At 42.6% G+C, this 72,089-nt stretch overlaps 1 protein-coding gene across 3 annotated transcripts; it reads right to left on the minus strand.

Annotated features, from left to right (window-relative positions):
* Positions 1 to 7,034: 7,034 nt before the first annotated feature.
* ZNF217 (zinc finger protein 217) lies at positions 7,035 to 34,430 on the minus strand. Of its 3 annotated transcripts, none has more exons than XM_074347462.1 (6): positions 34,286 to 34,430; positions 18,339 to 20,101; positions 14,930 to 15,046; positions 12,638 to 14,185; positions 11,022 to 11,154; positions 7,035 to 9,201 (listed from the first exon to the last, which is right to left on the minus strand). In XM_074347462.1, exons 2-5 carry the CDS (start codon positions 19,726 to 19,728, stop codon positions 11,045 to 11,047), a joined length of 3,165 nt encoding a protein of 1,054 aa, XP_074203563.1. In that variant the 5' UTR covers positions 19,729 to 20,101; positions 34,286 to 34,430; the 3' UTR covers positions 7,035 to 9,201; positions 11,022 to 11,044. The 3 variants fall into 3 exon arrangements, with proteins under 3 accessions (XP_074203563.1, XP_074203565.1, XP_074203564.1); XM_074347464.1 differs by lacking the exon at positions 34,286 to 34,430 and adding an exon at positions 30,762 to 31,547; XM_074347463.1 differs by lacking the exon at positions 34,286 to 34,430 and adding an exon at positions 30,414 to 30,731.
* Positions 34,431 to 72,089: the final 37,659 nt, after the last annotated feature.

Raw genomic sequence — 72,089 nt, forward strand, 5'->3', positions numbered from 1 at the left:
CCGCTTTCTCAGTCAAGTGGTAAGAATAAATCCACCACCTTAAGACAATGCATGTAAAGTACACCCCCCCCCCCCCCAGTGCCGTCTCTGACACAGAGTAAATGCTCAGGGCTCTTCTATTAAGCAGACGGGGAAAGAGAAATGTTCCAAAGGTTATCCCATCTCTGGCCCCAGTAATAAATAAACCGTAGCGTGGGCATAAGGAGGAATCAGCAGACATCGGGTCTGAACTATTGAAAGTGGTTGTCTTTACAGGAGGGACGTTTCACTTCCTACACTACAGATGTACGTGATGGTGCTGTTTTATAAAGACACGTCACGCTGGCGTAGTTTTCAGATTAGGAGATGCTGGTGTTGCAGCAAAAATATGCATAGCTCAAAACTGACCACTTTTAAGTGTACAGTTCAGTGGATTAGCACATGCACATTGCCATGCTTCTGTGACCGCCGTCTCCAGAACGTTTTCATCTTCCCAGACTGCAACTCTGTCCCCATTAAACTCTCCTCCTCCTCTGCCCCTCGTCCCTAGTGGCAACACCAGCCTACTTTCTGTCCCTATGGATTCAACTACTCCAAGTGGACTCATACAGTGTCTGGCCTTTTGTACAAAATTAGGTTTTTTAATGGAGCACTGAGGAGGTGCTTGAGCAACACCTCTGTCCCCTGTAAAGCCCTCAGTCACTGTGTTTGTTATTCCGGAAGTCCTAACAGTGTGGTCCAGGGACCTCAGAGGGTCCCCAAGACCCCTTGGGGGTCCACAGGGGTCAAAAGATCTAATACTAGGAAGTTATTCAATTTTCACAGTTTCTCATGAGTGGAGTTTTCCAGAGGCCACATGATGTGTGATGTCCCAAAAGACCGGATGCTGGGCAGTAAGATGCTAGTGAGTAACAAAATAAAAAAAGTGAAACAATGCCGCTTTTCTCATAAAATGCTTTAGCCTTGGAACTCTGCTATTTACCATGAAAAGATATGTTATTTATATTAACATGCAGTGGGTTTATTGTTTTTCCTCTTGAATTGAAGTTTTAATTCTGTTTTAAATTTGAATATGGTAAATATCAATACGCATAACCTGCAGAAACAAAATCTTGTGAGGCCCCTGAAGAAGTTTTAAGAGTCTAAAGCGATTCTGAAGACAAAAGTCTTAAGAATGACCATAGTCTGTCAACCTTTCCAACAACAAATGATGCTTGGGTTGGCACAGACCAAGGAAAGCTTTTTCTAGACACAGGGGACTTGTGAATGGCTAAACTTCTGAGATGGGAATAACCCCGTTTTCCAAGCACTATCCCTGATCTCCAGTCATCTGATCAAAGTCTCCCCCCCCCCGGCCACCCCCACCACTCTCACCCCCTCCCACACACACACCCGGTGAAAAGCCACCATTCTGGTACCCAGACCGACGCTCTCCCTGAGCCTGGCTACCTTTTATTCCCCTAAAATTCCTGTCCCACGAATGCTCCTCTCTGTAAAACTCCCCTCGCTTGGCAGGATGATCTCTAAGAAACAATAATAATAACTACATAACTAAGTAACAACTAACCAGTGGTGACAAACAGCAAGTTCATACTGTGTAGCACAGGGAACTGTATTCAAACCTTGTAGTAACTTCTGGTGAAAAAGAATATGAAAAAAAAATACATATGTTCATGTATGGCTGAAGCATTATGCTGTACAGCAGAAATTGACACAACATTGTAAACTCACTATACTTCAATATATATATAGATACACACACACATATATACATATAAAGTAAGAAAAAGTAACCAGTGGTGAGTGTGCTTTACATTTGTTACCATGGATAGATAGAAATGCTCATGTCACGTAACTCAGTAAATCATTTCAAAGGTATGAGGCTATTCTGAGATAATTCTAGACAACCCCTTCTCCATATTTAAAGAATTGGCGGGTTAGGATAAAGCACATATATTATCTATCCATCCATCCATCCATCCATCCATCCATCCAACCTACCGACAAATATTAAGAGTGCCAAGCTCTGCTTGGGCCCCGGGGACACACTGGTAACAAATTTCTGCCCTCGGGGCAGTCACCTTCCCCACTTCAAGGTGATGAAACAAGCACACATAAGACCACAGGTAGTGCCGAGTGCTGTGAAGAAAAATGTCCGAGCCAGAGGCTGGGGGGAGGGCTGGGACGGCTGGGGGCGCAGGTGACGTAGGAGTGCTTGAATGCGGATTATCCGAGGTCAACGTGGTGCCAGGTGTGAAACGGCAATGGCACCGCTGGTGAAAGGAAGGCTCCTGGAAGGTTCCAGCGGGAAAAGCGAGTCCTGGGGGGCTGCTGTCATCAGTGAGAAGGGGGACGGGGAACGATGGTCAGGCCCAGTGAGCAGAGCCGTGGCCGGCACCGGGTTTTAGTCTCTGAGTCATACAGGCCATTGGAGGGCTTGAGCGCGGACGGGGTAAAATCCTGTCTACTGTAAGAGGTAGTGCAGGCAGCCACATGGAGGTTAGATGGAAGAAAAAGAAGCCACAGAGGGAAGAGGGGAGACTGGGGAGGCGACGGCTGTCGTCCGGGTGAAGTTGCGTCTTGGTCTAGGGTGTTGTCGGCGGGGGTGATTGAAGACGGCCCTGCGTCTGCGGGTGTTTTGAAGGAACAGAGGGAACGGGTTTGCTCTTAGACTGGATGAGAAATGAGAAAGAGGAGTCCAGGGTGACCACAAGGATTTGGTCCACTCATCGGAGTGAGGAAGACGGGCCGTGACAGGAGGCCGTCCATTCGGGGCATGTTGAGCTCAGGTGCCAGGTGGGGACCCAGGTGCAGATGCGGAAGAGGCAGCTGTGAGCAACACGTCTGGGCTCAGGGGCGGGGACGGGGCTTGAGACAGTCCTGAGTTTGGATGAAGGTGGACAGAGCCCTGACCCCTGGGGTCCTGCCCTGTCAGAGAGCAGGGAAGGTAAAGACCCACTTGTTCCTAAAATCCCCGCGGGGGCCGATGGTGGCCAAGGTGAAAATCCCTGGGCCGCGGACGGCAGTAAGTGGTCCGCTGACCATGATCCCTGCGAGCCGTGAAGCTCAGGGCGTTTAAGTAATCATGATGGTGAGATTACAGCTGCCAGCGTGGAGCTATTTCAGGTCACTTAGAATTCCAAATAGAATGTCTAGGAAGCTTAGGTAATTTCCCGGCCATTGGAGTAAATAAGAAGCCCCCTGGCATGCTTTGTCGGCATTCAGATTTCTCAGCCCCACTCCAGACCCGGCAGCCAGAACCCGGGGGAGGTCAGGCTGGGAGATGTGCCCGGTGACCGGACGGCTACAGCCTGTAAGGGCCACAGACGTTCTAGAGTTGGATGTGTGTTTAAGGGCAGATAAGAAATGGGATTTTTGTTTTCTTCCTTTGTGCCTTGTCTTAAACTCACAGGTTGGAAATCTTTGTCACGTGAATATGTCCTGTTCGTACTAGAAGGTAGAATCTCACTGAAAGGACGTATAATTGGATTAACATCAGGTCCGCAAGTCCCGAGCACTGGCACAGAGATGTCACCCAGGTGCCATAAAACTGCCTAAGGGAAGGCAAGGCTTAGGTCTAACAAAGTCTGAAAATGAACCTGAGATTCTGCGTGTTCTCTCTGACCCTCGGAAAGAAAGCCAAGGGTTAACGGAAGATTCACCAAAAGATCCAAGCCCGTCCGTCACAGCGCCCCGCAATGTTGTCTGGCCTTGGAGACACATGTGGCCTTCTAGGAACCTCGGGCTCCTCATCCGTCCAACTATAGTTGAGTTCAGCCTCTGGAAGCTCAGCTCTCTCACCTTGACGATGCACCGCCACGAGGGCTCTTGCCTTATTTCTTTTTCAGCACTTGCCCAACTTGAGCTAAGATCCGGTCAGCCTATCCATGCAAAAATTTTGAACTTTAGCTATTTGGGAAATGGTGCAGAAAAAAAAGTCTTCACTGCATAGAAGTAATTAACAGTCACAATTTTTCTGGCTTCTTTTAATCACTTGAGTAACTAAGCACTAAGGAAAGAGGGCACCTAGTTTCACCCCTGCCCTTCTGGTCTGCTCTCCAGTTATCCTAAAACGTAACTCCGAACATTTACAAAACTCCCACTGTGCTTAGTTCAACCTTGAGTCGTTACCCACATTTAATGTGACTTCCTGACTTGCCCAAACTCGTCCTCAGCAGTGGTTCACCCCAGGGGATATTTGGATTGCCTGAGGCATTTTTGGTTGTCAGCATGGAGTGGGGGAGGAGGGGTACCACTGGGATCTGCTGGACCAGAGATGCTGCCACACGTCCTACAGCGCACAGGACAGCCCCACAACAGCAACCTGGTCCCGAAATACAGTACTGCCGAGGCCGAGCCCTGCAGTCTGCAGCCACGCTGGCCTCTGTTCAGATCTTCAAACACATAGAGGCTTCCCGCCCGCAGAGCCCTCCCTGCCTCTAGCCTTATTACAGGCCGCTGTATCAAAGGCTCACACCGCATGGCCAACAACTTTTATGTTTTGGGGTCTCAGCTTGGAACCTGGCCTCACCACCCGGCTCACCTCCATTCTCCAGGTGACTCTCTCCTGGGTTCCCCCACCACTGCAGCACGTCAGAAGTGGGCCTGCGCACCGGCTTCCAGTCCGTATGCAGCACTCCCGCGGAGAGGGTCAGCCCCGAGGGGAGACAACTCATGAGTTCAACTTGGATTCCTGGGTCACACATCCCTAGCACTAAGCACCTAGCACTAAGCACCGAGCTCTGAGCAAAAGGTTGGTCAAGATGTGCCGAGTAATTAAAAACAGGCAGAGGCCACCAACTTCCACCTCTCCAAATTAAGATTTTTTTCTTTGAGTCATTTGATTTTTAGGAGGAAAAGTGTACTCTTTCATTCTTAAGAAAACATTAATGAAACAGCCCTGAAATCAGCCTGTACTAATGTGCACTGTACGCTCCTTTTTGCAGAAGGAAATGTGAATACACTGCCTGGGTGCCTATCTTTTCAAAAAGAAACAATGGAAGGATAAATCAAAAACTAATTTTTAAATAGTGTCACTTTTGAGACAGGAGGGAACAGGGTGAATGGGATGAAAAGCTAGACTTCTCCGAACATACCTGGTTTTATAGCTTTGACTATGGAATTGCATGTTTTGCATAATAAAACAATTTAAAAGAAAAAAGCCAAAGCAGTGTCTAAAGACGGAAAACACTGACTCTAACAGCGGGGAGGTTGCGGCTGTGCCCACAGGTTAAGTAATTCCATTCCAGAGCACGTGGCACATCCCTTGAGTGGAAGTTACTCGGTAGAGACCCTGGAAGACTTGACGGCTGGCCCCACCCGCAAAGTTCCTGATTCAGCAGGTCTGGGGTGAATTTCTAATAATTTCTAACAATTCTAACAATTCCCCAGTGTGCTATAAGTAAAACTATTTTTTTTTTCTTAACTGAAAGCTTCACTTGGTAATCATGCTGTTAGTGACAATATTGGCATCATGATTTGTTAGTGGAATAAAGTAGGTAGGTCGTATCATCAGGGATCCAGGTGTTCAGAGAACTAAATATAAAGTAGTGAAAATGCTATCTTAAATTTGCATTAAAAGCAGCAGGACAGCTTGTTGATTTTTTCCCCCTTAAAAAAAAAGTGTGGGGACAGGGGGATAGCTCAGTGGTAGAGTGCCTGCCTAGCATGCACAAGGTCCTGGGTTCAATCCCCAGTACCTCCACTTAAAAAGTAAATAAACCTAATTACCTCTACCCCTAAAAAAAAAAAAAAGTATTTCCTTGTCCCCTACATCAAAGAGGCCCAGGAGCTGAAGCAACCCAGCTGTAATGAGTACCCCTTACCCCAAATCACCATCCCTAATTGCCACCTCCCATAAGAGGACCCCAGGGTCCTTGGGGAGACCACTGCCTCCAGGGCTGGGGCAGGTAATCTGCAAGATGAGCTCAGAACTCGTTGTCGTGGCAAAAAGCTAAGGGGCTGCTTCAGGCTGTGCCCAAAACATGCTGCGCCAACTTGAAGGAGACCCTGAGCATCAAAGCGACTCTGCAATTGCTTAAAATACGTCAAATGCACGATGACTTCATGACGTGACACTTTCGTGCTCACTCACCAGTCAGGCCTGGAAAACGCAGGGCACAGACTCCCTGTTCTCAAAGCTGGTTCATCAAAGGGGGAATCAAGCTTTATAAACTTTTTTATTCAAACTGTGTATCAGGGTAACCAACCCAGCACAAGGGCGACCTTCTTTACAGAATTCCAACTAGTAAGTGCAGAAGGAATGATAGAACCTCTTCAAAAATCACCTTTTGCAATATTCCTCATGTTCATCAATGATGCTAAAATCCAGACGAGAAAGGTTGGTGGGGAACTGGCTGTTTAGCCCGACATCTGAACCCACCGTCACTTCGGACTGGAAAACCAAACACTACACGTCCAGAGTGATACAAAAGTCCGATGGGAGGAAGAAGCATGCCCTCCCCCAAAACTGAGGCAAATCTGCTTTAAAGCTCTAGACTGGATTCACCCGTGGAGCCAGAGAAATGGTTAGGTGAAGCCACAAATACGCAGTCAATCCAGACAAGAAGGTGAGAGCTTCTGTGTGACAATGACTCTGTTTCTTCAATGAAATGCCACAAAGTGTGTGGGTGTGTGTGGGCGGGGATGGGGGTTAGATTAAAATAGGCTTAAGGAACCATCAGCTAACCCAAGAAAGTGGACCTTGTTTGGATCCTGACTGCAACTTACCAACGTCCCTGCGACTACCAGGAAGGGCAGGCACGGAGGCTGGTCATGCAAAGTCACTGTGCATCTAGTTAGATGTGATCAGGAAAAGCACTTACCCGTGAGACACACTGAAGTATTTTAGGGATGAAATTAAATCATCTTAAGATTTGCTTTAAAATACTCGGGAAAGGGCAGGGGTCACCAAAAAAAGTGACAGATGTTGCCAGCGAGCACATGGGGATTCATGATACTAATCTCTCTACTATTGTAGACGTTTAAAATTGTATTTATAAAAAATTAAAACAAAATTAGAAACCAGGGACACAATAACGACCAGAGCCCAAGACTGCAAAACACCAAATCTATATTTACATCCACATATAATAACATAACTTTAAGCTGAAATATATCATAAATAAAACAAGTAATGTCTACAGTTTGACAACTTAAGTATCAACAATTAAAATAAATCAAACTGGAATGAAATAAATACATAAACAAAAAATCCAAAGGATTGTACCTCTATTATATGTACTGTTGTCTCAAAGGAAAAAAAAAATACACAAAACCAGTAGTATCCCAATAGTTAATACTGATGGACCAAAAAACATATTTTGGAGTACAAGGGCTGTAGGGGAAAAAAAAAAACTGACATCTGTATGCATTCAGAAACGTAGTTAAAAAGGAGAAATTTAAAAGCCCCCAAATTTCAGCAAAACACAAATTGACTTGTTTTCAAATAGATTTGGTGATTTTTTTTTTTAAATACAGATTTAAATTTCAGCCCTCTATTATCATGTATCCACTTTTAGGATTTGTATTTATAGTCACAGCAAGCTGTCTGGAACACTCATTGCATTAGGTCAAGATCAGGTCAATTATCTTGTAAATGTGTTAATCTTCAAAAATAGGCTATAAAAGTGCAAAACTATGAAAACAAACATCTAGATTATGTACATATGGCTCAGCTTGTGGACAGGAAAAAAGTAAATAGTGTACACTTTCCTGATACAAAGCACTTCATCGCGATGCCAGAAGACTGTTCTCCAATTAGGCCTCCCTTTGCCCACGGGAGTTAAGACTTCTCTATCAAGTAGGCGTCATGTTGCATAATGAAAACAAACAAAAAAAATCAGGATTCTTTTAGGACATTACCCTTCCTCTGATGGAGAAGGGCCGGGCAAGACAAATTAACAGTGCAAATTTATTTTGATACAGTTTCTTCATAAAGTATATTTTGTGGTCGCTAAACCCAGGTACTGCTGAATACACTCAGCCGTGGACAGAGGATTAAAGGAACAAAAGTTTAAAACATTTAGTAAGCCAGCTGGTGGCTATCCTCTCTTTAAAAACCCAAATTGCTTGTACACTGAGAAAAACGCTGCTTCAAACCAGCCAACCCTGGGAAGACAACTGAGGTCTCAGAACAGAGTCCCTCTTCCCCGGGCACCACTCCTGGTGCAGAACTGACGTGCCCGTGATTTACTTGAGTGTGTCCACAGTTAACCCGAATGCCAGGTGCACCAAGCCCTCCAAATACAAACCTAAAATTCACCCTCGTTTCCTTTAAAATTGCTTCCAATGTATGTAATTCACCTGTATAGTTTAACGTTTATATTTTTTAATGTACTAATTTAGGCAAACGCCAAAAAAACCCCAAAAAAACCCACGAATTTTCCAACAGAAATGATTAATTTGATAGAAAACAAATTTAAGTAACTCTACACACAATGTGGTATGTTTACTGAACGTGCAGCTGGCCTACAGAGGGAATACTTCTCTGCAGATACACGCACTTAAAAGTCCCACAAACCACCCATTCACTCAGAAGAGGACGGTGGATCAAGGTCCTTCTCGGACGATGCCCTGAAATTTGCAGTGAAGGGCACCCAGTTCAGAACAGCTGACCTCGGTCACACAGCACGTATCATAGGTCGATGCTTCAGTTAACAATTTTGTCAAAGACAATAGACTGTGGAGGATTTAACATTATACAAATCATTGAATTTTTTTTTTTAGAAACATACATTTTAAATGAAGTAGGACAAACAGCAGAAACTTGCTCAAAGCGATGAGCCACACGCGCGAAAAAGAATACACACAGTATTTAAACAAGCAGGTCTACAACGTATATTTACAGATTTTTACCTGAGGTGCAAGCGTTATATACTTTCTCCCCATCCCACCCCCCCCAACCCAAATGATTTCTTTTCAGCAGCGCTCAAGTATGCAAAAAATTCCATTTCTTATTTGGTCAATTCTAAAAAAAAATATTATTTGGGGCAAAATAGAGATGTCTGGTCTCCATCTGTGTACAACCCAACTGTTTCAACTATAGTTTTTATTGCTATTTGGTACAAAAATTAACAGAACAACTTTACAAAACCGTAGTGTTCCTTATATGTTATATTTACAGTACAATCACAGCTTATTTCAGTAGCTTTCACCATTTGCTTTTTCAAAAGATGAACTAATTTAATTTCATGGAGAGTACACACTTACATCCATCAAGACCTACAGAGGAAAAAGGTATAAAAATGATTAGAATAAAACTGAATACAGTTCAGAAAAATCTTTTAACAAAAAGTATAACAAATAAATAGAACTATATAGAGACCCAGAAATGCAACAGATTCAATTTAAGCTTAAATTTTGCAAAGTCTCAGAAGACTAAAAAAATAGATCAGCTACATTATTTAGGAGATGCTAATATCTACGTAACTGTGATTTACTGAAGATGATTTAACCAAGAACCAGAATTACATCAGTTACAGTTGCCAAAGACAACTGCCACCTCTAAGAAACCCTACAAGTTTACACCTGATGAAAGGAAAACACATGACGTGGACTTAACACAACAAATGACTCAGAAGAGCCTCCTGCATGGGAAGGCTGGTGCATGAGACCCGTGTAACGCGTTCAGTCAGCATCTGTTCGGGAACAGGTACGAAGCACAGCGCAGAGGGAACACAAACAGGCAAGCGCCAGCCCCCAGCCAATATTCTGCAGAAATGATATGTGAGCTGTCCTGAAGCATCCAAATATAAGAAGGAGGTTGTTTGCCAAGAAGGTGCAGGAAGGATGTTTCCAGGTAGAGGGATACACAAGCAGAGAAGCCCAGAGGCTGCAGGAAGAGGCCTGAGCTGGACAAACAGGGCCATTCCCATTTGCCGTTATCGACTGGCTGGGACACAGCGCAAATGACCTGCTGCTTCTAACCCATAAGCTGTTTTCACGTTTCAAGGCAGAGTGGATTTAATCTCATCCCTGTGATGACACCACTCTTGTACTAATGATGTCATCAGAACTGCACCGGCTGACATGCCCCGTGAGCCTCGGGGAAAAATTCTACCCTGGACCTTGAGAGTGTCTCATCTCCATACCAAAAACCAGCAGGCCCTCAGTCAAGAGACTGCTCCATGAGGACGCTGTGGTGGTTTAACAGGACAAGAGTCATCTGAGAGGGAACTGAATCTGTCCAGGAGCCCCAATCTTTCCAACCAATTTAACTTTAAAAGCATCCCAGTGTTAACTCTCACACAGACACCATGCCCTCTTCCCAAACTTGGAATTAACTAAACTAACGTGTGTATGCCTCCCAGGACACTACTGAGACTATTAGGTATCTCTAGTTAGATACCTCTGCGATGTGAACCAAAAAGTCAAAATAAACCTACGTGCTCTGTCCCACTCCCCTCAGATAAGGTTTTATAAAGGCTTTGAACAAGCTCTTAAACTGGAGGGTTGGAGCACAGGCCTTGGACGGTGCAGACCTAGGATCAAAACTAGGCAGAATAAGGCCTTGGACAAGTTACATAATGCAAGGCTCAGTCTCCACATCTGTAAAGTGGGCCCAGAACCTCCTAATCCAGGGGTCAGCAAACTTTTTATGTAAAGGACCAGACAGTTAATATTCTCAGCTTTGCAGGCCATGAAATCCGTCAGAACCTGCTGTTGTGGCACAAAGCAACCACAGACAGACAGTATGTAAAGGAATGGCTGTGGTTGCGTGCCAATAAAACTTTATTGACAAAACGAGGTGGTGGGCAGTTGGCTAACCTCTGCCCTAGAGTCCCCTGCTATAAGAAGAGTAAATGAGTTCACAACGAGCAGTCACTTCATTCAATGCCCGGCACGAAATAAATGCTTAGTAAATTCCAATTGCTATTACTGTTTTGACCATTATCATCACCACTGAGATCCAGACACCCTAAGGACTCTTTTAAAACACCTCAACATTCACATTAAAAGCAATTTTACTTCAGATTATTATGTTGGATAAGCTAGATGGTTTGCTTTCAATTAAATAAAATCAGTATATTACATATGCTCACCTTTCATCCCCAAAATAGAAAAATCAAGTTTTTTTGTCATTTGGTCGATAATGTGCATTCCCAATAAAATTCTCATAGTTCCGCTTTTGTAGCATGCTGCTAGATAAGTGTTGATAAGACACTGGCCTTTTTCCTGATTGAAAAACAAAAAGTGTAAAAGGGCATTTAGAATTAAGTTCAACAATTAGGTGAGAGTGCATGGGTTGTCAGAAGTCAATTTGCAAAATTCCTAACTGATAAAATGATCAGAACACATAAGACAGATACATGTTGAAAAGTTACAGGTGACATATTTTTAAGTCCCATGAGGACATTTCTTAGCACAGCATTTTAAGTCACTAAAGCTAAAATTATCTAAGTTCTAGTCAGTCATTAGTAAGAATTAAAAAGCCAAAAGAAAACAGGAGCATAAAAATTTTAAACCTTCGTGCACCATGAACCAAAACTGGGTGGAAGAAGGAGGGAAAAGACCAATTTACTTGCAATATAAAGCTTTTTCTCCTCAAGCAGACAGTTATGACTCATGTCCATTTTAAGCATCAAGGGGGGAAAGAATGGACGCTTTTAATCAAAAGGCAGCAAAAATTAACTTTTCATCACAATTTTTATAAAAGTCACTGGAGTGTGTGAAAGCAATTGTTTTGTAATTTGCTATCCCTACCAGATCAACTGGTATCAAGCCATCCTTGATAAGACTATCACCACACAGAATCCTTAATTTGAAATTAATACAAACTGAGGAGTTTAAAGTGGATTTGTCCCTTTGGGGCAGACAAACCTGCAGAGCTTCTATCTGGCAAAGGCAGGCATGCTGGTTGAATCCAGTTTGCCAAGTAGGACAGGTGCCGAGGATACTCTGCTCTACCTTTTCACATGCACAGGTAACACCTCTACGAACCGCTGCCGTGAGGGAGCAGGGGTTTTAAGAACACCTCCACGAGGAGACAGAACAGTAACAATGGACAATTCTGAGAAAAACTTCCCTTATAAAATTCACTTACTATTTAACCAAGGCTAAATAAGGCAACATAATTCTGTAGGTCCTAACATCAAAGCTGTTCAAAAGATTGTTTAACCAGCAGTGCTTACACCTTCGGCTCTGGTAGATCAAGGGTCCTCATGGGTATTTACCGAGGACCCCTCGCACCCCCTTGTGTAGGGCACGTGACAGGGCTCCACATCAAATGTCCATAAAATGCGTTTTCTGCCCTGAATGAGTTCACAGTCCAGTCAGGGTGGAAAGGCATGGACGGAAGTGCCCCACACCTCCCACCTCCCTGGCTGGGCTGGGCTGGGGTGCTGGGCACTGTCTTAACGTGCAAAGGAGAAACGAGACTAGGATGAGGTGAGATGAGCAGGGTAGAAATGACACCTGAAATTTCAACAGCAAGGAAAGGATCAGGCACCTGGTCCCCAGCCACTCTCCATGACCCCCACCCACCAACCCAAGGAAGGGAGAAAATGAAATTAAAAGGGAGAAATGAAACACTGAGGAATAAGCTTTCTCCTGCGGGGCTGATTCTTGGCGTCCCAGACCACTGTCACATCTAAGAATGTCTGGCCCCTTCAGAAGTCCCCCACCGCACCCCCTCCCCCCGGACGCCCGCCGGGGGTACCTTCCAGCGCTGGGCCGGCCGCGGGGCCCGCGGGGCCGCAGGTGTACAGGGTTCCGGCCCCGCCGTAGGGCTTCTGCACGCTCAGCACGCCGGCCGCGTCGGCCTCCCCGGACCCCAGGAACCTGGGCTTGGGGGGCAGCACCGTGGGCGGAGGGCACACGCACTCCTGGGGCAGCAGCGACGTGATCCCGCGGACCACGTGGTACTTGGGGAGGTCGAAGCCCCTGCGGTAATTGGGGCCGGGCTGGTCCACGTCCAGGGCCGGCGCCCCCGACCTCAGCCTTTTGGGGTGCGGCTCCCCCAGCTCGGCGCCGCTGCTCCGGCCGCAGAAGTAGTCTCTGACCGGGGGCACCCAGGGGCCGTCGTTCTTGGGGGGGTGGTCGGCACAGCCGTTGACGGCGCTGCTGCCCGCGGAGGGCTGGGCCGGGGCCCCCACTGGAGGCTTGAGTTTGGGCTCGGGCCTCTTGGTTTTGTCCGGAGCCTGAGAAATGCTGGTTTTAACGAGTATCTCGGAAGACTGCTGCCTGGTGGCTGTGGCCCCCTGCCCCGTGACACCCTGCTGCGGCCGGTGGGACTTCAGGTTACTCGGGGCTAAAGTGCTGGCGTCGATCCCGGAAGTGAGGGGGGCCCTGCCGGGCCCGGCGGGGCGGGGCTTCGCCTTCTCGGACGGCAGGGCTTTGGGCTGCGCTGGGAGGGCGGGCTTGGGCTTGGGCTTGTAGGAGTCAGACAGCGGGGGCACGTCTTTTCCCAGTAAAGCTGGTGGGCATCCGGTCCGTCTACTTTGAAGTAAAGACTTGTTTCTATAGCTTTTCTGGATGTTGGGGTTGTATTTATGCACCAGTCTCTGGTGCATCGTTAAAACTTCTGGGTAACATGTCTTGAAGGTACAAAACGGGCAGGTGTTACTTGTGGTTGCACTTTTACCCAGAGGAACCGCCGGGCACCCGTGGAGAGCCCCGAGGGATAAGTTCAGCGGCTTTTCTTGACAGTCCACGCCTGGCCTGTACTTGCAGTCCGCGGCGGCCTCCGCTCGCTTCTCCTTGTGGCCGACTTCCACGCCGTGGGCCGCACTGCCATCTGGGTGCGGGGTGACGTCCACTTCTGTTCTACAGATGAGGTTGTTGGCCTGAGGTTCAGCTGCTGATCTCTTTTTTAGCATGTCCAAATAAGCAGGGGCAGGATTTTTGCTCATTTTATCAGCACTGTCATCAGCTGCATTTTTGCTGAAATCCTGAGTATCTCTGTGTACTGGTGAGAGGACAGCGCTGCCCAGAACGTTCTGAAAGGCAGAGGCCATCCCCTTCAGTTGCTTTGCAGGTGGGCTGCCTTTAACATCTTTGGCACCATCAAAACATCTTTTCAAATTTTTGGTTTGCGTACTGTCAGCGGTTAGAAGTGCATCTTCAGTCTCCTGGTTTTTCCCATCGTTCTTGACTTCGGCAGCAACATCGACCTGCTTGTCTTTGTGATGTCTCTCCAAGTGATACCGCAGAGAGGTCTTCTGGGCTGCAGCATAGTCACAAAATTCACATTTGTATGGTTTTTCACCTAAAACAAGAAATGTCACTCTATTATGGAAGTTTATGAAAAGCATCCAAACACAGACCTTTGAAACCAGAAGAATCTCAGACAGAAAGTGGAATTCTTTCCTCTTCCCTTCTTGCCTATTCACCTTCATATCCAGGATCAGTCATGAGTTGATTGTTTTATCACCCTTTCTACACCAAATATTTGAAAATGTGAACGCAGGTCTTTAATTTTAAAAAATTAAAAGCACACTTTAAACATCTCATTTAATCTTCATAACAGCCTTACAGAAGTGGGAATATTACTATCCCACTTTTACAACAAAGAAAACTGGAGCACAGAAAGGTTAAATAATTTGTCTAAAGTTGTACAGCCACTGAGTAAAAGATGCAAAAAATGTCCACACAGCCTGGTAAACACCACGCTGCAGCTGCTTCTGCGAGCTAAAGACTACTAAATACATTCATCCCATCCCAAATCATAAAAACTAATACCAAAAAGCTGTGGTATTAAAAAATATTACAGTGGTTTTAATAAGATGAGTTAGGATAAAGGAATCAGAAATTAAACCAAAAACTTACTTCAAAACAAATTTGTTACAGTGACACTAAAGGAAGCAAAATGACAGCTACAATCAACACACCACATTTATTCTTCAGCTGTTCCAAGGCACTAGCAGAATATCTCACAATAAGAACAAAATCAGACCCAGATCAGGACCCTTTGAAATAATACATGCTGTAAAAAATCTAAGAAGTTCCTTACCTGTATGCGTTCTGAGATGAATATTGAGGTAATAATTTGAACGGAAAAACTTTCCACAATAACTACATTCTCTTGAGGATGTAAGATGCTTTATTTTCCCTCCATCATCATTTTTATCTTAAAACAGAAACAAAAATATTCATGTAAGAAGACAGCTCAAGTATGTGAACAGGGTGAGCTGACAAATATTCTTGATAGGAACATTTTTGGAAAGTATAAAATAATTTTTATATGAGGTGTTGGGGTAACCCAAAAACACTAAGAACACACCAAATGTTGTTTTGAGGTTGTCTGCGGTAGGACAGCATGTGTGTGTGTCAGGTTTTTTTTGAGTGTAGCAGAGTTCACTGTTAGAGATTCAGTTCTTCATTTGCCTCTATCACAAGACTACATAACAGACTGAAATGCTTTCCCAGCAAGTCTGAAATGGGCAGGGTCTGACAAACTCAAGCAGGACCTGCATACAGGCTGGAATAACCAGCTTCATCAGAATAAGTCATTTAGAAAACTGAGCCAATACAAATCGCCAACTTTCCCAACCACCAGAGGAAAAAAAAAAGTTTTTTATTTTAAGATTAAGCAAGTTGCCACTAGAGGGTAGTAAGGACAACTTAATCTTTACATAAAATATAAAGTTTGGCCCTGGGCAAACACCTAGGAAAGTTTGTCAAAATTTAGTAACATTTTGGAAAGCAGATTATATTGTCCACCAGCACTCACACGGGCAAAATGTAGCTGATAAATCAAAATCTGTCCCCAAATGACAATGGTTAAACTTTAAATTTCACTCTCAGCAGGATGATCGGGACAGTGTATCTTGTGTGCAAGGGAGTAAATAAAAGGTCTCCTGGGGGCGCTAATGAATGACTGTACTTCCCACATCAGCCCCCCAAGATCGTCAGAGATGCTACAGTTAAAATACCCACTCCACCACACGAGAATGTTAAGTTCCAGATGAACCTCCACTGATCGCCGGTCACGTTACATACGTTACAACAGAAGTACAACAGAAGTCAGGTCCTCTCTTTAAATTTACCATAACTGGTCATTTTGCCTTGAAAAACTATAATTTCCAACTAAATGACCTCTTCCTGGCTCCTTCCACATTCTGCAGTCTGGATTTATAGATTTTACTGATTTTAAAAAGCCACTTACAAGCAAAACACGGTTAGCCTCCAGGTACAATAAAGACAGGACTGTATAAATCTCGGTCACCCCTAAACATCCCTGAGGACAGCGTATCCACCTCCAAACCTCTACACACACTCTAAAATAGCACAGAAAACCCTGGATCTAAAAAGGTGTCGTGAAGACTTTTAAAAAAACAATTTACAAGAACTATTACTAAACCTATTTATAAAAGTTAAAAAAAAATTATTTACTTTGCTTTTTGATCTTACAGGTAAATCTACAGAAAGCCAGGCTGATAATAAGTAACAGTAAAGGAAACCTAGACGAGGAACCACACCATAATGCGAGCTCAGGAAGACCCATTCCTTAACCTGGAAGGAACACCCAGCTCTCCTTCTTACAGTCACACCCAAAGCTGAGTCCGCAGCTGGGTTTGCACCTCACTGCAGTCTCCTACTTCCAACTCTGTGTCACGGTTTATGGGATGTTGCGTCACATCCACGAAGTTACGGAATGCCTTTATTCTAACACAAAGGACATGCAGTGTCCACTCTACCTGGTCCTGATCCTTTAGCATCAGCTTTGATTTTGTAGTGCTGCCCTTTAAAGGGGTTTTTATGAACAGACAAGTGAAATCATCCTTGGGAGGTGGAAGGCAAGGGTCGATGAACTGATTTTGCAAACAGGGAAATCAGGGCAAAGAAAGGTTAAGCAACACGGGATGGCTCACAGAACGACGCAGTGGTAGAACCAGACTCCTGCGAGTCCTGGCGCTCCCAGCTATTCTGGGCTCTTCTTCCCGCCTGCCAACTGAACCTGGGTTTTCCACCCAATTCTTCTGCTCACACCAACTACCCGCAGAATGCAACTGGCCAGCTCATTTCTTTCAGGGCTCTGGGGCATCTCACAGGCCTGACTACCTCCCCATTACTGCAGGTCCATGAACAGAACTGATGCTAAGAGGAATCACTTAGAAGACGAGACGCTGTGTTTAAAGCCATTTTTATGATGTCATTAAGACACTATAATGCGTTTTCTAGATTTCTAAAAACTGAAGATTGTCAGCATGCTAAGTGCTAGGTTTCCTGTGTTCCAGGAAACTCAAAACATCCTAAATATTTGATATGAAAACTACTGCTCTCACATCCATCACATGATCAGAAAGAGAACTGGGCACTGACTTAAGAGAAGATGGGTTATCTGGGCACATTCATCCTGGGTCTCATACACTGAGTTCTTAGAGAAAACAACACACAGTCAAGTTACAGTGAAAGACAGCATTTGTTTAAACCCAAGACCACTTCTGTAAACGATGATGTTTCTCCAAGACTAATTCATGTGCTCATCATTCACGTGCTGATTACACAGGGGTTTATGAACTCCTCCAGCAGCAGGGTCCTCTATTCAAACAAATTATTACATGGACATGAGAAGCTGCGGTTTAAGTGAAGATGAGCAAGACCTGAACCCCAGGTGGAATCCTCTGCCCGAGATAATGCCCACTGGGATGCAAGAAATACGGCAACAAGCCTTCAGTGAGGGCTTCCACTTCCTATAAATGCCTTTAGTACATTAAAAAATCTGACTGAGCAAATGAGACCTTCTTTCAAACATCTTTGGTATGTTCACATTCTCTTTACTTTACAAACTGTTTGTTACTGCACTGACTGTTGAATACCTGCCCGGGACAGAAAGGATGGGGTACCAGGCAGCACCGAATGGCTTCTCTAACAGTAATGTTCCTGCTCTGGCTGATAATCACTCCCAGGACCTGCTGTGCCCACGCATGTCCATCTGGAATAAACATATGAACGCTCTGGGCCCGATAGGAAGGGACATTTGGGGCCAGGTCACTCTGCCGTGGGGTCTGCCCGGTACACGGGAGGATGGCCAGCACATCCCTGGCCACGACTCACGGGGAGCCCGCACTCACCGACCCAGCCGCGAAAGCCAAAACTGTCTCCAGACAGTGCCCCTCGTCCACTCGGGGCTAAACCGCCCCAGCGAAGGGCACCGCTTTAGGCTGATGCCTGAGTTACAGTAATGAGTGACTTTTGTTAGCAACCCAAGAAATCACCTCATTTTTAGAATGGCCAGAAGCCTTTCAAACTCAACCCTATTGTTACAGAAATGAGAAAATTAAGGCCCTAAGAGGTTAAGTGACTTACAAGAGGGTGACACCAAAAAGAGCCAGTACTCCAACCCAGCTCTGTATCCCCCCCAAGCCTGCTAGTGTTCCCGGGGCGTGGCGGGGGGACACGCAAACAGAGCAGCTTACCCAGGGGGAGCCCTTCCGGAAGCCCGTCCTCGGACCCGTCTTCTGAGCCACCTTCCCGGTCGATGGCTCCATTCTCATCCAGGGTGGGCGGCAGGTCTGGAGAACATGTCCTCGGCTGCCTCCCGTCCACGGACATGGTCGGCGACTCGGCATCGGCCCGCCGGTCCTTCTTGTGCACCCGGGAGTGCAGGACCAGCTGGTGGTAGGTTCTGAAGGCTTTGCCACACTCGGAGCAATGTGTCGGCTTCTCTTTGTTACTGGGTAACTTGGGGTCCGCGTCCCCGGAAGGCACTTCGTTGGGGTGTCTAGGCTTCTCCTTGTCTTGTGAGAGGCCCGGACAACCGCTTTTACTTGTCTTGGACTTTCCAGAACCTTCAGGATGGCTTTTACTCGCGGTCCAAATTTCTCCCAGCTCTTCTTTGTCTGAACACGACTCATCATTGTCAGTGCTCCCTTCCTGGCCCGGCTGTTCCTTCACTTCCCGGCACACGGCGACCTTCCCTTTGGTGGCCAGCTGCCAGGCCTGGTAGGTGGTGAACGGGTCGAGCTGAGGTATCCATTTGGCCGGCTTCCTCGCGATCTCGGGGTGAGATTTTGGTCTTAAGTTTAAAAACTGCAGCAGCTCTTCCCCCGGAGAAGGCATTCCCTCCTGCTGAGAGTCTGTCTGTGGGTTGCTGGGACCGGAAGCAGTTTCTTTGGTGTGCATCTTCCTGTGATCAATTAGACTTTCTTTATTTGGAAACAGAAAGCCACAAACCATGCAGATCTTGTAAGGAGATGAGATGGTCCCGGCTGCGTGCTCCTGCACCACCTCGTTGATCGTCACCGGGCTCTCCAGGCCTGGCTGCAGTCTGCTCTTGGCCCCTGACTTGCCCGTGTGGGTTCGCATGTGATTCTTCAGAAACCAGGGCTCCTTGAACCTCCTCCCGCACACGTTACACCCGTACGTGAAAGAGTCCTTGTGCTTCTTCATGTGGATCTCGACGTCGAAAGCGACTCTGAACGTCTGCCCACACACTTCACAGCTAAGTTCTTCGTTTTCCTTGCAGTTCTTGTCCTTCAGAGGTTCTGTTCTCACTTGACCTTTATCAAGAGGACTAAGATACTCGGCTTCAACACGCAGAACAGCGGGCTCACAGAGGATCGGCCGATGCTGCAGCAAGACGTGTTTATTGAGGTCTTCTGAACGTGTGAAGGTCTGACTGCAAAACATGCAGTCCAGGGGCAGGTATCCTTCTATCTGGATGATGCTTTTCTCCTGCGTGGCTCTGAAAGGAACAGCGGTGGCCCCTTTTATTGTCATGGCTTCATCTATCTCCATCTGGGAGCCAAGAGAATTGCCGATAACTTCTGGTCCGTCCATGTACACCAGGAGGGATTGAGTGGGCATGTCTCCTGTCTCTTGAGGACTGTATATAAAATAAGGGTCTGGCTGAGGAATCTCTGCAGCTGGAATAAGGCCACTTGTAAAGACTTGTCACTCACACGCCCAGCAGCCCGAGGCTACAAAACTAGAGCAAATATTTGCTATAAAAATTCAAAAGTGTATATTCCTCTAACTTCTTATCTTCAGAAGTCTTAGGAAGCTCAGGGATAGATACTATCACTGGATCTCTCCAGAAACAAGGCAGACAGACTCCCCGGTGCTTTGATTCAAATATGAGTCAGCACAAAGCATTAGTTCTCTTTGTCTTCATCAAGTGAGTGATTCAGTTGAGCAAGAAGTCAATTCCAGCAACCTGGAGACAAGGGATTTCCAAAACCTAGAGAAAAAAAAAAAAATAGAAACGGTTAGCTCTGGTCAGAGAAAAGAGAAGGCTGGCCGGTGACTCACAGTGGTCTTGCCCACGTAGCAGAGAAGGGACCTACTGCAACTGCTTCACTTTTAACTAAGCGCATGCAGTTAAATATGCTAGTTAATTCAATCATCAGCATTTTATCCAATCAGCGCCCTTATCAAATGCTAAAGATTCACTCAGTTAAGAAATTTAAAACACGGTGCTTTTATGATTTAAATCTAAAATGTAAAGTTTCAAGAGAGAGACTGGTATATTCAGCTGAATAGGTTTTAATTGCCACTAAAATGCACATGAGTATCCTTACAAACAGCCTCTACAAGTCTGGAGACTGTAAGAATGGTGAAAAACAAGATGATAATGAAAGCACTTTAGGTCAAATGTTAAAAGCCAGAACTTCCAACTGTCTCATGTACAAACAAACAAACAAGAAATACAAATGCCTAAAAGCACACATTACGTAGGCCAACAACATAAGCACAAAGAAATGGGAACCTGTCCTAAAATCCCCATTCAAGAAATACACACCACCTCAGAATGGGTGTTCATCTTGGTCAAGGGGAATCCTGATATATTTTAGTTCATGGGATATTCTAAACCTCATTCCACTGCCCAAATCCCAGTTTGCTTTCAACAACTTTCTGCCTTCAACAGGCATCAGGGTAGGGCTTCCTTATCCAAACAACAAATAAGGAAATACATACACAAAGCTACAAATCCTCAACAGAGCTGGTTCAGTATGGCTTAGTCCTCAACCAGGAAAGGGATCCTCTCACTTTTGACCCACCTTCCACAGGATGCACTGGCCAGGTGAAAAATCTGACTTAGCTCTGCAGGCTGACTTAGCAGCTCATTTTCACTCCTGGAGAAGAACTAACCTCCAAAGCCAATACCCTCCATCTTTGCGGCTAGCACAGGGATTGTTCTAAAATTGTCCCAGCTACTGTAACTGAAGTCAGTTAATTCAACCCAAGAAAACAGTACGACATGCAAACTATTCCCACCACAGTCAACGTTAAACTAAAAAAAAACACAACTTTCCTTCCCTTCTCCCCACTTCCTCAAGAGCAAGGGCCAGCAGGCTCGGAACAGGAGGAAACACTTCTTCCCCTTCTTTACACTCATAAAAGAAAATTCTCATACTCCTTGTTATCTTTAGTTTTGAATAAACTAGATCTTTAAGCTTTTCTAAAGACTGCAAATCAAAGTTTAGGGTAAAGAAAGAATGGACTTAAAGAAAGAATGGACTAAAATGTTTTATCCTAATTTCTTCGTCTTCTGTTGCAATCCCAATGGGCGGACTACCAGCTCGCCTAGCAGAACACTCCAGCGTCCTGAGTTCTGGTCCTGGCTAAGTCACAACCTTAAAGCTGTCCCCCCCCCCCCCCACATACCTCATCCTTCTCCATCTACGTAAAGCAGAAGGTTAAATTATAGGACCCCTGCAGTGTTGTGAAACCCTGTGGTTCTAGGGTTAGATCTACATTTATGAACAGACATGCTCAAAAGAGTATTTAATGATTATGCTAATCAAGATGGGAAATGGTATTTGGGTATGTGATTGATAATTTAGGTTTCTGTGCAGTCATTCACTCATTCAACAAATATTTACTGAGTGCCCGTGTCCTGAGTAATATTTTAACTGAAGAAAGCAACAGGATATACTCTAGAAAAGTAGTTCTCAAACCCTGGCAACACTATTTTCGCTGGCCAACAGTTGAATGAGAAATAAAGAAATAATTCAATGAGCTCCACACAAATCTATATGAAATAATTTCAGTTTGAATAAAGATTGTCCTTTATTTGGGGTCCTTCCTATTTTTGAATACCAAAGTGCTCTTTTTATAAAATGAAAAAGTGGCAAAAGCAGAGTTTGGGTTTTGTTTTTTTTTTTTTATGTCCTAATTTGCAAAATCAAAGTCCCCCATGCCAGACCTCAATATTTACTTTTTTTTTTTTTAAAGACTAGTCTGTGACATTTTTCAGTTTGGGGGAACTCCACTTTTCTATAAATAATCTTCCCCCAAAAGACACCAACCCTAAACTCAGTCTCTGGATTGGAAACATCATGTGGTACATCCCTATTACTCTCCCCATGGACTAACGGCACATACTGGAAATTCCTGTCTTAGAAGAATGACTTAGTTTCAACTTTTATCTCTGAAATGTTCAAACATCTGGTTAAGTAAGTCACCATCAGCTTCCAACACAAGCCCTAAAGGACTGGTAAAGGAGGGCAGTGGGGAAATCTCAGGATAAAGAAGGGCTTCAGTTTTGCCAGAAAGGGTGAATAGGATGGTGACCTGAAGAGGAGAGGAAGGATGTCCTAGGCCGGGGGTGGGATCTTCTAGTTTTGTCACATGGGGCAGAAGGTCCTCCAGGCAAGACCAAAGGACTTCCTCCAGGAAAGTTGCTGGGATGGACTCTAATCATCACTAATAGTGCCCAACTGTCCCCAGCACTAGACTACCTTGGGTCACAGCAATCCCCACTATTCCCCCAAAAGATACTTTAAAGGGATGGCCCATGTCTTTTGTAAGATCCTGGGGGACAGAGACTGTCCACATGGTTCACTGCTGCCCCCCAGTGCCTAGAAGGGGTGCCTGGCACAGGGTTAGGCCCTCAAGACACATCCGGTGGATAAATGAACAGATACCATGTAACCAGTACAGGTGTAGAATGAGTATGTGCACCTCTGGCCGCAGTCACCAACCATAACTGACTAGATATTAAAATTAACTTGAATGTTCATCAAGATTTCTACATGGCTACCTGTGGCTGCCATCTAATTAGCATTTCCTGCAATGCTAAGAGTGTAATAAAAAAAAAATGAATCACATACAACCATACCATAAAGTTGACTAGCACAAGCAACACTACATCACTCGGGTATACAATCCCTCCCCTCACTGACCTACCAAAACAAAAACGCAGGGCAGGCTAGGGAAATCTCTCAGACCAAATGCCCTCAACTCTTGACTTAGAAACTCTGGGTAGACAAAACACTTCCTTAAACTACAAATCAGAAACTACATCACTTAAAACCAATCTGCTGAACAAAAATCAAAAATCTTCAGAGTGACTGTAATAATGAGAACTTCAATAATAACAGAACTTACGAAAACAGCCATTCTAGCCTAATTACTGTTAATAACAAATCATCATTCCAATCGAGGGAAGTGTACGAAGGCACACGGGCTTCCCAGAACCTTCGGCATCCTTCGTGTGAGCACACAGGCGCCAACAGTACACCAAGGGCACTGCTGATAAAGTAAATTGTCTGTCTTGACAAAGAACTGGGGGCGGGGGGGGGGGGGAGGGTGGGAACGACAGTGACGACGACCACGACGAGACACACACACGCACACAAACTAACACCTATAGTCTAAATGCTTTTTGTTTGCAGAAAAATGAGCATTCTGAACACACTAAGCTTATTGAAAGGCACTTAGCAAAAATTTTTTCAATGTCTTAAGAAAGATTTTTTAACCTTTATTCAGGTTAATGACAGCACTTAACCATCAGCCATAGACTCCTAAAGCACCTAAAGCAAGGGGTTATTCAGAATAACCTTATATTTTGAGAGAATATTAGGGTTTAATTTATATTGTGATCACTTAAGAAGATACTTTTTTTTTTAATTTACCACAACATACGCTTTGAAAAGAGTAGGAACCATACTGCTCTAACTGCCTGAAACAGAAGTCTGAGGTCCTTTGGGTCATTATTTCTCTTAAGCAGATATTCATTTGTGAGTAAAGTTACTATGAATTCTGCCAATACCTAGAGACCTTGAAATTGGCAAATATTACACATCAGACAAAGCTTAATGAAAAGCACAATTTGTGCTTAAGCACAACAAATGAGAGGTAAATGCCACCTCGCCAGAAACGGCTGTGGCTTGGAAATCCTGTGCTTTATGTACAGCTGTACCCAAACTGTCAGCTTTAGGGAGAGCACACTTCTACTGCAGTGGAACAGCTTATACTACACGTCTTGGTATGGGATATTTATTACTATAGTATGGAGCAATAATGTATCCAAAGTCCTCAAAACCTGTCAAAAACACATAAAAATTCTATTCACAGCCTAGTAGTTTCAATATTCCTGTAACTCTACTCCCCCCACCACCACCCAAGTTATAAGTGTCAAATGATCATTAAAACTTCAGTCTAAACCACTAGTCTCTGGCCAAATCATTTGTATCCTTTAAACTTCAAAATTATCTCCAAGATCTGATTAGGAAACTGATGGGTTTTTCTATAGGTTTCTTGTCTATATTTTACACATAACAATATTACATATCTGACAATGAGAGAACTAACTCTACAGTGGCAGTCAAAACCTGCAACTCTAAACCCTTCATCATTTATTTCAAGGAAATCACCAAGGTCACACCCATTGAGCTAAATGGTCAACCCAACTTTCCTAATATAGCTGTGGAAAGATGTTTAAAAGTTAAGTGAGAGAAAAAGAATAAAATATTCAAAGTTTATATTCAACATTTACAGCCTATTCAAAAGCAAATGATTGTTCAAAGGCAGAGCTTGGGAAGATCCTATAGGACAGAGTCTCATTTTCTTGAAACTGTATGTAGGTGCTCAGTTCTAAATGGGTACAATAAAAATATAATCATACTAGCACACTGGAGTGTCAGGATTAAGAACTCTGGCTGCTTCCTCTTAAATCAATTCAGTTAAAGGACCTAATATGAATTTAAAGCAACACATATCATTTTTAGTTTCAGTATTATCAATATTAACAGATACTGTGCTTTGTAAACTGGCTTTAAAAATTCCATCTTGACCTGAAAAACAGAATTATAAGGGAAATTAATTTTTAAAATTTTAATTAAGATTAAGCGCTCTTTATCAGTGAGTTTATATTATTACTACTTAACCGGCACTACTTTAAATATTTTGAAAAGATTTTGGACAGGACTAACTGCAGAGAGATTTGAATGAACTTAAAAAGGAAAAAAAAACTATTCTATCTTTACCTATATTCTGTAACTCTACAAAGAAAACACTGCACACACACACAAAAATAACTGTATACACACAGAGATACAAATCACTATAACCATTATGTCACTCATTACCCTACACACCTACACCTCTTTTTCCACAAGGCCAAATGGTGAGTGTTATTAATTATACCCAATTTAACCAACTACAGATTATATACAAACATGGGCACTGCCTTTTAAGTCATGAGCTCTTTCTTCAGCCACATTTAATACTCTTCTCCCTATCTCTGCTGAACAAATACTAACACTGTATGTCTGACTTTCAAATCACCTCTTTGCTTTCAAAATTAAGTGGGGAAAAAAGTCTCCTTTCAATTAATAAAATCACCGTTCAGTAGATTTATATACTGAACTGAAAAGCACTTATCCACTAATTTACAAAACACAAAAACACTTCTGGTATAACTGAACTGTTTTGAAGTTATCCTGATTTGTTACAGGTAGGAAATACAAAAACAAGTGTTTCTCCTAATGCTGATTCAAGAACACAAGAACAAAATCTATCTGGACTCTCAATGTCCAGTCCACAGAACTGTATTTTAAATTCAAAAGGTTTCCTGGCACACTAGAAACTAATGAACACCAATACACAAAACATTACATGAACCCACTAAAAAAACTAGCAGCTAACTCTAGGGTTGCTCTTCTGTATCAAGTGGAGGAAGGTGTTGGTGAAAAGCAACTTTGGTATAAAGGTTAAGGAATTTAAGCTAATTCTCTCATACGACTTACTCAGCTGTCTTTTCGGGTTTAGTAATTTTATTTCTCAACTTTATCATAAAATTACCAAACTGGCCCCAAATTTCCAGTAACTCACTTGTGTTGTTACCCTGGGCAGGAAGTTAATGGGGATGTTCAGAACAGTCTGTCAACAAATGCTCAAATACAAAGTTTTTTAATGAGTTATCCCAGAGTTAAACGTAAATGGGCAACTTGTGTTGGCACCTGGCTGACAGGCGCTGCCCCTCCATTTATTGGGGAAAACAGATTTATACAAGAATTGAGCTTGCTCGTCACGAGCTGCAGATTTTAGGAAAGGATGGTCCCTGTCCTGCCACTTCCTCAAAGTCTATCGGCCCTCATGGTCTCAATTGAAAACCCTCTGCCCTACATACCACTGCAAATTTGCCTAACTATAGTGTCAGCTGGAGAAAAATAATCGAGATCACCTCATTCCCAAAAGCCAACATTTCATCAACATCTCACCATTTCAAAAGCTTTTATATTGCCCCCAAAATGAGGCCAGTTGTAAGAATCACGCTTCCCTTACCCAAAATTTAAGAAATTTCCTGCTGTCTTTGTGTAATTCATTCTTTCTTCCACGTGCATTTAAACTAGTCAACACCCCTCCCCCAAAAATGTGGAGATGAGGTGCACAAATCAAGACTTCCACTGCCAGGACTTTACATGCTGTAACTAAACCCTTCCCTACTTAGAATATTTAATATGACTGGGATTCCTTTAATTCCACTTCAGGAGCTGTTCTGTAAATACCTTCCAGGTTTTTATTTTGTAACACACCTCAGTAATTTGAAAACTACTCTTTATGCTCCAAATGAAGTCATTACATTTAACTTAAAATCTCATTACATTTATTTTATTCTATTGGAATGAATACTCATCAGTTTCTCCAATTGTCTCATGTGTTTCACTCATACTGTATATAATTTTAAAGCTTGAAAATATATAGCCATAGTTCAGTTCTTTGACTTCACCTTTCCAATCCATTTATTACACATACTGCTACACAATTAAACTGAAATAGGAAATCAGAAATGAACCGTTTAAAACAAGTCACATCCAGCAACTTCAAAACCCTTACAGGCCATACTGGCATACATGAGCTAGAAGAATCTGAACTCAAAAAAAATTTTTTTGAGCAAACAGAAACAAAGCTTCATGTAAAACATAAAATCACTTACAGTCCTAAGAGAGATAAAAGTCTATCCTTTTTTTTTAAGTAGTAGATTGTGAGCAGTCAAGAGTCATTAAAACTACTCGAAAGTTCTTATCAACCAATATCATGTTCGTGACAACTGTGAGAAAAGAATGTAATTTTACAAAGTGGGAAAACAGCACATCTTTTGGGACCCCTGAGGCTCTAATCAAGCGTATCAGAATTAAGAGTGCTCCGGGTTGGGAAAGCAGCCCTGCTGTGGCAAAAACATGCCATTTCATCATAAATGTTGTTAAGAGAGAGAAAGGTGATTAGCATTTATCTGAAATGAGGAGACAGAGAGACTCTGTCCTTGCCAGGCCATTATAGTCCTTAATTATTTCATCAGTTTGTAAGTGACTTGATGATTAAGTCTTATTTTCAGATTTCCTCTTGAAAAGGACCACTGGAAGGGGCTTTTATTAAAACAGGGGCTGCTATTCCTCCCTGAAGTTCCACTGCCAAAAATGGAGGATTACTAAGAACGCAGAGCAGCCTGCACCTTAAACCTTTACTGGCAAAGTCAAAACCTTCACCCCTCCCTCTTCCTCTCCAACTTGGGGGGAAAAAAAAATCAAGCTGTTATCTAAATCAATTCTTCAGGGTGAAGAGGGGAAATATTTTCTACAAGCTGTATCTAAGTGTATATTAGTTCCTTTTTGGTGAGATTAAGAAGGGAAAAGGAATAACAGGAACCCAAGATACCTACTAAACTTCCATCTCATGTGTTATTAAAAAACAGCAAAGGTCAATGTTACTGAATGTCGTGAAGATAAAATGACTGAAAGAAGTTGGACACCAAAGAAAAAAGTATGTGTCCTTTACCTAGAAGTCATCATCTTTTCCCCCCCTTCCTCCCCCAGCATGCAAATCAATGTGCAATTCTAAAGGAGCAGCCTCCCTCTTCACACCAAATAATTAAAGTTCCAAACCATGAGATTATTAACCCTATTCTACCAAACAAGCCAAATAAATGATAAATTTGGCTTGCAGCTATTGACAACTGAATTTCTAAGTAAGTCCCTGTCTCTTGAATTCAAAACTTATATAACTGATTTAAAACGGCAGCAATTTGGGGTGGGGGTCGACTTCGACTGAAACACCAGGATTAAACACCCACACACAACTACAGTCTTTAGAATGCTGAACAAAACAGTATCTAAAATAAACAGGACTTCCCAGAAAAAGTCATCTACCATTAAGGACACACCTTAAAAGTTCTTAGCACACATTAACTAAGCAAGCACAAACTAGTGGTCTGAGTGTTATATTTTTCAGACAAAAAGCAATTAGGTTATTACTCTGCACTTGTCACTACAGACACTAAAGGCTATTTAGAAAATCTAGATCTATTACTCATTCTCAAAGTATTACAAAATTTAGTATTTTAAGTCTGATTTGATATCAATCAAGGCAGTCCATCCATTCCATGGGGGGGGGGTACAGTAAAGAACATTTTAAATGTACTTCTTGACACATACAAAAGAGAAGGTGAAAGGCCTCCTAAAGACCCCTACCTACTGGCCGGGCCTGGCGGGCAGCTGCTGTTACCCTGCCTTTTCTTTTGTTGAGCTTAATCTCATGTCAACTCATTCAACCAACTCAAAAGCGATGAAGACATAATTGAATCAACCTGAACTAAATCAGACCTAGGCTTCTTAAAACATACAGCTTAATGGTTCCAAACGATCTAGAAAACTAGGAAACCAGCCACTACACTCGGTGGTCAATAACAGAGGACCCCAGACCGGCCAAAGAACCACTGTACCCGCCATGTCTTTAATACACGTTAAGGAATGTTCAAGCTCCAAGCCCTATAGGCTGATCCTGAAAGATAAATTGAGGCTCAAGGAATTTCAAAGGGGAACAACACACCAAAGCCTTAAATTCTCAAGTGACCATTCTTTTCTTGAAATAAAAAAAGAGAGAAAGAAAGTTTATACTGCTCCAAGTGTGAACAGGCTACTTGGGGTCCCAGAAGTGGCCATTAGTGGCCCTTTCCTGCTCCCGTTACTAAGCCTTGCGGGAAACTCCCACCCACCCGCCCAAGAATGCGGCTTCCCGTCCTCGGTGGCCCTACCCAGAATCCTAAAATGTGGGTTCCAACCCGGGACCTGAAGGTCTGTTCCAATCCCCAGGGCGCAGGTACCGGCCTATGCACCCCGCAGGCCACGTCTGGCCTCTTGGAGCAGGACCCCCCGGACAGCCCCGAATCCAGCCTCTCGGGGGCCCCCAGCAGCGCACTCCCCTCCCCATCCCGTGCGGCTCGCATTTTGGGGCCAAATCAAGAGTGAAGAAGGTTCTACATCTGAAACTGAGCGGTTTCGCCACTCAGCGCCTCCTGGCAGAAACTTCCCTTTTTAAAAAAAGAAAGAAAGAAGCACTTTTAGGCTAACACTGCAATCCCTCCTGCCCTTTAGAGTTCCTAGTTCTGCTTCCAGCTGGCTTTGCGTCTCCCACTAGAATTGATAAGGACAGTCTTAAAGCGTTTGAGGATTTTTTTTAAGTTAAAAAAAATCTTTTAAAATTAAAGGGGTGAAATAAAACCTTATCACACACATCCAGGAAACGCTGCCCGCTGCACCGCCTGCCCAGGGATGGGCAGAGGACCTGGACTCCCAGGGACGGATTTGGGGGCGCCCGGGGGGCTGAAGGGGGTGCGCGTCCGGGTTCGCGGTGAGGCCCAGCCCCTCCCTCGGTCCCTGTAGACGCGCCCTCCGCCCGGCCCGTGCGGACGGTCCCGGCCATTGTTTGCGGGGGACGCCTGTTAGGACGCATTGTTTTGGCTGTTTCCAACTTGCCCTGGCCCCTCCCGGGCCATCGCAGGGGACCCCGCGCCGGCCCGCTCCCTTCCGCCCGCCCCCCACGGCCGAGTGGGCAAACGGGGAGACCTGCCCAGGGGAGCCACCCAACTTTTCAGGAACAGCCCCCCACTCACCCACCCACGCAGTCCCCGGGCTCCCTCCGGTGGGCCCCTCGCTCCCATCCCAGGGAAGGGGGCGCTCCCCTGCCCTCAAGCCATCTAGACTGTTTCCAAGAGTGAGTGTTATGGTCAAACACAGTCTGTACACACCGGGGGCTCGCCCGACACCTTCTCGCCGGTGGAATAGCTCAGAAGACGAGTGGGGAGGGGGCGCCCTAGAGGAGCGGAACAGAGAGTAGGGATGGGGGGGCGGGCGGGGCGGCAGGACCATCCGGGGAGTGGGGCGAGATAACGAGCTCCGGAGACTCGAGGGCGGGCTCGCGGGACGCCGGAGGGGCGAGGCGAGGCGCCCCTTGGGGCCCCGCGCGGGCGTGGGGCGCGCCCCCTTTACCTGCGGCTCCGGCTCCTCGGCCATTTCCTCGCTCGGCGGCGGCCGGGACTGAACTGACACCACACGAGCCAGCCGAGGTTTGAATGAGGAGGGAGCAGGCGAGAAGGGGAGGGGGCGGGGAAGGCAAGAGGGAGGGGAGGCGACGGGGAGTTTCTCTCGGCCTTTTGTGCGGACACCTCCCGGATTCCGCGCCCGCACCGGCTCCCCGAAAGAGACGCGGGGCCACTGAGTGAGGGACGAGGCCATCCCCCAGAGAGCCTCGGGGCCTCACGCCTTTAAGACCCCCCCAAAAGGAGCACCCCCACCCCCACCCCAAACCCGCTTGGAGGATTTGGGGGCCGGGCTCACCTCGGGCGCGGGGCTAAGGTGAGCGGGGCGGGGGTGCTCACGGGGGGCAAAGGCGCGGGCGCCCCCTACTCGTCCGCGTGAGGACAGTGCAGGCGCGGGGGGTCCCTAGAGCCGCCGGGGCCCGGCGCGTCCAGCGCAGGGGGACTGTTGGGTCAGAAAGTGCTCAGGGAGCAGCTGTTGCGCCCTCCCTCAGCCCCGCCGCTCGGAGACGCCCCGCCTCCTGCCTTCACCGGCCGCCTGGCCCCGCCCTCAGTCCCGCCCCCGCACCCACGTGATCTGCGCAGGCGCGCCCCGCCCCGCCCACCGCCTGGACTCCGCCTCCTAGCGGACGAGCGCGCGCACTCCCTGTTCTCGCTCTGCTACTCCCGCGCACGCGCGCGCCTTTCACCGCCCCCACACCCCCCGCCTCCCGCCATCCGGCTTAACGTGGCCCGCGCGCGCCCCGGCGGTTCCAGTGACAGGTACGCGGGGAGGGGGCCACGAGGGCAGCGCGCAGGCGCAGTTCCTGGCCTCAGCCTCGCCGCTTTCCCCTCCCTCGCAAGGTGTGCCCAGGCGAGGGGAGGGGCTGGTTGCCCCAACTCCTGGGTCATCCAACATTACTAACAAACAAAAAGCCTTTACACCCATCTGGGTAGGCTAGAAAGCAGCTGTGCACAAACAACATTTTTTTCAGTTTTAAGATCTTTTTCAGAGATAAGATGATTAAAATATTTTTAATTAGTGTCTTCATAAAGCTATCCTTTAATTGTTGCTGTTTTTCTGAAAGGGCTGGGCCTACGCCGCTATAATAACTTGAGATTTCTAAACTTGGCTTAGGTTCCAAGAATCCACTTGGCTTTGATAGAAATCCACATAGATGAAAACCAGGCTTAAAACTGGGGACAAAAAAAAAAAAAAAAAAAAACCAGCCCTCCCCCTGCCCCTCATGCCCAACTTATTTAAAGCGTTTTCCAATTATACTTTTTATTTGCTCACAAAAAAAGAAAAAAAGTTATGATTCTTAAGTGATATTCCCCCGTTTTAAGTAAGCCCCAAGGAAGAACCATAAAAGCCAACAATCACATCCACCAAGTTCTCTGCCCCACGATGCAAACGAATGCAAAAGTAAAGGGAGCTTTGCAAGTCACCACAAACAAAATAGCCGAGGTTTTTTTTTTTTTTTTTTTTTTGGTATTGGCCTTGGGTGTATCCAAAATGGAAAAACTTAAAACACATCATGAAAGGCACTTAAAGTATATTTAATAAATCAGAACCAAAAAAAATCCCTACAAAAATGCTCCACTGGTGAGCAGTGCAATCCTTAATAAATAGAAAATGGAATTTGAGAGAGAGTTTCTTAGCAAAGGGGAAGAATTTGCCAAGTGTGATGTTTTGCTGTCATTTTATATATAACTACTAACCCCAAATATGGTCTGGTTAGTCTTTTTTAAAAGGGAAGTGAACCAATTACTCACTCACACTTAATTAATTAGCAGTGCCAGAAGTAGATTCTTAGGCCAGAACTCTTTTTTCTTTTTTTTTTTTTTTTCACTCAAGTACACTGATACTGATCACTTCTAGTACTAGAGTTCCTTTTCTCAGGGAAGATGAATATCTTTTTAAAAATAATTTTTAGTCTTATAAATAGTCACATCCCAAAGCAGTCCAAAGGCATACTCTTCCTAAACAAGAAACTTCGTTTAACTTATCAAAACAAATGACTTAGGGCATTTCTACAAAACAAAGAAACTATGAACAAGTGAAACCAAATTGAGTCTCCACATAAGTGTAGCCTTACTCTACATGTTAATGGATAACCTTTGAACTCTGAAACCTTGAATGCTGTAAACACAATAGCACTGATAGTTAAAAATTCTAGTGTCAAAATTGAGCAAAAAGAAAAGTCCAAACTTTTCAGTAGGAATAGGGAAACAATCAAATGTTTTGACAAATAATCGTTTCACTAAGAACAATGAGACTCTTGGCTCTCAGAACTTGTTGCTACTGAATTATTTTCTGAGCAAAAAAAAAATGGTGCTTTTCCCCGTATGCCCTCACAGAGCTACCACTTTGTAAGCATAATAGTATCATATGGTTTGTTAGTTACAGTTTCTCCTCCCCCCACTCCGCAAAAAAAAAAAAAAAAAACAACAAAAAACAAAAACCACAACACCTTATTATGTTGTAGCTTTAAAACTGAAAGATAATTGTATTAACTAATCTATCTGCTAAGAGTTTTATACACGAGCCTTGTGTTTGAGCGAAGAATTACAAAGAACCTTATTCCTGGAGACGTGCCAACAAAACTGGGAAGTCGTTGCAAAATTCTGCCAGTGGCTGAGTGCTGGGTTGCAAACACATACTGTGTTTTTAAATGGACATAGAGTGATCTGAATGCGCCGTAAGACACATTCGCCCCTCAGAAGGCGGAGACTCACACTTAAGATTTATTTGGAAATCATGTATAGTTAAAACAATTAAGAATGGAAACTCCAAAAGCAACAGGAGGACACTGGGAACATTTGGTTTTGTAGTAAAACCTGAGAACTCATTATTATCGCATGAAAAGAAAATTGAAAGTCGAACGTTGGTCTCCATATACTTAGCTCCGCCCACCCGTAATCCTGTTTTGCCATCGCCCCCCACCCCACCCCACCCCACCCCCACCCCCGCCCCAGCGAGACTATCTCTAAAGGAGTCAGGTGCTGCAGAAACGCAGGCAATACAAACAATGGAAGCAGAAATGTCCCTTCAAATGTGAGCTAATGTTCTGCACATGTTATTCGGGGAGAGGGCACAAGACCCCACTTCACCTCTTTTTAACGCGGCAGACATCAGCTACACCTCATTTTTCACAATTATCAAAACAGGCCAGCCCTCCTTAAAATACATTTCCCAGTGTACGCTTATAAAATCGCACCATTATCTCTGATTTAATCCTACAGATAGGAGACCTCTGCCTTTAGCTAACTTCTGTTTCCCTCCAGCTCTTGACTGCCACCGCATTCTCGGATCTAATAACAAAACAAAACCAAAAAAAAAAAAACCCTTCTAACTTGCTATATTTAACCTTCATTGGAATCATCTTTTGGGGCTTAGACTTAATTAGAAGAAGAGAATGCCTGTATGATCTTATTTCGCAAGTATTTATTTTACTGTGGAACTATGATAGAGAAACGATTTGGAAACTGTATGTAAATCCCTGGAGCTGAAATGGAGCCAACAGAGACTTAAAAGAATTCAGTGTTCAGAGCAGGAAAACCTGAAAAACTGCAGTGAGGAGTTAGCAGGAAAAGAAAATGAAAAACTTAGGCAAACCTGCCAGCTTTGCAAACTACAAAGGACATTTGAGAAGGAAACCGGGGCAGCTCTTTGAACAGAACTGAATGCAGTAAGTGAAGTAGGGGATCACCAAGACTCCAGGGAACACTAGACTTCTCTCTTTTCTGTTAAGTGTCTTGATCCCACACAAGTCATCTCACAATTTTAAACGCCCTATAAAACATCATAATAATACATGATAAAAAAAAAATAGCAGAAATTACCTTTCAGAAGTGGAGGCAGGGTCTGGAACCTGGAGACTCTCTCCCTGAGTTGGACAGTCCACCTGACTCGGAACAAAACTGGAAGAGATGTGATTGCTGGTTTTTATAAGCAAACCAAAAAAGGGAGGGGCCAAGAATAAGGCTCAATATAAATAGAGGTTTAGTTGCAATCATGACGTGACTAACCAATCTTGACTGTATCTGTCCCATTGGCAAGTTGGGTGAGTACCCTCCCCTGCTTCACAAGCACAACTTATTTACATCTTCCTCCAATATCCTGGATGGTTTTCCAAGGTTGACCTCACTCAAAATGTAACTGTAAACTTTCTTTAAAAATTACATGGGTCACAAATAAAACAAACCAGTGACTATAACGAAAAAAACACAGATATAGAGAACAAGCTGTTGGTTACGTGGGGGGGAGGGGCACGATGGGGGAGGGGACTGAGGCACAAACCACTATATATAAAATAAATAAGCTACAAGGATATATTGTACAGCACACGGAATATAGCCAATACTTTATAATAACTATAAATAGACCTTTAAAAATTGTGAATTGCTATGTTGTACACCTGAAACTTATATAATATTGTGTATAAACTATATCTCAATAAAAAATGTTTATGGGGGAGGGGTATAGCTCAGTGGTAGAATGCATGACACCCATGCAGGAGGTCCTGAGTTCAATCCCCAGTACTTCCATTAAAAAATAAATTAAAAAACCTAATTACCTCCCCCCATACCAATAAATAAATAAATTATTGTTTATTTTTAAAAAGTGTATATATATATATATACATACATATATATATATATAAAGTACTAGGGGTGTAACATGCAACATGATTAATATAATTAACACTGCTGTTTGTTATATATGATAGCTGTTAATAGAATAAATCCTGAGTTCTCATCACAAGGGAAGAAAAAAAATTTTTTTTACTTTGTATCTATATCAGATGATTGGATGTTCACAAAACTTAAATGGTAATCATTTCATGATGTATAAATCAAATCATTACTTTGTCCACCTTATACAGTGCTGTGCTGATTACATCACAATAAAAGTAAAAGAAAAATAAAGTATGTGGGTCACGTAAACCTTGGAGCACCTCCAAATGGGGGGGGCTGTGGGATGAGGGGAGGCGGTGGAAGAGGAGAGTAACTGACATCTATTGAAATCTGTTTCTCATCGTCATTTCAATAAATGGAACCATCTTCTATCCACCCACTTAAGCCAAAACCTAGTAGTCAAACATACACACACATCTTTAATCCATCAGCGGGCCCTATAATTTCTATCTTGGTATATATCTCAAATATGTCTACTGACCTTAATCTCTTTTTTTTTTTTTTCAGGGGGGAGGTAATTACGTACCTTGTGCAGGCTAAGCATGCACTCCACCACTTGAGCTATACCCTCCCCCGCTACTCACCTTCATCTCTAACGCAAGGCTACTCCACTGCACCAAGACCTCTCACTCTCTCCCCCAGATACACTGAGTACACAAGGTGTCCCCAAGCTTATTCCTCTCTAGCTTTGCCTTAATGCATTCTCCACCCATAGCCCAAGAGATCTTTTACAGTGTAAATCAGATCATGTCACCGCCCTGCTAAATGGCTTCCTATGGCCTCAGGAAAAAAGAACAAACTCCAGAGCTTGCCTGCCAACCCTGTAGATCTGGCCTAACACTCCAGCCTCAAGTCTTGGCAAGCCCTTCACTTAGGGCTCTGAGCTTCAGCCATTAGGCCTTCTCTGTGACCCAGAGGCTCCAGCCCTGTGGTTCCCACCTCCCTCTCCCCATTATTTCAGGAAGTCAGCTTCTGCTCCTCCTGAGAGCCTTAAACTCCAGGCTCTCTGGTTGGTGCCCTCTGACCAGGTGCTGGAATGTCTTCTCTCCAATAATCCAATACTGGGCTCATATATTCCTGTTCCAACCTCTTGAGAACTGCATTAATCCCAGAGTACTATTTAATCTCTACGGGTTTCAAGTCCTGCTCCATTAAATGGTGTGAAAAAGGAGGAGGAGGGGAGGAAGTAAATCTTTTTAAAATTTTTTTTTCAGTTGAAGTATAGTTGATTTTATCATATTATATTAGTTTCAGGTATACAACATAGTGACTCAAAATTTTTATAGATTACACTCCATTTAAAGTTACTATAAAATGTTGGCTATATTCCCTGTGCTGTATAATATACCCTTGTAGAAGAAAGTAGATCTTGAAAGTTCTCATCACAAGGAAAAAAATATTTGTAACTCTGTGAAATGATGCAAGTCAACTAAACTTACTGTGGTCACCATTTCAAAATATGTGCACATATCAAATGTGCTACTCTGTGCACCTTAAACTTACACAATGCTACATGTTAATCATGTCTCAATAAAGCTGGAAGAAATATATACAATAATATAATTATATTATCTACATAAATAGTATTTCTATTTATGTAAGACTCTTTGAAGAATTGAGACACACTGTGTACAGCTTGTAAACCCAGAGTCTTGGGGGGGTTCTGGCACTGTTCTCGGCACGGTAAGCGACACAAATGAAGTTCTTTCCCCTTTGGAGCGTATCTTCTAGGGGCAGATGACATCAGGGTCACTGGAGATGGGAAGATGCCTGCTGTTTCTTTGGATTGGGGCTTCTTGAGGAGCAGAGACTGCCAGGAAGTCGGGTGACAAGGCATTCAAAGATGGGGAACAGAAGGTGAGAAGGTTCGGAGCAGAAAGCTTGGCTTGGGGAAGGCTCTGCAAGGCGACCAGTGCGTCGGGGCCCAGGGAGTGAGGACAAGGGAGCAAGGAAGTACGACAGGACCTCGTAGAGACAGGGGCAAGGGCTGGGTTTTGACTCCGGTAGCGAGCTACGGTAGGGTATCAAAGATGGTCAATTCTCTGTTCTCATTTTCTTGGCTACATCTGGAGCACCTGACAGAAGGAATCCTTCCTCTTCCTTGAAACACTTTCCCCTTTATTTGGGACACCACGTCCTCCCGATTTCCCCCAGTCCTCACTGGCCGCTCCTTCTCCATCCCATCTGCCGAGTCTTTTCCCCTGACCTCCAGACTCTGACGTGCGCCAGCGCCCAGTGCTGGAGCCTGGTCTTTTCCCAATTCATTCCCTAAGTATTTCATCGGGTCCGATGGCTCAAAATACCATCATCTATAAGGCTCCTAAATTGAAATATTTCCCACCCAGACCTCTCCCCTCAACTCCCAAAACATACTTGTAGCTGTCTACTCGAGCTCCCTTTCCAAGGCCAGAAATTATTTCTAGGTTTCAATCCCAGACCTTCTCCCACAACCTGCCACCACTAACGCATATTTAATATTGTGGAATTGTATGAGACTCTCCAGGAAGGGACTGGACATGGAGAAGTAGAGAGATGGGTCAGCAACTGACATTGGACCCTGAATCTCTGCCAGGTAACCCACCGAGCTCAAACCGATGCAGTTAACTCTCATCACACATCAATTATTCCTGCCTGGCCTCTTCCCACTAGAGTCTAAACTCCATAAAAATAGATGACACTGTGATTTATTCTCTGCTATAGCTCCAAGTCTTTGCATGACGTCTGTTTATAGCAGAGATCAATATATGTTTTCAAAACAAGTGAATATAAAAATAATATTAATGCATAGAACTCAGCTGTAGGAGATCCAGCCAGAAGGGAACTGAAGTTTGGGTGTTCAGGCCAGTCACTGGGGTCTTGGCTCAGTTTCCTCATCTGTAAAATGGGGTTTATAACCTCTACTTGGCCTGCCTCATTGGACAGTTGGGTTGTCCACGTCATAGCACGGGGAAGCTGCGTGTTATATAACAGGAAAGGGTTGTTTTTATAGTGACTCTTGTGTCTACGGAGTATTCACTCCACAGAGGACTCCACTTTTGTGTGGACTCATGCTTGAACACACCTGGAACTCCAGGCCCAGCCCCTGGTGACGTTTCCATCAGACCCAAAACCCAGAAGGTTCTGCAGTTTTTGCTATAGCATTCAGGGTCTTTGAATGCACTTTTCTCCTCTTCCTTGACTCTTCCTTTTGGATGAGATCATGGTGTAGTGAGTGGAATGTACAGTTGGTTGGTCGGGAATTTTACTTTTTTGGTCTGAATCAGACCGGTAACTCCATCAAGAGCAGGGACTTGTCCAAACTCACCCCCAGCGGTGCCTCCTGTGTTTCTCTGCCTGGGGTGGGCTGGGTGGACTCCAGCACTGATACTTCCAAAAAGTTCTGTACAGAAGCGGGGCCCGCATGCCGCAAGGCTCAGCTGAGAGCACTCAGGTCTACTGAGTCCACCCCAGGGTGCCTTTCACTTTGTGACTCGTTTAATCCAGGTGACGACCCTGTGAGGTAGGGTGCTTATGTTTCCATTTTTATAGGTGAAGAACCTGGGCACAAAAGGGATTCAGTAGCTTTCCCAAGGCCCGCCAGTAACCAGCAGCAGTGCTCGGAGTCTAAATCGAGCACCTGCCTCCAGGGCCTTGGTCTTTATCCACAGATATACGGCCTCCCTCAGCCCAGGGCCCTCTGCCTAGGTCCCCCCACCCCGTGCTATCTCCCCCTCTTCCCTCCCTCACTGCCCTCCTTTGCTGTACAGACACTGGCCAAGCCTCACCCCAACACCTCATGGTGTATCCCCAGGACCTTGAACCATGCCTGGCACAGTAGATGCTCATTAAACACTAGACACAAAATGAGGGCGCATACTGGGTGCCACACACTTGCTGTCTCTTATCCCATGACACGCTCCTAGCCACACAATGAAACGGCTTTCCCTGGTGTTGCTTGAAATGCAGATGTTAAACACGTGTTCAGCCAACAGAACGCACACCCACTAGGGGCCCGCGTTTCCCCCACGTGCCAGGGAGACGGGCTGTCCGGAAAGTGAGCTCCGTGTTTGCAGGGCTACCGTCCCAGCAGAGATGCAGTCACACCTCTGTCACAGTGATCTTTTCAAAATCTGCATTGATCTTTTCAAAAGGCAAAAATCTGATCACAGCAGGACCCTGCCCCAAACTCCCTCAGAATAAAAACAAAAGTTCTGGCAGGAGCCGGTGTGAAGACTTTGGGTTTTATTCCAAGAGCACTGGAATGCCACTGAGGGGAAAAAAAAAAAATAGAAGTAAAACTGAAAGAACTATTGAACATCAAGTAAGTGTTTCTTCCTCGAGAGAGATTATCTCTCAAAAGATCTCACCCTGGTTAAACAAAGGGGCCACAGCAAATGTGAACTCAGAGTCCTTGTACTTCAAGCTGAAGTTTTCCCCTCCTTATGCCCAGGGCGGGATCACAGAATCAAGGCAGTCTCTGATAACCACGCCTAGCACCCGACTAGCTGTAATCTGATCAATCTTCACCCCTTGAATCATTGCTGCCTTTCCTTTAAAAAGAGGAAACTGAGGCCCAGGATAGTTAAGTAGGCCGGTGGGGGTCACACAGCTAACAATTTGTTTGCTATCTTCCAGACTCAGGCCAATGGGCCAACTGAACCCAGTGTCAAAGCTCAGCCCTCACTTATGTCCTCACCTAAATGTCCTTACTTCTAAAACTCAACACTGATGCGCATTTCTCGACACCCGATTTCCTGAATGTTCAGCAGTCAGCCATGTATGGCTCTGGGGCAAGGTTGAAACATTCTCACCCAGTGTGCCTCCCCTCCCCCCATCCTGGAACAGACCTACTTCGCTTGGTCGCCCAGGGGCTAGTCCCCTCCCACCTCAGTCCCTCCCTTGCGTTCCTGGTGTACCTGTGTACCCTGCCTGTCTTCCCCAACAGATTGCAAATCTCCTTTGAAGGTAGGGAAGAAAGGTCATGCAAAGTATGTCCCAACAGCAGTTAGCAGAGTGCTTTTCGCACAGAGCTGGGAGGCAATGTATGTTTGTAAAATGAAAATCTCCTAGACCAGGTCTTTACCTTCCCTGCCTTCCTTCACATTGCCCCTCAGAGCTAATCGGTTAGTAAATCTTACACATCCTATCACCTGAAACCCTCTCAAATGCACCCTTTTCCCGTTTATTTCCACAGTCCCTGTTTCTTCTTTCATTCTGATCTGTGTCATAATCTCATAACCAGTCCTCCTGTCCTTGTCTTCTTCCTCACCCAGGGTACGTCTTCCTGAACTGCACAAATGACCATCCGGCTACTGCCCTGTGCAAAAATCTCCAATTTTCCCCAAATAAGTCATTGGTCCCTCTCTTAGGATGCAAAACTACACATGGGCCCAGCCAAGCTTTCAGCCAGATTCCTTCTATAAATTATTTGTTGGGACCCCTTTTTTTGTCCCAGGCACTTGGCTAGGTAGTAATTAAAGAGTGAAGTAAAAAACCAATTGGATTCCTGCCCTCATGAAGCTTACATTTTAATAGAAATAGACATTAAACAAATTAAGACATAAATAAATAGAAAAGCAAAAGAATTTACAGTCCCTACCCTAGAGAAATAATCACTCAGGAGCATCAAGAAGCTTACACAAGGATGTTCACTGCAGCATTGTTTATAGCAGTGAAACATTAGAAAAAACCTACATGTTTATCAAAAGGGAAATGGCCACATAAACTGTGGTATATCCAAATTTAAGCACTCAGGCAGCAGTTGGGAAGAATGAGGTAGGCTCCACGTACTCATGTGACTAGATGGCCAAGACAGGGTGGAGTGAAAAAAAAAAAATACAGCCACAAAAAGGTATGCCATTTTTGTTCAAAGACACACACAATAATATATTTTATAAGGAAATACATGTATATGCAGATAATACATGTATGTGTGTGTGTGTGTGTGTGTGTGTATATATATATATATATATATATATGTATATATATATATATAAAATATACATCCGTATGGGGGAGGGTATAGCTCAAGTGGTAGAGCGCATGCTTAGCATGCACAAGGTCCTAGATTCAATCCCCAGTTTCTTCTTGAAAAATAAATAAATAACCCTAATTACCTCTCCCACTAAAAAAATTTTTTTTTAATTTTTCCATATGAACATATATACACACGGAGATCATAAGACATATGTGTGCTGATCATATTGCAATACACCCAAATACTGAATCATTATGTTGTACACCCTGAAACTAATATAATGCTATATGTTAATTATATCTCAATAAATAAATTTATATATATATATATATATATACACACACATATGCAAGTACAAAAATAAAAGCTGGTTAATTCTCAAGCGTGGGCAAGGACCCAGGACAGTTTGGTGGTAGCTGAGCATTTTAATCCCTTTACATGTAAAGCATACTCATACGCCTACTCGTAAGAAATGCCGAACTGGGGTACATACCCTTGGAAATAAAAAATAGAGAATAAAATATGTATTATCTCCATCTATGGCTTTTTGATAAACATGCGATAAACCGTTCTCCGCTTACCCACCTCCTTACTCTACACCAGTCCCGCTCTCACTAGGAATCTCTCCAAAGCCACGTGCCCCCTATGTGCAAAAATCAGTCTGGAGCCATCCTCCCCAAGGCCCCCTCCAAATGCCACCACCCTCTCTTTGTTCAGTCACTCTCTGTTTGTTCAACACCTCCTTTGTGACACTTGCAGGACTCTGCCCACCCTGCCTGAATGGGCCACAGGCCCCTTGAAGGGAAGACCAGCTCCCCCCCCCCCCCCCCCGTCATGTCAGCTGCCGGCACAAAGGAAGTGTCCCATATTTAGCCATTCTACTCAGTCAGGTAACTGTGCCCTCTGGATTCTTTCATTCACTCATTTACTCTCTTACTCAACAGGTATTTATTAAGCACCGACTGTGTACCAGGTCCTGGTCTAGGTGCTGGGGCCACAGCAGGAGAGCAAACCAATCAAAATGACTGTGGAGTTAACATCCAGTATTAGTGCATGAAATCAGTGTTATGGAGAGAAATAAGTGGGGCACAGGAAACAGAGGGGGCGGGTGGGGGCGATTTAAAGAGGCTCGTCGAGGAAGACTTCAGAGGTGGAGGCATCTGAGTACAGCTCTGAATAGGGAGACAGTGGGAGCCGTGCAGAGTTCTGGGGAAGGAGCATTCCAGGCTAAAAGATGGCCTGCAAAGACCTTAAGACGCTGTGCCCAGTGATTCAAGGAACAGTAAGGAAGCCAGCATGGCAGAGTGGCTGGGGTGGAGTAAAAAGAGACAGATCAGAAAATGAAAATGGAGGAGATGCATAGTGATTGCCTGGGAACTTTAGGGCTTTGTAAAGATGGGACTTTATCCGAATAAGCCAGAGAGCCACTACATGGTATGAGCAGAAGAACAGTGACCTGGCTTGGGTACTGAGACTTATGAAGGCCGGAGGTTGGGGGTGGGTAGGGTGTAGCTCAAGTGGTAGAACGCATGCTTAGCAGGCACAAGGTCCTGGGTTCAATCCCCAGTACCCCCTCCAAAAATAAACAAACCTAATTACCTCCCCCGCCAAAAAGAAATAATTAAATAACATAATAGTGAATAATTCTTTTAAAAAGAGGCTTGTTAAACATGATAAACCCAAGAGCACTTCTAAAATAGTACTGGAGATATTCTCCCTGGCTGAAATCACTCAGATATTTAAGTGCGTTTGTATTTTCGGCTACTTTTACAACAACAACAGGACAGTGGTAACAGGAGAGAGAAGAAGGGTAATGAAAACAGGAAAAATCAAGGAATTTACTGAGCCCCTGCTGTGTGCCAGAGTCTTAGCTCCACATCTGAAGAATCCAGTCGTGCTGTTACTTGGTGCTCCTGATAAACCGATCTCCATTTACGTATATATATATATATTTATAAATATATATTTATATATAAATATATATATGTATATATATATAAAAGTTATATATATATAACTTTAAACCTATGTATAAATGAAGTATATGTAAATTCATTTGACAGATGAGGAAACTGTAGCCATCAGAGGTTAACTTGCCCTCTGCCTCACTAACTCCTCTAAATTCCTTGAGGTTCTACAAGAAGAGTTAAGTGGAAGTCTAGCCCAGTCTAATTCCAAAGGCCATGCTGCCTCACGCCATTCTTCTCTGGTCCTAAGTCTTGAACTTGGCCTTAGGCAAACAGAGAATAACAATACAGATCATCGATTAAGTACTTATTATAGGCCAAGCACCCGGTACCCAGGCAGTCAGTACCCCTTTCGCCCAGATTTGAAACGTGCTGCTCCCAGGGGTGATATAAATAGTGGTTAAAAGGCTTGAAATCAGCTTTCTGGGTTCAAACCAAGACTCTGGGCTACCCAGCTCTGCAGACTCTGCCACCTCACTGGAGCACTCTTTGCCTCTGTTCCCCCCATTTTACAGATGTAAGAACACTCACTGACAAATGTATTTAAGAGGAATCAGTGAGTCCTCACCTGTAAAATGCTTTGGGGGAGAATTTAGCACACAGTAAGCACTTAATTAAGACACGCTATTATTATGAATATCGGTGCCCACAGTCCCAGAAGCACGTGCAGTCACCCACTGCACGGCCCTGCCAGGGCACTTATTCATGGGCTGGAAAAGAGAAGTGAGTGCATTTATAGCAGGTAAGGGATACAATCGGATTTGGACCCAGATTTCTCCTCTCCAGCACTGAGTCACTCTCAGTCATCTGCTAGACCACACAACGTAGACAAGGCAAGCAGAATTCTCTGAAGAAAGATACCTCAGTCTGGGGGGCTCCTCATGGAAGTTCGGAGACAACCCACCTTTCAGGGTTCCTTGGGCATCCTCTTCAAGGTGGAGGTCAAGGGAGGCCTAAGGGACCCCTGAAGGAAGAGGTCAGAAGTGAGTGGCAGCAGGAAAAGATGTGGAGCAGAAGAGCTCCAACTCTCCTGACTTTAGGTGTGCCCTCGGAAGCCACGCCCTCCACCAGGACACTGGATTGGGGGAAATGCTGGAGAGGAGATTAAGGTCGGAGCCACACCCTTAACAGGCTGGCGTGACCAAAAAAATCCAGAGTCTAGACTAAAGATCAGACAGCTGCCCTAAATTTCTGGAGTGTAGATGATCCCAAGCCAGCTACTACACCACTTCACCTTCAGCTGATGGACTTTTGCTCAGCAGCTCCCAACCCCCAACACAGCAAATTTTCCCAGAAACCGGAAATGAATAAAACCCAGTCTTCAGAGCCTTCCTGGATCCCAATCCTGACTCCACAGCTCAGCTGCTGGGAGACCTCAGCCCGATGATTTAGCCTCTCTGCCTCATCTGTAAAATGGGAATAATAATGTTGTCCGCTGCAGTAGTGCTCATTTAAGGGTTAAATGAGCTGGTGGAGAGGAGACATTACGAACCTTCAAACTAACTCAGGAAACCTCAGCCAAAATGACATTAGCCATTCTTTTCTCCGGATGGCTCCCTGTCCTAAAACAGCCCTTCAACTTAACTAATCCCCTTGGCTTCTTCAACAACTTTTTTTTTCAAACGTGGTTAGCACATTTTGTTGACATATTTTCACAAATACCAAGCCTGCATGTCCTCTTAAAAATATTTTAAGAGATTATGTTTTGTTCCCACTTGCTTTGAGGAACGGCTTCAGCATCGTTAAGTGAGATGAAAACAGTATAAAACAAATGAGGGTAATAGGACCATCTTTCCTGAACTTTTTCAAAAAGAAAAAAACAACAGAAAGAAAAAGCAAAGAATTAAAGATTCAGATGCTGGGCTTTTAAAGACCATCTTGTTAAGTATTTTCTTATCAAGTTCCTTTTTTTTTCCCTCCCCCATAAACACGACAGTAATGAGTTTTTCTTTCTCCCTGCTTCAAAAAAAAAAAAAAGTGTCACATAAATTTCTCCAAACCCATACAATCTGAATTTTCTACAAGGATTTATAACTGATATGCTATATCCTTTAAAGAAAAGAAGAATGCTATGAACAGAAATAAACAGTTTCTGAAGCAGTTTTATTTGAAGTCAAGGAATAAGAACAACTGTCCCCAAGGAAACAAAGTAGAATTTGGACTCCAAGCTAAAATGGCTCTGCCTTAATCCTCTGTTACCCGGTAAAATGGGGCTGCGTTTACAGGAAACGCCTGCCATCAGAAGTTTTCTGCTAGTTTTCAACCCGTTTTCAACCGTATTTTTGCATCATCAACTCAGCCATATGGAAACAAATAAAAGCTTCAGCTTTAAAAAAAAAAAAAAAAAAAAAAAAAAAAAAACGTAAAGGAAAGGAAGAGATTGCTGACCTGTTCACTTCTACCTTCTCCAGGATGGTAGAAAGGCAAGAAGAAACGCAGGCTCCCCTCCCCCTCCACGACTGGGCTTCCCGGCTGGGTGGAAACTATCTCATTACCACATTTTCAACCAGCAGACCGGTTTCCTCGTTTAATCAAAGTTAGTTTGTGGTTGTTTGGCAGTCTGCGCATGCCAGGTTTTTATGGCTATAGAAAATGTGTATTTATTTATTTTGGGATGGCTTTGACCATATGACACATGAGCCAGTCTTAGCCAATGATTTATAAGAGCTCTGAAAAGCACTGCCTTTAAACATTTTAATAGAGGCTCTCTCATCCTTTGTAAGTGGAAGTGTAAATTGGTACAGTCCTTTTGTAAACAACTCAGTGAGGCAAGTCAAGGGCCTTACAAATGTTCGTACATTTGGGTGCAGCAGTAACACCCCTGAAATCAGTCCCAGGGAAATAGCCCGAATCAAGGGGAAGGTGTTATGAACAAAGACATTCATGGAAACAAGATTTACTATAAGGGGAAGAAAAATACACACACCCCCTCTCTCTCCACGTATATGTGGAAACACACAGAGGAAGCGCTAATCATCCAAATGATGCCCCAATTTTGCACACAAGCCATTTTGAAATTAGAAGTTTTGAAAAGCCGAGTCATTGGGAAATAGTTATAAGAGCAACTGGAAAAAAGATCAAGGTGCAAAATCCTATTTTTAATAAATGTCTTTTTATTAGTAAGCAAACAGAAAGAATATAATGATAAAGCTGTTAAAATTGGCTTTCTTGTCAGGGAAATTCTAGTATGGACTGCACATTATGTGATACGAAGGACTTCTTGTTAATTCACTTGCTCTGATAATGGCATTATTAGTTACTAGGGGGAAAAAAGGTACATATTTTTTAGAGAAATATACCGAAGAGCATAGGAGGAGAATGGCATGGTATGTTGGAATTCGTAATACTTCAGCAAATTCTAAAAAGGAGAGAATTGAAGCAAATGTGGTTAACACCCTGAAACTGCAGAAGTGGGTGTTGGGCCTGGGGCGGCGGGGGGAGTTCATTTTTACTGTTCTCTCTACGCTTATGTTCATTTCAAAGTTTTGGTTAAAATTGTTTAAATGGCTGTTTTCTGATCATTGGGATATGCATGACCTTTTTCTGCCTCCTGTTTTTCTCCAGTGATTTCCTATAATATGCCTATATCGCCCTGGGAAATAAAACAAACTAACATGTATTTTACCAAAAAGAAATGAAAAATAAAAAGAGCTGACAGTCCCACAGAGATGTTTTTATTGCTGTGTAATAGCAGTGAATCCTCAGAATGCCATGATAAGCCGTGGTACCTCAGAATACAAGCCCATAAATGGTCCAGATCCTCCCTCCGTGGGATAGCAGCGGAGTCTGAGACGACGCTGTAAATATGATCAGCTGATAAAAAGGCCAGCTGCAACGAGCCATTTTAAAGATTAGGAACCATTTAAACACACACACACACACACACACACACACACACACACACACACACACACACACACACACACACACACACAAACACCGCCTCCTGGCTCTTAAGTGTGAAGTGGCAAGACACTCTGGTTTTATTTCCAAAGTTTCATGCAATAATCACCTAAGCAGCAAGCAGCGCAGAGTTCCACATACCGCCAAGCTGACTCAGAAGGAAGGGTTCCACATTCCTTAATTAGCAGCATCAGAAAAGCACCACTTCCTGCAGTGGAGTTTCCCATTTCACCAGGCGACTCAGCTGGCTCAACACACCCCACAAGTTCACGCGGAGGATTTCCACAAAGTCTGGAAGCGTAGATAGTGTTACTTAATTTACCTTGTTAATTTACTTTCCTGTCTTCTGTTTTATTCTATTACACTATCCTATTATTCTCTTCTGTGGTGTTCTAATTTTTTGCAGATTGAAGAGGTTCATGATGAAGTGATGCATTTTCGCCTTAGTTTCCAGGCTTCATGGACACCCCGTAAATACTGAGATCAAAGCTGGGGGCAGAATAGGTAAACAATACACCAACTTGAAAATGCAGTTCTCTTGGTTATTAATAGTCCAAAGATTCAAAGTCCTGGGCTAGAAGTTTCTTTTTCAGTACCGTTACTTAAATTAAGTTTTTGATTCATATTAAAGTTCTCTGGCAGAACTCTTACAGGGTACAAGAACATGGGGAAGGTTTCCAAACAAGATTACACGGTTTTCCAATGTGATATATTTGATCATCTTTGAAAAGGCAGGGGCAGAACTAGCCCAACCCTAATTGAAATGTCAAATTCTCAGGAAAACAGTCTCCTTGTAAACATTGGATTTAACCTTTGTAACAATTATTTACTTTGAACTTCAGAGGTTTTGAAGAAATGTAAAATAACGTCGAGCAGGTGATTGACAGATTTGACAGACATTTAAAAAAAAAAAGCTATTTGGAAAACATTTTATTTTGCACTTTGAGGGATCTGAAGTCTGTTCTATAATGCATTATTCCATTTTTCTCTTTTAGACTTCTTCCTTAAACTCCGTCATTTTAGAGACTTCTCTCTGAGCACTAGGTTGATAGATTTATATTTAGTGTTTAATTCAGAACCTTAGCTGTAAATATGAAAACAGACAAGAAAAGCTCACAGTCTTAGACTCCAAAATAAAGCAAGTGTTTGCCTTCATGGCAAATCTGCCTTCTCAGGGGTCTAAAAGGCAGCAGAGAAGGCCTACTTAGGAATTTTATTTCTCCTGAAGACATCTGGCATTTGAGAATGTCTGAGGCTATTTAGTGAATAAACGAACCCTCGACTGGGTCTCTTAAGAATGAAAGCCTTTCCCTCTGACCCCAGAGAGTAATGAATTCCTTCTAACACTATATGATAATGAGGATGAAAAATATTTTTAAAAATTCATGTACTTTAAATAACCATTATGTCAAGCTGAGTCAAAAGCCAAGGGCACTGGCTTCAATTAAATAGACTGTGGGTTTTTGGTGTCCTTGGATCATGTCGGAGCTATAGTTTGAGCCTATTCCTGACTCAGGTTCCCTCTCTTTGTCCCAAGACATCAGGAGGTGGATGGAGGGTGCCCCAAGATATGATGGTGTCTTTTTGGAGACATAGAGATGTCATGGATTTTCTGTGGTTGTTTGTTATCTTGAAAACAATGCTTATAAAACAGTACTTTGTAGGAGGGTCCTGAACCCAAGAAGCTGTCTGCTGTCACCTTTAGAGAAATCAAGATTGAAATAAAACTGTCCTTATTAATAATTTAGGGAGATTATTCATACCTAAGTGAGTTTTGCTTGTGAAAAACGCTGATTACCTGAATTGGCTCTAAAGTCTTATCTCCTTCCATTTCTGTATATTAAAAACAGTTTCTAACCACAAGGACCTCCTGTAGAGCTCAGGGAACTATATTTAATATCTTGTAATAACCTATAATCTGAAAAGGAATATATACATATAGATATCTGAATCACTTTGCTGTATACCTAGAACTAAATCAACTGTACTTGGTTGTTAAAAACACAAATAAAAACAAACAAAACAATTTCCACCCTCCTCTTCAAGTTATTAAAGATTTTTTTCTCTTTTTTTAAAAATTAAAAAAAAATTAAATTATAGTTGGGGGGACGGTATAGCTCAGCAGTAGAGCATGTGCTTAGCATGCACAAGGTCCTAGGTTCAATCCCCAGTACCTCCACTAAAAAATTAAACTAAAAAATTAATTTAGAAATACATAAAGAAACCTAATTACCTCCCGCCGCCAAAAAAAATATATATATATAGTTGATTTACAATGTTGTGTTAGTTTCTGGTGTACAGCATAGTGATTGGTTATACATATATATATTTTTTTTTCTTTTTATAATAGGTTATTACAAGCTACTGAATATAGTTCCCTGTGCTATAACAGTAGCACCTGTGGTCAAGGTATTAAAGATTTTATGTCTTTCTTCATTTTCAAATATCCAGCAAAACACTGTCAATTCATCAGAGAAACACTGGAATTTTAACTTGTCATAATTCAAAGCTTCTGCTTTGAGCACAGGGCACGCACCACTCATGTATATTCCATTGTATTCTGGTTACATAGAATCCAGTATTTGGTTGCATAGAATTGCCTTGTATCCTGGTTACACAGAATGATGCCCACCCGGAGTTGCTGAATGGGCATAATCTTAGCAAACTTGCAATGGTCTGAGCACAAGCACTGCCCCGCACCATCAAGCCAGGCCTGTTGCTGGTGCCACCATCAGTTAGATAGCGACTTACGAGGCCTCCTGGCCTTGCAGATATTTCTTCCCCTATCAGTGGATCAGAAGTTGGACTATTTCCTTAGTCACAGAGACTGGCCGTTTGTTGGGATGTTTGCAGTAGGAACTACAGTTGAAGATAACAAAATTAAACATGAATGGGGAAAAATACATAATTCTTCTTTTGGGGAGCTTAAGATTGTTTTGTTGTTTTCTGATTCTTAAACTATTAATTGTTTAGAGTAGAGATCTGATTTCTTTCTTCAGCTTTTTCCTATGGCATTTGAATGGTGAAGTCTTTTGAAAATATTTACCTTTTCTGACCAGCCAGCAACGCTTAGTCTTTTCTATAGTTCCTAAGATTAAGAAAATAAGAGAAAACTAGAGAGACTTGGCAAGCAAGTATGTAATAATCTGGCAAGGAAATTCTTGAGCAAGAGTTTACGGGTTTGGGTTTATTGGAACATTTGAAAGCAATTAAAATGTTTTTTTTTTCCCCTCAAACTTATTTTTGTCCTTTTTCCTTTAAGCACACAGGCATACAACTGAAAAATAACATAACAATACAAATGAATCATTAAGTGGATCAAGCCCAAAAGCTACCACTAGGGATCTTTAGAGAATATTAGATGGAGTGTCTGTAAGCCATTCTCAGGCTTATTATAGGTGTCGAGACCAACCCTTCAAGAAAAGTTGACCAGATCTTCAGTCTTCAAGTCTGACTTCTATTTACTGACCTGATACAGAATATCCTGTGTAGTGTTAAAAATACCAGCTTCCCAACTGTGGGGATAGGCTCTGAAATGTTATCTACACAGTTAAACTATATGTAATGTATGTTGAACAGATGTAAATAGGACAGAGTCCACAGTAGATGAATCAGAATTTTTCGAGGTAACTCCACAATAAGCTAGAAGAATACTGTTATTAGGTCTACGCACCTGCCATGTTTTAAATACCAGAGTTCTCAGATTTTACAATATCACTGAGAAGAGATCAGAGGATACATTCTAGCACGCCATATACAACCCATAAAAGATACTTTTTGATTTTTATAGTAAGAAAGCCTTACTGTTCATTACAGAAAATTTGAAAACTGCAGAAAACACCCACGAACCCAATACATGACACTCAGGAACAACCACGGTTCCTACGTTGGTGTGTTTCCCCGAAGCTTTTTAAAAATGGCATAGTACTTGGGTCTACCTTTTTATTTATTTATTTTTTTTGCTTGATCATTACAATGAAGGTTTTTCCCATATGTTAAAAATAATGTTAGCTTCTTCAATCATGCCTTGTTTTCTTTTTCTTATAAAAATTTATAAAATCCAAATGCTGTACTGGCTCCCCCTACTCCCACCCCCAACTCCCGCCCAACTCCTTTTGGCCCACAGAATGGTACAGAATATCTCTGAGAAGTGAAACAGAAAAAAAAAAAAAAAAGGTTTCACTGACAGTTAAATTAAAACCCTAATAGGTAAAAACTATCATACCACTGAAACTCTTTTTTCCTTTTGTATCTTAAGATATTTCAGAGAAAATTGTCCAAGAATAAAGACCACAAAAGAGGTATTCACATTGTAAAGGAAAACCAAATGGACAGGGTAATTATCTCCTTTTTAAAAAAAATCTTCACTCTGGATCACAGTGGTGACCTCTAGGGAGGGGACCTGGGAGGCTGGAGGACCACGGTGGGAGGGGGACAGGCTTTTTCTCTGTGTCCCCTTTGTACTTCTTGTTTGGTACCAGAAGCAGGTATGAACTTAGTAGGAAGCTAGACATGTAGGTTTTTTGAAGTACAGTAATACATACGTCTGCATCACATTCCTCCGGGACCAAGCTCATTAAAAAGAAGCAAAGCACCTCCGTTTCTCAGTGCCTCAGCTTCTCACCATTCCTCCCTTTCCCCACTTTCCACTTCAGAATCAAACTTCACGGTGGCGGTGGGGCGGGGTGGGGGTGGGGGGTGATGCACAGGAACTAAAAATAGGACACCTGCTCCATCTTGCCCAGGAGTGCATTGTCAGAGCAGCCTTGACCACGCCCCCAGAGCTGGATGAGCTACCCAGGTAAAAATAAACAGCCGGAGACGGTTATGAAATGAATCTTTACAGCATTTGTATTTGTTTCTCCTCCAAACGTTTTCTCACGCATTCCCTGCCCCTGGAAGGTGAACGGATGTCGGATTCGCTCGCTGAGGTCCAGAGGGAGACATGCTGCCTGCGGGGGGTGGTGGGTGCCACACGCCATCAGGGCATCTCCCCGCTCCCTCCTCCTCCACCGCGGGTGTGAGTAATTTCGACATTTTCTGAAGCTTGAAATCCATTCTCTTCCTGAGTCAGGATGGACTTTGCCTAATCTATTTCCTGGAAATATTTCCACACACCCCCCCCCCGCATGGATGAGCAATTGCATGGGAGCGCAGTTTCTTCCGGAGCACAAAATGGATCATATGTGCTTATACAGATGTACAAAGATGTACAATTTGAGCTTTTCTTGCAAAGTGAGGACATGTGATTCTGGCTTTAGTTCACGGAATTAAACGTTGCAAGATTTGTGATTGATACATAGCGTGAGAATCTGCTCGGGGGCCCCTCTCTTGGTTTCTCTTTATTCTATTTCAGTGTGAGTGTCTGTCTGGCTTGGAGAACTAACCAGGGACCCACGCAGTGATCAGCCCAAGCCACTCGAACAGGGCAGACTCCTGAAACCCGAGTAGTAAAAGAATCAGTCCTGATCTAACACACCAGATGTGAGTGACAAAAAGTTTGATTGTGTCATTTTCTCAGTAAGATGACCTGAGGCCAGTCCCTTGTTTGCTTTCTACATTCGAGAAAATGTTTCTTATGTGTTTTGGATTCTTCCACACTAAGCACTTTTTTTTGCTTGTTAAGAGGGCCTAGACCCCTGAGCCTAATTGTAAGATAGTATTTTGAGAACCTGTGGTGAAACTTGGGATTTGTCTCTCCCTCCTCTTTTTTTTTTTTTTTCCCTACTGCTTTAAAAACAAGATAAGCCTGTATGCAAATAGAGTCCGCGGTAACCACAGTAACATTCTCAACCTTATTTATTGAATTGCAGAGTCTTCCTTCACCGATTAAGCGCTATTTGCATACCTTTAACATTAGAAACATTAATTCCAGTAATGAGTCATTCAAGACGTCTTCTGGGTTTGTAGCTCTGAAGCTGGATTCAACTGTACTAATGCTGGAATAATGGGTGTCTTCTGTGTTAAAACTTCAGGATTTTTTCTGTGCAGAGAGAGAGGTTTTTATTGTCTCGTTTTTTTTCAATTCTAAAACTGAAATGTGTCCAAATGAGTTAAAGATAATATTTGAAACAGATTTAGTTATTTATTTCACACACTAAAGCAATATACTGTATGACCTTTTCATTCTATGAAGAGATAAAGAACTTGTTATTCTCTTCTTGTCTGAATATAACCAGTCTTACAAAGAAGAGTAACAGCTTTATATTTTGAATATCTTTTCCAGCTTGAGGTATAACTGACACGTAACACTGTGTAAGTTTAAATTGTACAACGGGTTAATTTGGTACCTTTCATTTTGCATTTTTCAATGGAAAAAAAAAAAGGAAAGAGAGAGAAAAAGACAACCTCAATGCTTTTCTCAGAAAGAACAGGAAGCTTGAAGGAGGAAGTATGTGACAGTTTATTTTTCAACAAGTACACGTTATCAAGTGAATGAAATTCCTCTGGAAGCTATAAAAATGAAGATCGGAGCATGGCTGCGTTCAGATAGCACAAAACGCTCCTCAATATTTAGAACTTTTTTTTTTAAAGCTAAGTTATTAATGAAAGCCAATTATTGCACTTTTCCAAAAGGAAACACTGAGTCATTCATGAAATGATCTAAGATTTCGAAACTTGCTTACACCATTTTTTTTTTCCCTCCTCCTTTCCTACCTGTGCCAAAAAGCAGGCTCAGAAAAGCCAACCAGTAACCATGGCCTAAATCCAGGGAGCCGGCACCGAATTAGCTCAGCCCTGCTGTAATTTAGCAAAGACTCACGCTGCCCCCAAGGGTTACTGTCCCACCAGAAGGGCCGGCTGGAAAGTGCCTCCGCAGCCCGCCTGGGTCCAGAGTGGGGGGGCCTCCGTCCCCCCCCCCCCCCGGCCCCGGAGGGCCTGTGATTAACTAGTTCTGGCGCAGTCATTTGGCCATACCCTGGCCTGCCTCCAAGTTTCATGTGGAACAGCAGAAGGGCGTGGGTCCGCAGATAGGCAGGCCCGTGTTCCTAGGAGGCATTACACATTTATGGCCAGAGCCCTACAGAATTTGGCCAGAGAAGGAATGAAGAAGAGAATGTGTTTGGCGAGGAAATACTGACTTCTTGATCCATTTATCAAGAGTGCTTAAGCTTAGGCCATTAAACCGTGTCCAGAGACAGTCAACAAATGTTTGAGTCAGGAATAAACTGTGAGTGAGGTGGTTTTAACCTCGGGACAGCTGAGGAAGAGTATTTCTAGGTACTTATTTTTAAAAATATGACTTTAGATAAATTTACAAAAGAATCAAACCACCCAAGTTTCTGCTCTGGGGAAGCAGCCTCTTTCTTCTTTACAGACAACTGTAAGTTCATGTAGATCAATAACATAGACAAGGAAATAGTGCTTGGCTCCAAACAATACAGAAAAAAGCTTGGAATTGTGCCTCCTTAAGAAAATACCATACCATACGTTTGCATTGTATCACTAAAAGGATTTTATAGATACAGTATCTTAATATGACTCTGCAAGGTAGAAAGCGGAAGTGTCCTATTTCACAGATTAGGAAACTCAGAGAGACCTTGACCTTCCTAAGGTCACAACGTTAGTTAATTGCAGCGCCCAAACTTAAATCCAGGACTCCTGGCAAAGAGTACTGGTCTTTCCTGGGCATGCCTTGTCCCTTGTAACCTGAGTCTGCGTCTTCCCCTCTGCACGTCCAGACTCTGGAAGCTCCTAGACCTGTTGCTTTTACGTTAAGCCTGTGCTTTTCAACTCCCGGAATTCCCAAGAAATATTCAAGTCTTGTTTCTCTCCCCACCTTGAAGATCCTGGTCCTTTTTCACAACCCATTTGAGAAGGAAGTGGTCTCGATGCTGGTTTTCTTGTACAATAGCTTCCTCTTTTTCTCCTTGAACTTATTTTGGTCTTATTTTATCCTGACACCCCTCCCCCCAAAAAATCCCAGATTCTGCACCACATCTGAGGGATTTTTTTGATAACCCTTTCTCGACCACTAAGATGTTACTAATCAATACCCGTAATTTTTAATTTCCTCTATGTGTGTGTGTTTATTTTTCACATTTTTCACAATGATTTTTGTTGTTGTCATCTAGGGGGGAAATTATTTTTAAAAACTATTTTATCATTTTTGTGTAACTCACGTGATGTGCTTCACACAATGGATGGTTGTTGCTAACACCAGTAGAAGAACTACTGCGGAGTTTTCACGACAAGCCATGAAACAGTTATTTGGGTATCACTTATTTAGAACATGCCTGGTAAGCACTGGTTAAAAATTGATGATTCAGGGGCAGTCTTTCTCAAGTGGTTTTTGTAAAATACCTAGGAGACCTTGAACATTCTGTTACGGAGTTTTACAATCACGGGGAGAAGGGCGGAGGGCAGTGTTCGCCAGGAATATTGCTTTATTGCTCAGCTAAAAGTCCCTTTGGCTCTGAAAGTCCCTCCTCCCTGGTGCCACAGGCTGGGAGAAATCAGCATTTTCTCTTCTTTACTGGCATTTTTACTATGCAGAAGAGTTGTCGTCGGTGAAGGATCCCATTTTCAAAATACATAAAAGAAAACTTTCAGTTTCTTTCAGTAAATGGCTTTCCCCCACGGTTACAGATCCCTCCCTCTGGAATAGACTCTTATTTGCTGAGCCATAGCCATTGGGGGGAGGGGGAGCTGTCACCAACTCTCATCCAATCGTGGCAAACATTTTAATATCCTGCTCACCTTGTCTCAAAGTGCTCTTCTAAGCATTTTATATCTACTAGCTCAGTGAATCCTTAGTACAGCCCCACGGGGCAGATGCCACTTTACAGAGGCAGAAAGAGGCACAGAAATGTTAACCCACCAGCCCTAGATCACACAGCTTTGGCACCAGGCTCGGACCCATTATTCTTTGCTGCCTCCAGGCATTAATGCAACCTGCAAACCTGCAATGAAGTTAGCTCATTGACCTTTGTCCTAGAAGCAGAATTTTTTTTTTCTAAAGTCACAGGAGTGTAGGTGAAAGTCGGGAAAATCTCACTGCAGAGACTTGGATTCGATAGAGAACCAGAACCCACTGAGAAAGGGAAGGTGTGTGACATGGATCTGCGTCAAGCTTTATTTCTACCCCTTAACATTTCCTTTAAATCCTTGAGCCAAATAATTTGTTCCATTACCAACACATAGAAGTTCCCTAGCTAAATCAGATCAGCTAGAAAATATGATGTGTGTTTAAGAGTAAGCACTAGACACTTTGGCTTTGAACAAGCAGATTTATTTCAATTCATTTGAGATGCTTATAAAACTTTAACTTAAAAAATGTTAAAATGTGGAGGATTGTATTCACTAGCTGAAGGACTTGTAGTTACCATCTTAAAAAAAACAGCAATCAACAAACTAAGGGGGGAGGTTATAGTTCAGTGGAAGCGTGCACACTTAGTATGCAGGAGGTCCTTGGTTCAATCCCCAGTACTTCCATTAAAAAAATTAAGTAAAGAAATTAAAAAGAAAAAAGAACAAGCAAACTGGAAACAGACCAAAAAGAAAAAACAAACAGAACCAAGCAAATGACAAATTCAGTCTATCCATAATATTTGAGAAAATATATATTTTGCTTAATTATATTTTCTAGTTACTCAAATGAAAGTTTTGTGTCAGCTTTTATATACTTTAAATACATATTGAAATATATTTATATATAAATATTTCTTGTACATTTAAAAATATACAAGAAATATCTTTCAATCTTCAAGCATGTGTAATATGGAAAATATGTCATCTTTTATGAAACAAGTTTGGATAGCAATAATGCAAACCATGAGTAGAAAAAAAGTATCATTTTTCTTGGATAATTCACAGTTCTTTATTGCTCTCATTCTGAAATGACCCATCATTCATGATGAAATTGAAGATATATTAAGTCAAATTTTACCTACATGGACTTCACAACATTCCCTGGAAGCTTCTTTTTTGGACCAGATTCCTAATATCAGTTCTGTTCTCATGATAAATTTCTTCCTCCTTCTAAAGGGGAAGTGAAAAAAATAAAAGGGCTCAGTTTTTATACACACACACTTTTTTTTTTTAAATGCAGCACCCACTCTATGGAAATTGCAGCGCAGTTTTAACAAGAGGAAGAAAAGCTATCTCTGGGACACAACTGAAATATGCAGAACTTACACAGGTCATTCAAACTTGCTTTTATTATCAAGTTGCTAACCATAGCACATACAACTGCTATGACGAGTATATTAAGCTCTCCATTCCGTGGATAATGAAATGACCTGAAGGCTCCCATCTTAAGGTGAACTCAGTGTAAATCCCAAGAAATGATTTCATTTTCTGTGAACTTTAAGATTTTTTGTTTGTTTGCTTTTGTTTTGGGGGGGAGGTAATTAAATGTATTTGTTTTTCAATGGAGGTGCTGGGGATTGAACCCAGGACCTCACACAAGCTAAGCATGTGCTCTACCACTGAGCTATACCCTTCCCCCTGAACTTTGTAATTCTTACTGCACATAAGAGAGTTATACTGCTACAGCCAAACACCATGAATGCAAAAGCCTATGCCAGTCCCTTCTCCAGGGAGAAGTAGCCTTCTATCCACCACATACAGGATGTTTTTCAAGTCTCGGATTCAAATAGATAAAAAAGAGATTTATGAAATGACTAATCTGTAATTGGAGTAAAATCATGAATGTGTGTAATACATGCAAATTTTGCACAGTGCACGACTGTTCGCCAGCATATCTTTATTGTAGACCTGCTCTACCAGGCAGTCCTCTAGGCAGAAAGGGAAGGGGTACATTGATATATAAGACTCACAAGGTCCTTGAAAATATCATTACTTTCCCACAGCCCTGTTAAAGGGGGAGCCTTGCAAAATACGCCCAGGTACATCCCTTTTTTTTTTCCTCTTTTCTTAGTCACTGAAAACTTATTGAGCACCTACTGTCTGCCAGGACCTATGCTGGGACAGAAATACAGAATTGCATACTCAAAAAAAATGGTCTTAACTTGAGTCAAAGTTTTAATCAGGCAACCAGACATTAAACAGCGAAAAGCCCAGTGGAGATCAGCCATTTGTAAGCATTAGAATGACCAGAGGCTTGATTAAAAATGCAGGGTGGCCTTGGCCCCTTGGCCAGCCCCTCCCTGGGGACTAGGGGGGTCTCATACTCTGCATGTCACCCCAGGGGATTCAGACGTTCTCAGCCTGCAACTTGCAGAAAGTATGTAACTACAATTGGAGTAAGTGCTCAGGAGAAAAATTTCACAGTGCTGTGAAGGCCAGCTTCCACACCAGGAGCTGGAGGAATAGTACTTCCAGGGGCCCCTCAGAAATGTTTTTATTGTCCTTTCTTTGAAAGCCAGAAGAAAAGATGGATGTAATAATCATGAAAATATTATGAATTGTATCACAATCATGAAAATATCATCAGTTCAGCCTGGATTGTATTCATCTTTATTCATTTATATATTTGCACACTTGCAAAATAGAATTTTTAATATCCTTTCATGGAGGAAGAGGCCCACAAAGGCAAAAATACCTTGGGCCCACAGCAGTCATGACTCGGCCCTGGTGCTATAGGAATATACATATATATATAAAAGGAACCCTAGGGGTGGTAAAAAGTTAGTTAAGGCTTCCAGGTAGAAGGGACAGTTGAGCTGAGACCTGAAGGGTAAATAGAAATCAGCTATACTAAAGGCACTGTAGAGGGGAATGAGCAAGGAGAAATTAGACAAAGGAAGAGATTTCAAGCAAAGGGAACAGAGTATGCAAAGGCCCTAGGGTAGGAAGGAGCATGGAAATGTGAGGAGCTAAAAGTTGACAAGGAGGTTAGAGAAATTCTGGCCTGGGGGAGAATAGTGTGAACTGAAGCAGTGGTCAGTCAACGCTGGGCTCACAAACAACAAAGAAAAACATGGGTCTGTTTTTCGCCCCTCCTTTTCCTGATTCCTAGTTTGCTTCCAAGAGGAGATAAGCCTTTCCGATATATTGATTTTTGTCTTATTGATTTAAAAAGTGTGCATGAGTGTCTACTTTTATTATTTTTTTTCATGCTAATGAACATCTAGATTTTTGTTTGTTAGGAGTTGGGGATACCTCTGAAAGAAGAAGAAAACGCTCACGTTTTCTGCAAATTGAATGAACCAACTTCTTTGCCTTTCAGAAGTTTTCTTGGTTTCTCTGATACGGAGATTTGATAGCTAGGTAGGAAAATCAAGTTGTCATCACTAGGGCTATAGTTCGGAAGTCTCTCAAATGCTTTATGTCTGATTATAAGAATATTTGAGAAGATTTTCACTTCAGATACTCTCTTCTGGTAACTGGGAGGTGAGGGGAGAAATAAAACTGAATACTGTGATTTTCATCTCTCATCCCACTCCATGTCTGCAGCACAAGGCACGTGAAATTGACTGCATCATGTCACGTAGGGGCCTCCAGTAACCGTACCCCACTCATAACAAGGAGAGCAGAAAACTGTGGCAAGGAGAGGAAACATGAGGCAGCCATACTCAGCCTCAGCCAGATGCTGAGGTGCGGAAATTCTGGTCTAATATTGACGAATATTCCACTATTTCAAAAGAAACCAGATACCAGCGTTTTCATGTGAAGTCTCTCAACTTTCTTAAAAACCACACTCCTACCAAAATGTATCTGTGGCCACGTTCAGCCTGTGAGTCTCAAACTCAGGGTCACTGCTGTGGCTTCACACGACTCCAGCGGGGACCATTCATGGAGCAGTGCCTTGGAGTTGTGCAACATGGCAGCCTTGCCTTCAAATCACAACTTACTCATTCTTAATAACCTCCAGAATTTAGGCCCCAGGCTTGTTCCATTCTCTGCCTCACAGCAAGCACTCGATAAATATGTGTTGAATGAATCAAGATCTTCTTTACAAAGATTTGCCAGCTGATCCTAGCCCTTGAGAAAGGAAGGAGGATCCTTCCAAATCCTTCCTAATCAATACCATCTGTTCGTCCTGTGTCCACAGCTTATAAGTGGTCTGACCTGGGACAACTTACTTAACCTCTCTGTGCTTCTGTTTTCTCAACTGTAAATGGGAATGATGATAACTCTCCATCTTGCTGTGAGGACTGAACTAGTTAATACGTGTAAAGTGCTTAGAACTTTATCTGGCACATACTAAGTGCTCAGTATATGCTAGCTGGTATTATTATTTATTATCACATCTTAATTAATCATCTTATATTTTGTGTATCTTTCCCTCAGCTAAATCAAAAAACCCTTTATATGCTGAATCTACAACTTTTATCTTGTTTCTCTCATAGCAATTAACATGATAGAACCTACAGAGTTGATACTCAATAAATATTAGGGAATTGATAAAAAAAATTCCCTCCAATATAGGGAATTGGAGGTAGTCAATGGCTGTGTAGGACTCCATCATGTGGGAACTGGGCTCTTTCTATCTAGTGCTTCCACCATTTTTTTCATATGGCTTCTGCCTCATGATCCAACATGGCTGCTCAAGCTCCAGCCATTTAACTACATTCCAGAAAGCAGGAAGAATTGGGGGAGGTCAGAAAAGGAGATATGCCTCTTTAAAGACACTTCCAGGAAGTCACAGATACCACTTCCCCTTACAAACTATTGGTCAGAGTGTAGTCACACAACCACCCTCAAGTATAAAGGAGGCTGGGAAACATACCCTGTTATCGGGGTGGCCACATTCCAACTAAAAGCTGGAGATTTTATTGCTGAGGGAGAAGCAGATACAGATACTGGAACAACTAGTGGTCTCTGTCCTGGCAGTTCAGTTTGATATGTGAACACCCTTCATGGTATCAAAATGGGAATGATTCCAGCCCCCTTGAAGGAAGGTGGCAACATGGGCTTAGCCATGATTTTTGTAAAAAGCACTGCTTTACCTTCTACTTAAAACCCTAATAACACTTTTAGACTTGATAGCTTTTCATTTATAAATGTCGGTGTTCACTTATAATGGAACTCCTTAAGGAAGAAAACACAGACATAAACCCCATTGATTAAGTGGCTTTTACAAAAGTTTTCTTATTATGGACAATTTCAAACAAAAACCAAAGTGGAGAAAAGAGAATGAGGCACCTCTATTTACAGCATCAACAGCTGTGAACTCATGCACCTCTGTATCATGGACACACCACTCCCTCCGCCATGTTACGTTGATGAAAATTCTAGATATCATAGAATTTCATCTATTAGCATTTTAGTATCTCTAAAAGATAAAGACTTCCTTAAAAAGCATAACCACAATATCATTATCACGCATTACACAATTAGCAATGTCTGTAATATCATCAAAGATTTTCGCCAGGGTTTAAATTGTCTCATAGATTTCTTTTTTTTTTTTTAAGTTCATTTGTTTGACTACGAATCCAAAGTCTTTACAACACAGTTGGCTGACATGCCTCCAATTTCCTTGTAACCTATACCTGCACAGTAGCCACACGTCACATGGGGCTATTTAGACACGTTAATATTAATACAACTAAAAATTCAGTCCTTTGGCCACACAAGTCACACTTCAAGGGTTTAATTGCCATAGATGGCTAGTGCCTGCCAGTGAACCAGTGCAGTGAGCACGTCCATCATCGCAGAAAGTTCTATTAGATAGCGCTGCTCTGCAGGACGCCCCGACCCTTTTCTCTCCCTGCAATTTATCTGTTGAAGAAACTGGGGTGTTTGTCCTGCAGACACTCCCGCTTTTTAAATTCTGCTGATTCCAACTCCTTCTGTCCTTTCACATGTTTCTTTGTTGTCTGTGCTTCCTGTGAACCAGGAGTCAGACTTAGAGCCTTGATCAGTTTCAGGGTTGATTCCTTGGTGCAGTTTAAGATGACAGGCAGCCCAGTTCTCAGTATTGTGTTAAAAGGCACACAGAGAGCTCACCATCTGGAGGGCTGTGCACCCGAACCTTATCAGTAGTTATTTTGGGGAAGTAGAAAGACCTTAGTTTTTGCTTTATTTTTGCTGATCTATCTTTCCATTATTTATTCCCCCAGGAGTGTGTCTTTCTCACAAAGAGTAAATAATAGCTGTTATTTATTGCAAACAGTGTGCCAAACACTGTGCTGACAGATTCACTTACATGAGCTCATGGAATCCTCGTGACAATTCTGTGAGGTAATTACAATCTCTGTGTTGCAGGCAACGCTCAGGAAGGTTAAGTAACTCGGCCAAGGTCATTTGGTCAGTGTTTGGTGGAGTCTGGCTTTCATCTCTTAACTGTCTGCCTCTCAAGGGATTCTGATTTTGGTGAGTGTAGCGTGCTGCCCCAGAGACTCGATTTCTGGAAAACTCTGTCGGGTTGCTCTGCGGCAGACCCAGGTCTGGGAACTGAAGTCCATCCCTGCCCAGCCCTCTGCATCATTGTCCACAAACATCTTGGCTCCTGCGCCAAGCCCTCCTCTCAGCTGGAAGGTATTTCACAGCTGGCACGTCTGAAGCCTGAAGCCCGATGCTTCTGCAGAGCGTGTGCTCAGCAGATGTGGCCTCCTCTCCCCCTGCCCCTGGGGGACAGAGCTGGAGTGTCCACTCCCCCAATTTCCCCACAGTCTTTGCTCCCAGGTGCCACTCTCTCACGGAAGTGCCTCGGGCTGAGCTCCCTGTACATGCCGGGGACTTAGGGACCTCAGGACACATCGATGCACCAAAACAGACAAAAATCCCTGTCCTCACAGAGGTTACAGGTAGAGGTTTGGGAGGAGAGATGAAAAAAAATAACAATAATAATAAGATAAAATCAACAAGATAGTAAGTTAGATACAGAGAGAGCCAGATGGTGATATGCTACTAAGAGAGAAGGATGTAAAAAAAGGGAGAGGGTGTTTGTGTGTGCGTGCACATGTAATTTTGGAGAGGGTGGCCGGGAGGTACTCTGTAAGGCAGGGGTCCACATGCCGGGCGGGGACTCACGGCCTGTTTTTGTACAGCTGTGAGCTAAGAACGGCCCTTTCAGTTTTAACTTGTTGGAATAAAAATCAAAAGAGGAACATTTGGGAACACATGAAACTCATAGGAAATTCCATGTCAGTGACCATAAATAAAGTTTTATTGGGTCCCAGCTCTGCTTCTTTGTTTATTGTGTATGGCGGCTTCTGCATGACAAAAGCAGGGTTTCGTGTTGCCAAAGAGACCCCATGGCTCACAGGGCCTAAAATATTGACTCTCTGGCCTTTGACAGAAAAAAAAAGACCTGACGTAGGCGAAGGAGCAAGTCACACATGTCTCTGAGGGAATATCCAAGTATCACCGCACATGCAAAGGCCCTGAGGTAGGATCATGTCTGATGTGTTCTTAGCAGGACAAGGGACTCATTGTGAATGAAGCAGAGTGGGTGAGGTCAGAAAGCACAGGGACCCGGGGACCACATCATGTGCAGTCCACCGTAAGGCCTTTGGGAGCCTTGGCAGTTTTGCGGTGAGGGGTGACATGGTCTGGCTTATTTTAACAGATCTCCCTATTTTAAGAATAAAGTTGGAGTGGGGAGGGTATAGCTCAATTCGTAGAGCACATGCTTAGCATACACAAGGTCCAGGGTTCAATCCCCAGTACGTACTCTAAAAAACTAAATAAGTAAACCTAATACCTCCCTCCTTAAAAAAAATTAAAATAAAAAGAATAAAGTCAGGGGAGGGGGCAAGAATGGAAACAGTTATAAGGTCATTCTAATAACCTAGCTAAGAGATGATGAGGGTTTGGATCAGGGAAATGACAGAATTGCTAAGATTTATCTAGTGAGACTTTTTTTTTTTTTTTTTTTTGGTCTGTAATTATATTTATTTTTCAATACAATTGTAAAAGGTTACACTCCTTTTATAGTTATTACAAAATATTGGTTACATTCCTCTAGTGGGATTCTTAACACATTTTGAAGGTAGAGTCAATGGGATTTGCTCTGAATTAGAAACAGTAGCTGAATGAAAGAAGCAGTCAAGGATGACTCTAAGGTTTTTGGCCTGAGCCAACAGAAGCCTGAAATTTTCTTTAAAAGAGTGAGGGAGATTGGGAGAAGCAGGTTGAGTGGGGAAAGAGGAACGGCTCAGTTCGAGTTCCGCTACATTTGAGATGGTTTTGACATTGAAGGGGGAGATGTCACGTGAAGAGCTGGGGGAGGCTTGGTTGGAGATGCACGTTTGGGTGTCATCACCGTACGGTTACATCGAGATCTGAATGAGATCGCTGAGCCAATGAGTAATGACAGACGAGATGAAACAGAACTCACTGGATGCCCCCTACCCCACAGACAGCCTCCCTGGGGGGGCTCTCATCTTGCTCATAATAAACCCTAAATTCCTACAGCGTCCACCCTTTCTGACCACAACTCCTATCAACTTCCTCACATTCTGTCCTACCAGCTCTAACTGCACCGGTTTTCCTTTGCCTCCAACAGATCCAGCTCATCCAGTCCCAGGCCCCTTGTCTGCCCCCACTTCTGCCTGGAACCCTCTATTTGCCAAATCTGCCTGCTTGCTGGCCCACTTCACTCAGGGCTCTGTTCAAACACCAGCTTTGTAGGAACTTTCCCCAACTCCCTAACCCAAACAGCTCACTGTTCACCACCCCACGACCCTGTTTTATTGTCTTCCTGTCTGTAAATTCCTCTGTTCAGTATTTGTCTTCTCCTACAAGACCGCAGGCTCCCTGAGGGCAAGAGCTTTGTCCTGCCCTTGAGCAGAGCCTGACACGTGATGGGCACTCAAATATTTGCTGACTACCTTAATAACAGCATGCATAACGTGTGATCATTTTCTACTTTTTACCTTCTGCATTCTCTACCTAAAAACCTAGCAGTCTACCCACTAAACTTTCAGTTTAGAAGCCTTTAGAAGTCTCAGTCACAGCCTTAAGAGTCAACACTGACATGCGCGTAGTAACAGAGAGGACTTGGGAGCAAGACGTCACATCTTCAAGAGACCAGCAGGAAGCAATCCTGTGTTTCAGCAGCTTAATAAGATAATCAGTATGTGCAAATGTAAACCAGGGTGAGGGCGAGTGGAGGGGAGGGGCAGACACACCCATCCCAGCTCCTTGCTTGTTTGTGCTACTGTTTCCGGGAAAGGGGCTTCCTCTTGGGTATTTGGCAAAGCAAGTTTTGGTATTTTGGTAACTTCCTGCCTGGGCAGAAACACCAACACTAGGAGAGGGCATTTTCTAGGCATATGCAAGACTGCAGCCAAAGAGACTTTCTGTGGGTCTCTGCCAAAAAGGAGAATCAGCTCTCTTCTAGTCCTAAAATAAAAGCCCCTTGGAGAAGGGAAAAAAAATAGTACTTACGTTGAAAGTACGGAATTTAGAAGGGTTGCTGGCTGGAACAGAAAGGGTAGGTTTTCGGGCAGTGAAACTGTTCTGTGTGATTCTGTAACAGTGGATACGCATTGCGATACAGTTTTCAAAAGGCATAGAACTGCACAATATGAAGAATGAACTTTAATATAGACGGTGGGCTTTAATTAATAACCATGTATCAATATTGGTTCACCATTTGTCCCAAATGTGGGACACTAATGGAAGATGTTAATAATAGGGACATTGTATGGGAGGGGGAGGAGGCTATGTGGCAACTTTCTGTACTCTGTGTTCAATTTCTGTGTATTCTTACATTCTGAAAAATAATCTGTTAAATAAAAAATAATAATAAAAGTTTAAAAAGCACACTTTCTAACGAGTGCAAAACTTGTGAAGAAAACCCTACATTTCTTTCTTGTGTAAGTGGGAAAGAGAACCATCTTTAAGCGGACGTATCTCTTAGGAGAGTGAAGTGGAACCAGCGCCAGCCACCAGTCATGAAGCTGGACTCCATCCACGGCTCCTGAGTTTGAACAGTGTTGTGTGTGATTTTGCCACTGCTGCTGTTGTTATTTTTAAATGTCAGTATTTTGTCATCCAAAGAAAGCCCTCAGAGCTCTGTGACTCTCAAAGGACAATATCAAATGTTTCAACAACTGACAAACCTCAGACTTCCTGTATTTCTGTAACTTGCAGTTTTCCCTTCCTTCTTCTTTTAATTTGTTAATGATCTCTCGGGCCACCGGCTCTCTGTCACACGTCCCTAACTAGATCAGAAGATCAAACGTGAAGCTTTGCTAAGTAATCAGTGTAATTTCACCCGTGTGGCAAGCTATTAAAACAGACCTTTCGGGGGTTTTCAAGGACAACCAAGGTATTGATTTGGCAACCAAAAACTCCTGTAGAGCAAGAAATAGGCAAGGGCCAGTATTTCCACATCATCCTTATTCCTGCTCTGTCCGTCCCCACTGAAATCCTGCAGGCTCAGCAAAGGAAAATACACTCAGCCACCCCACCCCGCCAACCCCAGTTCCTGACTTCAGAAAGAAATGTCACTGTTATAAATTAGACAAGGGAAGAGAAACCTCTTTTCTTTGACAACCTTTTTTTTTTTTTTTGAGATCTGCTTTCCCATACATAATTTTTCCTCCAGTCATTACACCTTTATGAAGATTTTTTAAGAACACATTTCTTATGTAATTTGTTTTGCATTTCTGGAATGAGGAAACTTTTCTGCTTGTATTTGTTAAAATCTAGGCAAGGTGCTGGGGTGATAGATCACCCTGAGCCTTGGAAGGAAATGATTCACCGCAATACTGTAACCGAAAGTGTTCTAACACCAGGGAAGGAGGCAGGTCATTAACCGAGTTACCTGCACAAAGCAGCTGTGAGAGGCACCAGCGCCTCCTCAGCTTAACCATCAGAGGTTCTACGCCCAGCTCACCTGCCATCAGCTCGATTCCTGTTCTCTGTTTCCTCTGTCCAACTACAAATAATTGATGCTGGGAACTCTTCCTTCATATTTAACTTTCCAAAGACACCCCCAAATCATCCACATCTGTCCATCTGCTTCCAAATGTTCCTCGCCTGGCTTTTCTCATTTTGTACTTAAACGTTTTGCCCTTAAAACATGTTTGCACTTAAATTTGTTGGATAAATGCACGAATAAAACCCAGAATGTTCTGAATAAATCCAAAGTTGTAAAAATAAAATACACCTTTAAAAAGATTAAAAAATAAAATAAAATTCATTTAAAAAAATTGAAGTATAGCTAGTTACAATGTGTCAATTTCTGGTGTTATACATTTTATTTTTTATACTTTATTTATTATTGTATTATTGAATTGTTTTATTTTGGTGGTGGTGGGGTAATTAGGTTTATTTATTTTTAGAGGAGACACTGGGGATTGAACCCAGGACCTCATGCATGCTAAGCATGCACTCTACCACTTAAGCTATACCCTCCCCTAAAATACATTTTTATTTAAATAAAAAGCATCACACTAAAGCAATGTGTGGGAGAGGTGAACACTGAACACATCTATTACTAATAAAATGATGCCAAACAACAAAAATAAAACAAAGGGGAGACTAAGTGAAAAATGTTTCTTTTGTTTTCCGCTCAGTGTTTTGCTGACGGCTGACCATCATCCTTTAGGAAAAGTGATGTGAAGTATGTCTCATCTCCCTTTACTGAGTTACATTTCAAAATTGAAAATTGGTCATTATTGAGGGAAAACTGAATATTTTACACATTGGGATTCAAGTTGCTACTTGCATTCCACTTATTTTGCCTTAAAAAAGCCAGACTTGATCCATGTATTTTGAACAAATACGCTAAAACTGAGCAGGGTCATAATATATGACTTTCATTAAAAAATAAGATAAAATAAATTACATTTTATAATTGCATCAGTATAAAAATAAATACATTAACATTAAATAGAACATTTTCTTCAACCTAAAAGATCACTTTTTTCTTTTGATTTTAAGAGATATTAAAACTTTTTTCATGGGCTCACTGTGTCTAGTGAAGAAGTCATCCGTGGAGGAAGATTATTTTATAGAAACACAGATTAAATAATCATAAAATCCAACAACAGATGACAGATTTTCTTAACATTAAACATTAAAAAAAATCTGCCAGCGATTTTTCACAATTATGAAAAATATTTGCACTCAATTTTAAAAGACCAAAAAGAACTTCAGTACCAAATAAAAATCAACTGAGTATTCAAATCTGGAGAATATAAATAAATTGTGGTACCTCTATTCAGTGGAACATTATTCCATTACTAAGAAAACTGAGAGTTTTCAACAAACATATAACTTTTTTTTTTAATGTGTGAAGTGCAAAACATATTTTTAAATGGATTTTCTCCCTAGAGTTAGTGGAGGTCTATGGAAATGGACACATATATTTAGTGGATAAACTAGAGTTGACTTTTTGGAACTTTTTTGAAGGGAGACGTCTATTGAAATGTAAACCATGTATAGTCTTTAATTCACAAATTCCACAAACTCCACTTTTAGGCATTTATTCTATAAATTCATTCCCACATGTGTGCAAGTTTATAAGGGCACAGATAGTCATGGTAATATGTAACAACAGAAAACTGAAAAAGAAATTAATATCCATCATAACCAGACTGGTTATATAAATGATGGTCTATTTCCACCATGGAATACTATACAGTCATTAAGAAGAATTCTGTAGTCACAGAATAGCATGACTCATTGGCCAGAACTGTATTACCTGCTTATTCTTAAGCCAGTGGTTCTTTTTTTTTTTTTAATTTTTAATTTTTTTTGAGGGGGGAAGTAATTAGGTTTATCTATTTATTACTTCTGGTGGAGGTACTGAGGATTGAACCCAGGACCTTCATGCATGCTAGTCATGCACTCTAGCACTCTACCACTGAGCTATACCCTCCCCCACAGTGGTTCTTAATCAGGTGCATTTTTGCTTTCCACAGGACACTTGGCAATGTCTGGACAATGTCTGGAACATTTTTGGTTGTCACAGCTGGGGTGTGTGGGGGATGTTACTACTGGCATCTAGTGAGTAGAGGCCAGGGATGCTGCTAAACATTCTACAATGCACATGACAGTCCTCGACAGCAAAGAATTATCTGTCCCCAAATGTCAAAAGTTTTGAAGTTGAGAAATCTCATTCTAAACTGATCACTGGTAAGGAAGATAGAACACTGAGATTTGTGTGTTAAAGTAACTGAGTTTTACCTTCTGAGACAAGGGATGGTCCAGCCTTCCCTTTGACTCTAAAAAGAGTCAGGGTTCTGTGAGCAAAGAATAGAATGGTTGTTGTATAAGAAGCCAGTAGTATCTGCCATGTATGTGGAAAATCAGAGCATTGGAGGGATGGTATAGCTCAGCCATAGAGTGCATGCTTAGCATGCATGAGGTCCTCGGTTCAATCTCCAGTGCCTCTATTAAAAAATAAATTAATTAAATTTAAAATAAAATAAAAAGTTTAAAGAAAATCAGAGAACAATATAAAAATCAGAGAGCAATATGAAAACAAAAATATTTTCATATGGATATAAAACCTTGAAAGGGATAGTGTCAAACTGTAGAAGGCATTAGCTGGGTAGGAGTAGAATTTTGAGTGATTTTTATTTTGAGTTTTTGCACTGCTTCATATTTTTTAAATGTTCTATAATTATCATGTCTTAATTTTATTAACAGAAGAAAAGTTATTAAAATATTTCAGTAAAATTTAGGTATAAATCTGGCAAGAATATAGTTTGTGAGTTTTTTTCACTATGTTGCCCTTTTCTAAGATTGATGAAATTTTAAAATTGAAGTGATGACATGTATGTATATGTATGACTGGAACATGATGAAACACCAGAAATTGACACAACATTGTAGACTGACTATACTTTAACTAAAAAATAAAGAACTCTGAAATTAAAAAAAATTTGAAGTGAATGTGTCTGTGAAACCTGAATAAATCTGACATTTTCTGAAAAAAAACTTGATTTTCCAGATTACAGCAGAAACTGAGTTAAGCTGATACAAATATCCAGGTTGTTTAAAAAAAAATTTTTTTTTTTTTTTGCTTTGAGTAATCTAATTTTCCATATATACCATTGAATGAAAAGGGGAATGAAATGGGAGTTAGAAAGCCCAGCTTCTAGAACACAGTCTATTAAGCATAAGAAACTGGGCAAATTTTTCATTTATCACTATATCAATAGCACCTGAAGGAAATGAAATCACTGTCTCGAAAAGATATCTGCTCTCCCATGTTCACAGCAGCATTATTCACGGTAGACAAGATTTGCAAACAATCTAAGTGTCCATCAAGGAATAATTGGATAAAGAAAATATGTTTAATAAGTATATTTAATAAACAGTGGAAAATTTACATTTATAATATACATATTTTTCAAACAGTGAAATATCATTCAGGCATGAAAAAGGAGGAAACCTACCATTTGCAACAACATAAATGAAACTGGAGGGCATTATGCCAAGTAAAATAAGCCAGACAGAGACAAATACTATGTAGCATCACTTATGTGTAGAATTTTTTCTTTTTAAGTTGCACTCATAGAAATGCTCACCTTCTTGGAATCTTTCAACAGCTTCTTGTTTGTGCTACAGGGAATCAAACTTTCAAGCCCAGGGACCACAGTACTGCAAGGTGGGTCCCTGCCCAGCCTTCATGTCAGAGTGTGGCCACTGGTGGCTGAATTCAGCCTGCAGACAGGTGCCATCTGTCCTGCACAATGATTTCATTTTTCAAAAATTACCTTTTAACAGATACATGTACCCCAGTGTTCACAGCAGCACAATTTACAATAGCCAAGACACAGAAGCAAACTAAATGTCCATCAACAGATAAACGGATAAAGAAGATGTGATGTACATGTGGTGGAATACTACTCAGTCATAAAAAGAATGAAATAATGCCATTTACAGTAACGTGGATGGACCTAGAGATGATCATACTAAGTGAAGAAAGTCAGACAGAGAAGGACAAATATCATACACTATCACTTATAGGTGGAATCTAAAATATGATACAAATGGACTTATTTACAAAACAGAAACAGACTCAGAGACATAGAAAAGAATCTTATGGTTATCAAAGGGGAAAGAGGGGCTGTGGAGGGATAAATTAGGAAAAAGGGATTAATAAATAGACATGACTATATACAAAATAAACAACAAGGACCCACTGTGTAGTGCAGGGAATTATATTCAATATCTTATAATAGCTTGTAATGGAGAAGAATCCAAAAAAGAATATATACATATATCTGAATCATTTTGCTATACACCTTAAACTAACACAACGTTGTAAATCAAGTATATTTCAGTTAAAAAAGAAAGAGGGTGAGAAGGGATACATTGGGAGTTCGAGATTTGCAGATACTAACTACTTCATATAAAATAAACAACAAGTTTCTATTGTACAGCACAGGGAACTATATTCAATACCTTGTAGTAACTTATAATTAAAAAGAATATGAAAAGAAATAAATGTACGTACATGTATGACTGAAACATTATGCTGTGCACCAGAAATTCACACAACATTGTAAACTGACTATACTTAATTAAGAAAAAGAAAAAAATTACCTTTTAATATCTAAAATCCTGGAGAATGAGAAAACAGCCACATAAATCCCCCAAAAGGGACATTCTAGGGGACAACTGGCCGGGGCTCTGTAAGGCAAGGAGAAAGAAAAAAGGGATGGTGCTAGACTAGAAAAGACTTGAGCGACATTCCATGCCTGGGCCTTGACTGCATCTTAGTTTGGATAAACCAGCTACAAAGACATTTTCTAGGGGGTCAGTGGGGAAACTTGAATATGGAGTTGTCCTAGATGAGAAATAAAGTTACTGAAATGGAAAGGTGGAGATCACTAACTCATTAAATTAGGCATGATCTCCTTTTGGTGGGAAAAAAACCACGGATGTTTATGTAGGCACAGAGAAACAGGTCTAGAAGCATTAAGTGTTAACAGAGGTTGGAGTCTGAAGCTTTTTTTTTTTTTATTATTATTATTGTTTAGCTCTATTTGTTGACTTTCTATGAAATGCCCGTAGACTGCACTTGAGATAGTAAGTGGTCATTTTTAATTAAAAATAAAATAAAATAACCTGGAGAGTTTACCTTATAAAATCCAGATTTTGGGTTTAACATGAAGAATTACAGGAAGTTACTAGAGTCCCTCATGAGCTCAAGCAGGGGTCTCCTCGCATGCGGTGGATGGGGCATGGACTCTAGTTCAGAACCACCCCATCAGGCCTGCTTGCTTATTCCATTCGTTCATTCAACAGATATTTTTGAAGACTTTCCCCGTGCCTGGCACTATTCTGGACACACTGAATA

Source organism: Camelus bactrianus, chromosome 19 (assembly GCF_048773025.1).
Source record: "Camelus bactrianus isolate YW-2024 breed Bactrian camel chromosome 19, ASM4877302v1, whole genome shotgun sequence".
Taxonomy (NCBI): domain Eukaryota; kingdom Metazoa; phylum Chordata; class Mammalia; order Artiodactyla; family Camelidae; genus Camelus; species Camelus bactrianus.

Excerpts from the sequence above, each read along its gene's own strand:
- ZNF217 (XM_074347462.1), bottom strand. The coding sequence starts at position 19,728 with ATGCCCACTCAATCCCTCCTGGTGTACATGGACGGACCAGAAGTTATC. Across the intron at positions 15,047-18,338 it reads TCCGGAAGGGCTCCCCCTGG|ATAAAAATGATGATGGAGGG; the intron begins GTAAGCTGCTCT and ends TTCTGTTTTAAG. Across the intron at positions 11,155-12,637 it reads GGCCGGCCCAGCGCTGGAAG|GAAAAAGGCCAGTGTCTTAT; the intron begins GTACCCCCGGCG and ends TTTTTCAATCAG.